Source organism: Taudactylus pleione, unplaced genomic scaffold (assembly GCF_031769625.1).
Source record: "Taudactylus pleione unplaced genomic scaffold, aTauple2 ptg000012l, whole genome shotgun sequence".
Classification (NCBI taxonomy): Eukaryota; Metazoa; Chordata; class Amphibia; order Anura; family Myobatrachidae; genus Taudactylus; species Taudactylus pleione.
Genome location: NW_028284415.1, coordinates 4219513 through 4280460, shown reverse-complemented (window position 1 = coordinate 4280460; position 60948 = coordinate 4219513). Strand labels below are relative to the sequence as shown.

General features: G+C 44.6%; 1 protein-coding gene across 1 annotated transcript; it reads right to left on the bottom strand.

Moving 5' to 3' along the window:
• Positions 1–8958: 8958 nt before the first annotated feature.
• Positions 8959–41923, bottom strand: LOC148542397 (archaemetzincin-2-like). The gene is given in 8 exon segments (XM_088468552.1): positions 8959–10446; positions 13128–13304; positions 18401–18561; positions 19416–19544; positions 20816–20989; positions 24363–24434; positions 24437–24638; positions 41844–41923. Coding segments are annotated over 7 exon segments (1059 nt in total). The 5' UTR covers positions 41844–41923; the 3' UTR covers positions 8959–10302.
• Positions 41924–60948: the final 19025 nt, after the last annotated feature.

Below are 60948 nucleotides of genomic sequence, written 5' to 3'. Positions count from 1 at the left end.
GCCCCCCATTGGCTGTGCGCTGGGCTGAGGGGCACAAAGCGCCCCCCTCCCCAGCGTTGCAAATGTGTGTTTTTTTCCCTGAAGGGGCTGTGGCCACGCATGCCACGATTAGGCCACACCCTCCGACCGCCTGGACCCGCTGCAGCACAGATGATGGTCCTTCAGGGTGTATGAATGACCATCATCTGCAGATCACTCGATCTGCAGATATATCTTTCAGGTGTGTACCCACCTTAAGGGAGGACAGAGACTGGAGAGTTAGTTGGAGGGGTGGTAAGATAGAATGAGTTTTAAGGGAACTTTTGAAGGTTGGGAGGCTGGATGAAAGTATTTGTATGATGGAGGTCATTCCAGGGCATGAGAACAGCACAGGAAACACTAAATGTGAGAAAGGTAAGTGGTGATTAGAGAGAAGGTGATTTATTGGCAGAGCAATGAGGGTGGGAGGGAGTGAGGAAAAGATGCAGAGAGGAGATATATGGATGAGAGTTCTTTAGGTGTGAGAGAGAAGTCTGAGAAGGGAGCCAGGGGAGATAGAGAGACAAGAGGAAATTGAGGTGGGCAGCAGAGTTAAGAATAGATTGAAGAGGGGCAAAGCACCAGATTGGAAGGCCAGAGAGGAGTAGATTACCGTATTATGTGGGCCTGAATACGTTTTGTTAGGGGTCATTCCATGCCAAATCATCGCAGCTTCCAATCCGACCATTTCAGATTTTTAATGAAATTTGGTAGGATGATAGACAGCATAAAGTCCCTTTCATCTGTAAAATTTTAGCCCTCAGTGATACTGTGTTCATGCAACAGGGTTGCAAACATGTCAAATTTATGCTTGTTGGACGACGCAGCTCGGATAAGTAAAGCAGCAGGTTATCCATGCTTGACCACAGGTGACTTGATTAGTACCTCAGTCAGTTTGACTTAACCACCTGTGCTCAACCATGTAAAACCTGAACTGTTGGGGTGCCTTGAGTACTGTATTTGGGAACCTCTGGTTTATCTAATACAATTTATCAGTGAATAGTAGTAGTTTGATCAAGAGTGTGACACATGTATAAGAAGGACATTAGGACTCAGTGCTGCAACCCAGTTGATATTAAAGGACACAGCAGCAGTAGAAAACAATAAAGGGAGATGCTACCATGGATTATTAAAATACAGCTACATGTCAATATTGATCAAATGATTTGTGATAACTGTAGGAAACAAATAAAAAGGAATTATTTAACTGCTGAGGAAGGACCAAGCACATCAATTGATGGGGAAAGTGACACATGTGGGAGCATCACCTATCAAGAAGAAAAGAATGAAAGAAGAAAACTATTGCAAAAGGAAAGCTGTAAAACTTGCAAAAGTTATAAAAAAAAAGGTATATATTCCAGCTGGGGAACCTCTGCCTGATAATTGTTTCTACTGCTGCTGTGTCCTTCAATATCAATTGGGTTGCAGCACTGAGTCTTAATGTACTTTTTATCCATTTGTCATGCTCTTGATCAAACTATCACTAATTCTCAATGCAGAAGCTGCAGCCAAAACAAGACAACAATATACAAGGCGCTCTCGAATATCTAGAGAGGATAAGGAATAATGAACAAAATACATTTTCGTTTGCTGCGGGTCCAACAGAACCAGCTGTGAAGGTTCTAAAGCAATTAAAGACAACAAGAAAAATAAGACTTGCAAAATAGAAATTAACATTTAACAAGGGTGTCTCTTACATATAAAGGTAATTTAATAAGGAGATAAAACATAAAAAATATCAAATAAATGACAATCTAAAATGTTAATATGTAAGCATAGTATCAAAGAGAAATATAAAGAATTTCAGGTGGTCTGCTAAACCAGGGATATCCCTTATTCCAGTGTTCAAATGTTTAAGATTCTATTGTTGGTAAGGTGTCATTGCACCATCAACAGTCTTATTGTAGATACGTTCATGTATCAAAAGCGGGGGTATTGTTTGATTTACAACATGAGCATAAATAAAAGTATCACTCTGTTAGCAGCAGATAACGGCATATAGCCAACAAACTCACATTCCTCCGTTAGTATCCGGGGTTCCAATTGTAACAGACAGTCTCGTTAAAGTAAGTAATCGGAGACCCGGAGTCCCACTCATATCGGAAAGCTGTGCGGCGTTCACTGTAACGGGAAGGGATGTCCAGAAGATAAGCACACGTATAATGTTAGTCCATCCGAGTGTCCTTGGAGACTGTGCTGGGTAATATCCCTGCCGGCAGCAATATAGCGAAGAGCAAGGTCGGAGAGGAGAATGATTCCGTTCTCCAGTGGGTGGAGTGATCGGGTAGTGGCGCCCTTGACGTGTTTCGTCAAGCTCACGTGACTTTCTCTCAATTGAGTAATTACTAGGACAAAGTTACAATAAACAAGGTATACGAAAGTGGGTAAGATGCAAAGAGCTCAAAGCCTACAGTAGACTCAGACAGTGATACTATAAAATATCAGGAATTGACTGTGGAAAAAGGGGGACCAAAGACTCCAGATATCGAGAGAGTTGCATCACATAGTTATTTTGAATCATATAAACTTATTTTAAAAAAATCAGTAAAAGAACTACAAAGGCTGGCAAAAGAATGACGGACAAAATTTAGTAGTTACAGTGGGCAGAGCAGGAATATATAGTTAACATGCACAGCGAGAAAGCACAGCATAATAGAATAGAGAGACGTGAAAGGAAGAAAAGAAGAGGGAAAAAAAAAAAGTAGACATAAAATAAAAAAATTACTCAGAAGGGCAAGGGGAATTGTGGGAGGAAGAGAAAATAGGGGGGGGGGCTAACAACAGTGTAGAAAATGAGTGATTAAGTGAGACCAGGAAGGGTTGCATTGCAGATCATATACCATGGAGACCAAATTTTGTGAAATTTGTCCACTGTGTTGCTTTGAAGGCCAGTGATATACTCCATTTTGGACACAAACCGGACCTGATTGAGGAGCTCCTGCTGAGTTGGAGGGGAAGGGTGTTTCCATGCCCTGGAAATCTGGTATTTAGCCGCACAAGAGATATGCATAATCAGTTTATTGTCAAGCTTGGATAGCTGGCATACCGGGGCACATAGGAGCAACGAGGCCGAGGAGAGGGGCGGGCACAGTGGGACTATAGAGGACATAAGCAATTGGACAAGCAACCAAAAATTTGCGATATTAGGGCATGCCCACCATATATGGAAAAAGGATCCCACTTAACCACAATTCCGCCAGCACATATTGGAAGTAGCAGGATACATTTGGTGTAGATGTTCTGGGACAAGATACCAACGGGTATACACTTTGTATGAATTATCTTTAATGGAAACACTAATAGAACATTTTGATACATTGAGTCGAATGGTCTCCCAAGTTTCTTCCTGCCTAGCGCCTGATAGTCTGCCCGAGGCCGGTTTTTCCCCAGCAGGGGTTCCGCGCCTCGGGGCAGGTTCTCAGGTACTTACAAGAGCCCAGGAGGTTCATATGACTATGCTATTAACCTATAACAGATGAGTTCTCACCTGCATCAATTTATCCAATTATCAAAGGTATATCTGGGAGGTCTTTTAGAGTGAGATATATTGCCTCTGAGGAAACGGCCAGGTGATACAAGGCCGAGAAACGCATTAGGACTCTCACTAAGACCGATTCTATTTGCTGGGACACCTAAATTCATCCGGGATTGCTGTGGTTACATCCACGTCCACTGTACAACACGGCTCGTCCAGCATTCTTTTAGCACTTTACTAACAGCTGCCAGTGCATTTTACTCTGGTCATAGCAGACTTACAGCCAGAATAAGCTGTTCACTTGTAGCAGCTGCCGATACCCACAATTTCTGACACAGCAAACTTACAGCACACACTAACCTTTTCATGGCTGGAACCAGCTGTGAAGCAGGCAGCGGGTGCTTTCACAGGGACTACTACAAGTATTTAGTCACAATATCCATCAGGTAAGAACTCCCATACATCAGTTGTGTATACAGCCTTAAATTCTCCACACTGGACATCATATACAAATTATAGACTATCCAAGACAACATCTGTTGAAGACTAATTTACATAATTCCATATTTACATATGCTTTATGCTGTATAATGAAGCAGTACATGAGATTTAACAGGGCATTGGTACTTCCATTTTGTTTCTCTGTCCAAACTCAGTTTTAAATGGAAGCTAGTGTCTTTTTAAGGCCGCACCCGAGGGAAACTGTTTATCTAACACAGTGAAGAGATCATGCCCATATATGTGTCCTTGTGCTGGGGAAACTATTCAGACTAAATATGGGATGCAGTATTCCATGAGTATCACTCAAAAGGAATTCAGTTTCAGGTCTGATTGTCAAGAAGGAGTTAACAAGAGCAAGCTTTGTCTATTATCTGATAATGGTAGTGGGCGTTAAAGGGGCGTATAATCTGAATATTGTAATAATGTATAAGTATTGTGTGACAATGTCAATCGTTGTTATTCCTGCATTATAACCCTGGGAGAATATGTCCCAGTTAAGGGCTTGATCTAATTAATTAATTAATAAAATGACAAATTCTTAAGTATACTGGTTTGGAGAATATTACTTATTATGGAACAACACCTGTCAAAGGTAACTTTAGACACATCATACGGCATATTTTACGGACTACGTATAGTAACAGGACTTTTTTTTACGTTCACATGCTCATCTATTCTCCATTTTTATATATATATATATATATATATGTCACAATTGTTTTCTTTACCAATTTGTATTTGTTACATCTCAGTAATTTCTTATGTCAGATTTTATTGTATAGTTTATGCAGCAGACATATCTAATTTTCAATATATCTTATTAAAGATCTTAATTTTATCCCAATATATTTCGTATTTAAGATTATTATATATCAGTTTGACATTATTTTTTTTCTCATTAGTGCCCCCTGTTTCTTTCTTTTGTTTCACTTATTCAGTGTATAGAACCCTAGGGCGGAATATGCAGCGCTGGGTCATGCACGCTGATCCTCAGAATTTAGAGGAATTTGTTACAGAATTGGAGCGGTATGAGACCGCAGGAAACATGACAAAAATGCCAGAAAAGAAACCAGGGAATGTTCGATCTGTTAAGATGACACCCCATTGGCCTGTGACCCTGACTGTCACCCCTCCTCAAGGACTCAAGGAAACACAGCTGGAGATGTCAGGATTGTTTGCTATGAGTGCAGAAAGCCAGGTCATATAAGACGGGACTATCCCAGAAAATCAGAGCCTATGGAGTGTGGGGTTGCTAGTATGGGTGCTACATACCCCGCTTTTTGCACAATGGTACCCCTGGATTCCAGACCCCAGTTGATGTGGGAAACTGTGTTACTGAATGACAGAGAACTCCCAGCTATTATAGACTCAGGGAGTGAGCTAACCCTGATCCCAGAGGCTGTCCTGCCCAGGGCAGTAGAAAAGGTGCCAGGGTTGAAGTACTCTGCGTTCAGGTATCTATGGGTGCGAGTGAGCCTCACCATAAAGGGGCACGCTTGTGGTCGCCGCAGTTGGTCCAAAGCTCATCTATCCTATTATATTGGGATGCAATTTCACAGGATTTGTTGAGCTCTTAAAGGAACCACAGCGACAATGCCAATGTAAAGTCTCCAAGACCTTACCTCCGAAAAGGGAGATGAGTGGAAAAGCACGGCCAGTCCTCTTTGAAGAGGGAACCTCTGCGCAATTAATGTCTGAGGAAAGAAGTCCGCAACACTTTTCCTGGTTACGGCCAAACAAAAATACTGGCAGAGGTGTCATACCCAATACAGATGTTGCCATTAATGTGCTGAAGACTGCCATCCCTCAGGTTCCTGGGGACCGCGCTAGTTCGTTTTGCCCTACAGAAGTTCCTCTGGTGGACACCTTGTCAGCAAAACAGCGAAAAGAAGCGGAAGCCTTAGTTCGCAATAATCAGGATGTGTTTTCTTTCCTGCCAGGGCACACTGCCTTAGTAAAGCACGAGATAAATATGCCTAAAGGAGTGGTTGTAAAGCAGCGACCGTATTGCATCCCTGAGGCAAGACAGCAAGCAGTAGAGCAAGAGGTGAATGAGATGATCCAAATTGGAGTCATTGAGGAGTCCAGCAGTAACTGGTCAAGTCCTATTGTGTTGGTCCCCAAGCCATCAGGAGCCATACGTTTTTGCAATGACTTTAGGTGGCTGAATCAGGTTTCCAGATTTGACGCATACCCGCTAACACAGGTGGACAAATTAGTAGAAAATTTGGCAAGTAGCCGGTATGCTATGACCCTGGACCTCACAAAGGGATATTGGCAAATTCCCCTAAGTGAGACCGCCAAAGAGAAGACTGCCTTCTTGACCTCTGATGGCCTGTTTCAATATAAAATGCTCGCTTTCGGCCTTCACTGGGCACCAGCGACATTTCAGCATGCCATGGATTGCCCTCTGAGGCCACACCAGGGGTAGGCTATAGTCTATCTAGACGACATTGTCATCTATTCAGAAAATTGGGAAGAGCACTTGCCCAAAGTTCAAGAAGTTCTAAACAGCTTACGGCAGCATGGGTTTACGGCTTATCCAGCAAAGTGTACCATTGGACTTTCAGAGGCCATTACCTTGGTATGTGATTCGCAATGGGCAAGTGAAACCCCAACTGCAGAAAGTGGAGGCGATTCAGTCCTGGCCAAGACCCTCCACCAAGAAACAAATGAGAACTTTCCTTGGGCTGCTAGGCTATTACGTTTCATTTCCAATTTTGTGTCCAGAGCTGTGAAACCTGTGTGTTCTGCATTATCAGTGGAGGCATGAAATTCCAGGTTTTCACATTTACACAGACCCAGCTGGAATAATCACTGGAGCACAGGAAGGGTTTCAAACTCCCACACACCTGATGCTCCATGCTCCTGATGCTGGACAAACTGGCCAGGTGATAGGCCAGGAGTGGTGGTTAGCTTTAGGGTGCCAGGACCTGAAAGGGACCACAGACAAGAGGTTAGGTTTAGGCACGAGGGGTGGAGGTTAGGGGAGGAAGGGTTAGGGTAGAGGTTAGGATTAGTGATACTATACTTACCTACGGGTGTCGGGATTCTGACCGTCGGGATGCAGCTGTCGGTATTCTGACAGGCGACATCCCGACTGCCGGGAACCCATACCCAACTCTTCCCAAACAATATTTATTTTATAATGTGTGTTCCTCTGTGAAAGCATTCAATTGCTGAGTGATGCATCTGAATAGTAATTTCTTCTATGACCAGGCAAAAGTTACCGAACTGATTAGCAGAGTGCGTTGAACAAGTAAACCCAAATAAGCATTTGCCAAACTATGTTCATTTAAAAACAATTGCATGATGAAAGTTTGGACTTGCTTTAGTTAATGTATGTTAATTACCATCCTATCTATTATAAGCTAGTCTGTGTGTGTTTGCTTTTATATGGATTTACTATTTCAGATAAAGAATGCAGCACCCAGCTACCAGATATTCTATAATTTGTGACTGGAGCAAAACAGGTTCCTAAAATTGGTCTTGACCCACAGCCAGTCATTGAATTTCTTGATGATTTTTCAAAATATCCAGAGGCTAACACTTGCAAAAATGTGCTAAGGCTTCCTTTGTCAAAAAGTTATGAAGAATTCAAAGCAAACATGAATTTTGGAATTCAAAATTCTCCAGGATTTGACTGTCCGTAGTTATTTTGGCTGAGTTGCCCACGTGCCTGTGAGGAGGATGGGAGTTTAGAAACTGTTGATATTTTGAGCTAACTATATTTGACTCTGATGTAATGGTGTTTATGGTTAACAGATTCTATATATTTTGGGGAAAAATACCTACTGTTTTGGGTGTTTCCAGTGTGCTCTGTTGGGTAGGTATTCATTGTAGTCTGTGTGCAACCAGATTCAGTTTGTTTATAATAAAGTATTATACTGTTATAACCTTGTTAGAAACTTTATTGCCTAGTGCCACACGTAACTACACCAGGAGTAGGCAACCCTTGGCACGTGAAGATGTTTGAGTGGCACCCTTTGCCAGTATCAAGGAATAGATGTCATGTGCTCTGGTATCTGGTGGTGTTCCAAGCACACATTAGGCCTAATGTACAGTTAATCTTATTTTAGTTACATTTTGCGATCAGAACCAGATGATTGGAAACTAAAGACCAATGGTGTGCTATTATGCGTTCTCTGGCATTTTTACTGCGGTCCACCCTCTGAGAGGAAGTGCTTGTACAATGATTGACTGGATGCAAGTCATTATGCTTAAAAATGGCATAATTGCGCATTTTGCAACATAACATTGCACACAAATTACATATCTATGCCCCACCCCTACATCAGCACACCCAGAAATGCCCTTTTTGCCATAAGGCTCCCCCCTGCCCATTGACCCTTATGGAAGACTAATTTACAAGAAACATATTTACATAATTCCATATTTACATATGCTGTATGCTTTATAATGAAACAGTTCATGAAATTCATTATGCCTTTGCACATCCATTTTGCTTTGTGCAAACTCACATTTAAATGGAGAAATTAGGTAAGGTGTCTTTAAGGCCGCTCAAAAGGAAAACTGTTTATCTGAAAGAGTGTACAAGAGCTTGTCCATTTATGTATAATTTTGTCCGAGAGAAACATTCAAACCAAATATAGAGATTCCCCGAGTAATGAGCATCTCATAAAGGAATTTACTTTCTATTCTGATTGCCAAGGAGGGGCTAGCAAGAACAAGCTTTGTCTATCTGATAATGTCAGTGGGTGTACAGGGGGCGTATTACCTGAAAACTGTAATAGAGGGTATAAGTACTCTGCAACAATGGCAATGGTGGTTGATTGCTGCATTAACCTGAGAGACATGTTCTCCCAGTTAAAGGGCTAGATCTATTTATTTAATTAATAAAATGACAAATTCTTAAGTATACTGAATTGGACTTTATTACTATATGCAACAATGGAACACCTGATAAAAGGTAGACTTAAACACCCTATCCCTTCCCGCCTCCATCACTACCTCTATCCTTCTCCCTGTTCCCATCTTGCCCACCTCCTCAATCTCTCCCTATTATCTGGCACTGTCCCTTCTGCTTTCAAACTACCCCATTCTTAAACAACCTGCCCTTGATCCTAACACTCTCTCCAAATACCGACCCATTTCTCTCCTCCCTTTCACTTCCAAACTCCTTGAGAGTATTGTTTACAACCGCGTTGCCATCTTTCTTTTCTCCCACCCCCTCCTTGACCCATTTCAGTCTGGCTTCCATTCACTCCACTCAAACTGCCCTCACAAAATTTAGCAAATGACAAATTCAAGGGCCACTACTCTATCCCAGGGCTTTCTTAAACTTAACATGTCTAAGACTGAGCTGATCAAGTCCACACCCTCCTGCATAACCTCACCTCCCACAATTTTATTATCTATTGACAGCACAGTCATCTCCTCTAGCCCCCGAGTGCGCTGTCTTGGCGTTATCCTTGACTCCTCCCTCTCCTTCAAACCACACATTCAGCACCTCTCGCAGTCCTGCCATTTCCATCTCAGAAATATTTCTAATATCATATGTATTTCACCCCATGTATCATATTCATTTCACCATATGTCATATTCATTCCACCACATGTCATATTAATTTCATCATATATCATATTAATTTCACTAGATCTCATATTTATTTCACCATATTTCATTAATTTCATCATGTATCATATTGATTTAATCATATATCATCCATTTCACCATATGACATTTGTCATAATCATTTTATATAATATCCATTTCTGCATTTATCATATCCATTTCACCGTATGTCATATCCATCTCACTACATGTCATATCCATCTCACTATATGTTATATCCATCTTGCTATACAGTATGTCATATCCATCTCACTATGTACTAAGCCCAGGAGAGAGATAAATCTAAATTGGGTATGTATGTAGTTATCTCTCTCCAAGGCTTAGTACATCTCATGTTATCCATCTTGCTATATGTTATGTCCATTATGTTATATCCATTCAACTAATCTTGCTATATGTCATATACATCTCACCATGTTACATCTAACTCATGTTATATTCATCTTGCTATATATTATATCCAATTTACTATATACAGTATGTTATATCAAGAAAGCAACATTTGCTATATGTCATATCCAGAAAGCTGTTATTTGCATTGAAGGGCCTCTCAGTGATAGTTGTTGCATGTTGACGTTCCAGGACCATTAGTGCACAGGTCAGTCACTCTGCAAGACAAGCTTAATCCTTGTGTATGTGTTGTAAATGCAGCCCTTAGAGCAGTATATTGTAGGTAGGTCAATTTTTTCAGTACATGCACGGGGCAGGATGTTTTACGTCAAAAGAGCCAAACACCTTGTGAGCCATGCTCTGTGCTTCTGGAAATGGTACACAGGTTTAGGGACTCTATGTTGGTCTTCATCACGGCTCCCAGCATCTGAATTACTTCCTTCCTCTTCAGTCCATTGGAGCAGAGACTAGAAATAGAAATAATATGGCAATGAAGGGGGTCACTTCAACAAGTGGTTCTATGCATGAAAAGAAGTCTCCAAATACTAACAAATCTGGGAAATCCACAAAATAAGTGTCACAAATCAGGGTCTTAGCATTCCTTACAGACTCAGAAATTCATTTATTTCGGCTTCCAATACATCCCAGGGACGCCTCCTTGTGATTAACTAATGCAGCTGTGTGCTTACCTGGTCAGCTAGACCAGTCCATCTCCAATTTAAACCAGTTCCTGTGAGCAACCCATTGTCTGAACAACGTGTTCCTACCCAGGATGGTTCTAGACTCCAGGCTTACTCTTATATCCTGTGATAGTGTTCTCTGTGACTTTATCTGCTACTTTGTGGATTGTCACGATGTACAATCTGTACGGAGTATCGTCACCTGCCGTCACCGCAGCTTCCATGCTGCATACAGACCTGTCTTCCACCAGCTGCTGTGTTCCGTTACCTGCCAGCGCCTCAGTTTCCACACTGCATACAGACCTGCTCCAACCACTTACTCTATGCTCAGTGGTTGCCCAGGTTACCAGGTTATACTATTGTGCTGACCTTGTATAGGTTTCCCTGCACTCTGTGCTATTGTCTTGGGCTGGTACATAGAAGGGAAAACCAATACAAACTACACACAGCAAAATTTAGACCTCACGCTAGATAGTGGAAAATTTATACTAAAGAAATCTAATCAACGGTGAAAGAAATGTGTTAATAATAACGGAATCGGTATGATTTACCGCCGGACCCATGCCCGGAGGTTGGAATCCCGACAGCGGCATCCCGGCAGAGGGGGAAATCCCGATCATCCAAGATAAGTATTGTCTAACCTAATTCTACCCCCTAACCCTAACTCTCCCTTAGGGGTGCCTAACCCTAACCTTCTCCCCCAGTGCCTAACCCTAATCCCCCCCTTTAAGTGCCTAAACCTAACCCCCCCCCTTTCCCGCCGCCTAAACCTAAGTCCCCCGGGGGGTGCCTAACCCTAATTCCCCCCCGGGGGTGCCTAACGCTAACCCCCCATTCCCCTAGCCTAAACCCAACCTCCCAGGGGGGTGCCTAACCCTAAGTCCCCCGGGGCACCCTAAACCTAGCCCTCCCCCCCCCAGCGGCTATCCGCGCTCGGCGTCTGGCGTCCCTTCGATTGGGACGCCGGGCGCTGGTCTCCCGGCGTCGGTAAAATGACAGGCATCTATATTTAGACGCCTGTCATTTAACCCTCGCCGGGATTAAGCAGTCGGGAAGCTGGCTGTCGGGATTAGGTCCGCCGACTTCCCGACTGCATACCATAATAACTAGCTGCACACCTAAAAAAAGGTTTTGCTGAACCTTTCACAATGCCAAATGGAAAAAAAACTAAAAGGTAGCGCTAGACAAAGAATTAATATAATTTTAATATTAATAAAGACCAAATATCTTGCTTCAAAAATAAACAATAATAACAATACACATGGACAGTTTAAAAATACATGTATAAACTGAGTATAATATCTAACCTAAAAACAATTAGCCTACTGTGCAATGGTTTAATAGATTTGCATAAATATCAGACCCTATATCCAAATGATTTGTAGATGCAAAAAAATTGTCAAATGATTATCCAAAAAAAAAAACCAATGTCAGTGGTGGCAACAATATTGCACTTATAATGTATCAATCCATCTTGTATATCAGCAGATAGTTAGACTGAAATAGAAATATAGTTGCAGGATCAAGGCCAACAGTGTCCGTGCTTAATAGTGCGTGCTTGGGGGAGAAATCTCCCAGCCCCCAACAGGCACAGAAAATGTTGATTAATGCAGAAAACTTACACTCGGAGACTCTCTGTCAGGAGGCTCAGAAGTCAACAGATAGTCTCCGGGCGGCTATACTGAGAGTATAGAAGAAGTTGGTGTATCCATATTTATAAACCCTCCATGTGTATTGTTGTTATTGTGTATTTCTGAATCAAGATATTTGGTCTTTATTAATATTAAAATTATTTAAATTCTTTGTCTAGCGCCACCTTTTTGTTTTGTTTTTCTATTTGGTACAGAGAAGGGTGCTGGTTCGAGGGCTAGGGTTCAGTGTGCAGTATACGGTCTGTACACTGAGGTGTCCAGTAAGCTGTATTACTTATCCTGACTCTTAGTTTCTGAGTTCCTCACTGGTTCCAGTTCCAGGTCTTGTGTCAGAGCAGTACCAGAATTACAGCTATCGCAAGTTGTACTGTGAATACATAAGACTCAGATTGCTTGCTTGAGTTCTGAGTTCCTATCTACCAGTACTATAATGTTCTGAGTTCCGGGGTCACCCTTGTTCCTGGAGTATATTCCTGATCTTACTGGCCTTCTCAGGTCACTAGATGAGGGGTTGCCCAGTGGGCCTGGTCTGTTCACTCTGGTTCCAGTCCAGTATCCATGCATATCACAAGTCTGTGGTTCCTACACTGTCACTAGTGTACTTAAGCTCCTGTTCATAGCCATGAGCCAAAGTATCATCAAGCCACTTAGGGTCTGATTCAGTAAGGAACGCAATTCTGCTTATCTCTGAAGTATGGGGGCCTTCACACATCAATTGTACAATGAGGAACTATATGCAATGACTATCGGAAGTTTGTTTCTACAACAACATAAATGGTAAACAACTTTTTAAAGAGAAAGAACAGAAAACAGCACATTGTATCTCTCTGCAATGTTAAACCCAATGGCGGACTGCAGCTTGCGTAGACAGATAGGGCAGAGATCCAGGGGTGCCCGGTTAGACTCTTCTTGGTGGTTGGAACCCTGCATCACACATTGCAGCCATTGGCAATGTTTAAGACCAAACATGTGTCCAATCTCATGTGCAAGTGTCTGAAATATAAACACAGCCATCAGATCCTGTTATAGTGGTTGCCCTGCCATATTCCCTGCCAAGAAAATGTTCCCCTTAGCTCTTCCTCTTAAAGAAAATGGGCAGTATGTCAGATAAGGGGAATAATTATTACAGTAAGCATGTGGCTTTATTTTATGCTGACAATTTAGGGCTGTTTAAAATGCAGGTTGTTTGATGCTGTACAGCATGGGTGGGGAACCTTCTTTCTGCGGGGGGCCATTTTGATATATATAACATTATTTGCGGGCCCAATGCAGGTCACGCCCCTTCTGTGTGATGTTACATAGGAGTGGGGCCACAATTGCTGGTGATTACAGCAATGCCTGGAGCATCATGAGGATGCTCCGGGGAGCTGTAAGGGCAGCGGTGTGACCATCTGAAGCGGTCTAAGGATGCTCCAGGCAGCACTGCGGCATAGATTCTGGCTGCAGTGTACCATTCCATGCACCCTGCTAGCCAGATGACGCTAGCAGAAAAATGTTCTAAGGGCCAGACCAAATGATTCCGGGGGCCTTATACGGCCCCCGGGCCTGAGGTTCCCCATCCCTGCTGTATAGTCAGTTAGTCACTGTATAATACTTGTGTGTTTTATAAGTGGGGCACATTATTTTGAACTAAGGCCAAGGGCAGAAAACAAGACTAAGGGGGTATTCAATTATAGGCGAAAGTGATAAGTTTTCACGGGTGTTAACTTCTCATGCATATCGCCCGATAATTTCACTTACTGCCTACAGGTGTTGACTTCCAATTAGAAATTGAGTGATAAGTGTTTCACCCGATAATTCTTGCTAGTTTTATACTCGATAAGTATAGGTGAAAATGGGGAAAACTGCCTGTAACCCGCCCCAAAAAATAAAAAAATAATAATAATGGGCTCGATTCAATTGCCCCGCGATGTAAATAGCGCCGGGAGATAGCTCGGAGAATGCCCATTCTCGCAACTAAACACCCTGTTTAAGGCGCGAGAATGGGCATTCCCCGACCTAACTTCCTGGCGCGATGCTGTTTTCCCAGGTGCGAAGGGCAGAAAACAGCCTCGCGCATGGACTTTTGTCGGATTTCTGCTCGCATCCCCGGAGGGGTGCGAGAAGAAATCCTTGGTCGGGCTTAGTAGCGCGGTGTATTGAATAGCTCCGGGAGCTGATTCCAGGCGCTAGTCACTTTGCGCAGAATAGAATCGAGCCCAATATTGGATAACAGTATAGAAGTCAAAGTCTCTAACACCCACCTGTAATCTTAAAAACACCTGTCCCATTAATACAGCATCCCCATATACATGTCTCACATCAATTAACCCATTTTCCTACACTTTGCAAATTTTCAACCCAAAAATGACATGTCATCGGCCAAACGAAGCTAATAAAAATAAATTATTTTGCATTGCGGCAGGCGGGGCACCCAGCGTGGCCGCTATTTATATGGGCTCTGGACCCTGCTGCATAGCATTTGAGGGTGAGAATACAAGTGCCAGACTTTGCCCCTCACTTGATTACAATTATTATGGAAGCTGTTATTAGAGGGTGCATTCTGCTTTAACTGAGAGTGAATACCCAGCCGCTGTACTAAGAACACTGTTGTTCCACTGCAATTTATTGCAAATACGGACCCAATTTGTTTAGCACCGTGTGGAATCAGGGTATATAGACCATCTTTTAGGCCCTGCACATTTTACTGTTTGAATATTTAATATGTACATGTGAATGGTTTTTTAGGATATGTGTATTTTGTATTTTTATTGTGATATTGTGATTAAAATAGGTTATTAGTCCTTATTGCCTTGTGTCTGATAAGCGCCACCTCACACCATTTCTTTGTTCTACATAGCTTGGTGTAGCTTTTGTCCTGGTCTCCAGTCTGGAGCCGTTTTCTATCCATCTGAGTCAAGTCTATGAAGTTTCAGGTGCCTATGACCGGCCGTAGCCATCTTTGGGTGCAATTGCTGGGGAATGATTGATTGCTTCTGCATTTACCTGTTAAAGTGGGAGTTGAACTAGTCACACACGCAGCCCCTCCTGTAGCTGGCTGTCATCCCTGCGGTGGCTAATGGCACCCTTTTTGCCGAAGGCTCAACCGTACTGCCAGCGATCTCCCGGGGGGGGGGGGGGGGGGGGAGGTTATTTGGGAGTGCAAAGTGACCCTGTGCTCTTATAAACGCTTCCCTCCACCACTCCCGGCCAGAAGACTGTGGACAACACCAGACCTTCTAAGTGTGAACCCCGGGTGCCTGTGATTCTTGTCCTCTCTACTCTCCCTGTATTGGCCTCCTCGCTAGCTCCTCTTCTGTCAAGGTGCAATTAGTTACACCTTGCTGCTGGGATTGTTAACCATATCTGAGGGCTCATCCTCTATCTACGGACCATTGACTTTCCTTGAGTACTGGAGTTCTGTGCCTTGCTGACTACGAGTGCTGTATTTGATATTTGCGTATTTGCCGTTCGTCTGGCTGAGGAACTGAGTGTCATTTTGTTACCATATCTGGGCGACGGCATTGGTAGTGTGCTATCATGTTTGGGCCCTCTCCTGGACTCTAAAGATACCCTTCATGTAATGAGGCTTCTCTGGGAGATGTATTTCACGCTTCTGACCCTACTCCAACTACTGTAATCTCCACGTTTGCTGCTCTGGGGCCCCTCCATCAGGGAGAAGATGGTTCCTGTGTTTCATTCTCCGTTCAGGACTATCTCATTGATCACTCTTCTGGGAGTTTGGATGGCCTGGACCCTGCCTCTCTACTAACACAGACCCTAACTCCCGACCTGCAGATGATGTTGACAGCAGACTCTCTTTGGATTTCGCAATGGGTCCCGCCCGATGTCTGCAATCATACTTCACCATGCATTTGTTCTGTTCCTCAAACTATCAAAATGTATGCTTTACTTCTGTTTCAGGGTCTTTTAGGCTCAGTAACATGACTGTAATGCTATGTCTTATTTCAGAAGTTTATCCTCTGTCCCGGTTGACGGTTGAGACTCATACTCTAGAAGAATCAACGTAATCATGGCTACGTATGCTATACTTATGTTTTAGCTGTCATATCCTGGGACCTAAGTGACCCTATGTCCTCTTTCTACACACATACTGTCCCGGTTATGTCTCCCACTAGAAATTAACATGTTAAAGAAATATTCGCTACTTATATGATTTTCCACATAACATTTGCTTTATATTTTCTTTTGCTTTTTCCTTTTGAAGTGACCTTTAATTTACCCACCACTTGCGTTAATTATTCTGTTAACGTTGTCCCTATGATTCTGTCACATTGTCTAATTTCCTCTGAGCCCTGAATTGTTTCCACGTTTCTTTATTGCTGAATATATTATACTCTCTTTTAGCTCTCTCAAGTGAGGTGTAATTTTCTTTTTACTGATATGCTCAATAAATACCCTTAAATTGCTTATGACGTCTTGTGCATAATGATAGACTATTATCAATATCTATACACTTGTTATTATTACTTCAGGCTCACATTAGTAACAATGACACTGATGTTCTTCTTCATTTATATATTGGCATCCCTATTTGACGGTCTCTTAGAGATTTTCATTATTTGTTCATATATTTTGCTCTGTCATTTCATTATGGTATTACGTTATTAATAATACATGGTTTGTTCTAAAAAGGCGGGCTGCGGTTGGCACCCCCGTCCTCATTGTTTTAGTTTGGTAAAGTAGACAAGTAGGAGGTTTTGAAGTAGTGCATCCATATTTAAGTCTATACTGGAAACTCATAATTGTTTGTACTTGTATGCTTTTTGTTTTGTTTTTGGCGTATTATGCTAAAACTTTTTGGTCTTATTACAGTAGATACATTGTACTATTTACTGTCATTGTTTTCAGCTTTGTATGCGTTGTCTTTGTTAACTGTGTAACATATGCCGATGCATTTGCTTCAATAATGGTTCTGAATCAAGGGCCTTACGTATCGCTATTGCGATCGTGGCTACGATTACACACGCAGGTCTGCTGAGAAAATATACTAATAAATGCAATCGCAAAGCCATCGCACAGCCAGCATAGAGACACCCACTACCGCTATCTCACATCCGTAGTACCTTGCAGTCCTGCGTATACATCGGGAACATCAGCCCCTCACGCACAATTACAACAGATCTGACCTTACTCAGAAATTGCTAACCTCGTTGCATACAGTGAGTACTCAAGCTGCGTATGCAGTGGCTAATTTATGCATGCCCATGCAACGGCATTCAAACAGACAGACACACCTGCGCACCCTCGTCAGGGGTGCCGAGAGGGGGGGGGGGGAGCGGGTAGTATTTGCCCGGGCTTCCTGAGGGCACGGGCCTGGCCTGCCCCCCCTACCTCACAGCAGCCCAGCACACAGCTGCGGTGGTAGACTGCTCGTCACAGTCACAACAGTCTCCTATGCCTGTAGGGGGAGCGATCACACTGATCGCACCCCCCCTGCTTTGCAGCGGGATGAGGGACTCACAGCGCCCCCCTCCCCAGCGCTACGCGATGCTTCACGCTGCAGCATATGTCTTTTTTTTTTTTCTGGGCATGGCCACGCCTCCCGCAATTAGGCCACGCCCCCATCTTTACCTGGGCCCGGCAGGGCTCTCTACGCCCCTGTCCCTCGTCACCACCCCCAAACGCTGACGTCCCGTCCCTTGGTCTGCGATGGCTTTGTATCTGCATAAGTGATCACAGTACAATCGCAATGCTAACTTACACACTTGCACTGCGGTGCATATGCATGCACAGTACACACTATTGGCCGATCTGCGTACGCTGTTGCAGTTGCAATCCGTAATGGATCAGGTCCCGATTCCCGACATTTTTACCTTTAATATAGGGATTTTCCCCAGGTTTTCACCTGCTCAGGTGTGGTAAAAAATTGTTTGCATTAAATCCTACGGAGAATTATCGGGTGTTAACTTCACCTGCACTTCAAACGGGCGATATCCACTTTTCAGAGAAGTGAAAACTTTTTATGAAAGGTGAAAACTTTTCACACGAAAATGACTTATCGTCTCTAATTGCATTCCCCCCTAAATCCCAAGTTAGATAGCAGCTATGCATCTACACCGGAGGAAGGACACAAAATAAAAACTTACCTTGCAGGAATGGAGGAGGAGTGAGTTTGTGATCAATGGAGTATAATATCCATTAAATACGGAATAATCCCACCGTGCTGGTCTCTTTCCTTTTATTCTGCCTTTGTAGAGGAGACTGTAAAAATCCTCATCATAACGAGCAAAACTAAATACCCCCATTCCTGCAGGGATGCAAAAACATGGGGGTACCATTAAGATGCATGTATAGAATGAATTCAATAGTGATATTACTTGTAGTCTACAAGGAGAGTTATAACATTTTGTGTACAAAAAAATAAAAAATATATATATATATTTATTTTAATACAAGAAAGAACATGCTAGATGGGCCTGCAGATTTGTATCTGCCATTAAAGTCTATGTTTCCATTTTATCAGCAATTTACAAACTAAAGGTAGTAGAACATATTTTAGTTGTGCTGGTAGTAATGGAGGGGTGGGCATAGTACATCACAGTCCCCTTTTTATCCAGTCTGCATTGTTATGTAAGGGCATACATGCACATTTTATGAAATTCCTCGTATCTACAAAAAAAGGGCAAGCACAACATTGTCATAGGGGGCTTCCCGGCTTGCCTTTCTACAACTATTTCCTCGACATTTCTAAATGGGTGTTTTGAGGGGATATCCTGCAAATATTTGATAAATAAGCCCATAAGTGCTTCCCAGGCATAGAAGATATTTGAATTTTCCTAAATTTCTTTGCCTAACTAACATTAGATATTGTAAACGATTCCTAGGCAAAGTAGGTAATGAAGATTATTTCTTACAGTACTTTACCTAACACATTGCCTGATTTGCCATTTTGCCTGTAACATATACATCCTGCTCTGAAAAAATCTTACAAATCTAATAAGAGAGAGAGAGAGAGAGAGAGAGAGAGAGAGAGAGAGAGAGAGAGAGAGAGAGAGAGAGAGAGAGAGACTGACTTCCTCCTCGTTTGTCTCTTTTGTCACATAATATAAGAATTATACACATAAAGTGCCTAGGAAAGTCTTTCTGGGCCAATGTACTTACCCTCTGTCAGAGATGCTGTCCCAAACACAAAGTTCCAGGAGTCTTGAGGATACAGGTCTACCATGGTAGCTCCAACAATACACAATGCATCTGCTGGCTTTATCTTCTTCAGGTATTTCAGTAAGTCTCCTGTGGACCAAAATCATAGAACATATGTATACATGCAATATATATCCAATACAATAATGTCAATATACTGTACAATGACTATAATGAGCTGTCAGTATTGGCGCTCATCTGTTTTTACTGACAGTTTTAAACATCATGGGCCTGATTCTGAATCGCATGCAATGCCGATGGTCACGGAATTGAGCAATTATTTGCAACTGCGCATAAGCAAAAATTTCTGAAAACCCCTACGGCCCATGCGTTCCATAGGGGATGCAGTCAGCATCCTGGTGTTCGGGATGCCAACGGTCAAAGGAGGAAGAGTTAGATTTAGGGTGTGGGAAGGGGGAGGTTAGGTTCAGGCAACGGGGAGGGGCATAAACTCGCAGACGGGCGACCGCCAATAGACGGTGCAGCGCACGCTTACAGTATGTGTGCCATTCAGAATCACCCCCTATGTCTTTTTACACAAACTTATTTGACAAATTTACCATTGTAAGAAATGTGTGTTATTTGAATTAATTCTATATACAGTATGTAATGGATGGTAAATGTAGTTAATTGATCTAAGAAACTGCTAAATAGAGAAAATATATATCAGCAAGAGTCAATGACACTGTGGATATGCATCCAGGTTATGGGGACAGTTACTCCTAACTCCCCTCAACTGTACCTACAACTTGGCTGCTGACGCCCTGCTGCTTGTTTAGGTGTTACAATCGCCAATGCAGCAAAGTGTATAAACCATGTGCTTGTCCTGCATTGTTTGTACTGTTAGTAACTGGTTTCTTGTGTGCTCATTTGCTTATGTACTGTACTATGTAAGGCGCTGCAGGAACCCTTGTGGCGCCATATAAATAAAGGATAATAATAATTCATACACATGTAAGCTTGCAAGCAGGGTCCTAACACCTCTGTCTGCCTGTTAATAGGCAGTCTTCTTATATTACTGTGTTTTTTCCCTCCTAATTGTAATAATGTGTTGAAGAATAAACGGGTGCTATATAAATAAAGGTTGATAAATAATAACATGTACAATTTTAAACAAAATGTGAACAGAAAGAAAACAATAAGAGGTATATTTACTAAAGTGCAGGTTTTTAGAAGTGGAGATGTTGCCCATAGTAACCAGATTCTATCTGTTATCTTCCAGAAGGTGCTAGATAAATGTTAAGTAGAATCTGATTGGTTGCTAAGGGCAACAGCTCCACTTTTAAAAAACCCGCACTTTAATAAATATACCCCAAACAGTTTGGTCTTCGCACATGTACTACACATGTAATATGTGTTACCTGCATGAATCTGAAGATTGTGAGTTGAATCATTGACTCGAAAAGCGCAGCCTGTGTCAGCGATGCGGACAGGGCCCTGGACTTTTACAGGCAAACCATGAAAGAATGCCTGGCAGTAACCTTTCAGCCACCCAATGTATTCCCGAGTGAGTCTGTCTGAGTCTCCAAACTGACCTGATATAAAGACAATACATCAATGAGGAGTGCAAATTTATCCCTATGTAAGAAGGAAACACATTCCTTGTCAAATGAAATATTACTTTTACTGAAATATTACTTTTATTATACTTTACTTTTTTTTTTTTTTACTTTTTTTTTTTAATGGAATAAGTAAAATTAAAAATGTTTTTGAGATTTTTGTTAAAAAACAAACTTGTCAGTTAAATGGTTATTAGTTCTATTAAACATTACATTTATGACTATAATTTATCCTTAGAAATATTCCTGCTAAACAGACGTGGACACATTTGTTGGTACCCTTATGCTGAGTACACACAGGGTATATATCGTGTCGGCGGGTGTGTACCCTCGATACATCTGTGATCTACGTCATTCACAGACATATCACATCTGCTCTGCAGCACAGCAGATAGGCGGTATATCTGCAGACCGCCCGTACACTTGCTGCAGGGACCGCTGGTGACCGACAGCTCAACTGAGCTGACAAATTCAAATGCCCGCCCAGTTGTGATGTCAGGGAGCGCACATCAAGCAGCCGCTCGGTAAGTCTATAAAGCTTACCTGATCGGCCGTGGTGTCGGCAGAGTGTGTACCCAGCTTTACTGCTTATTGAACAATGCTTCTGTCACAACTCTCGGGTAGATAATGGATGCAACCCGTATTTGGGGATTGGTGAGACCTAAGCCTGAGGCGTGGAGTCTAATGTGCCGGCGGGTTTCACCAGGGAACCTCGCAAGAAGGTATGGACTTGGCTGCGTCCGACTCACAGGTTGCGGCCCTCAGAATAGGTTCCACTGTACAGGTGCTGGTGAACTCTGGATGGTGCGGGGAAGACTTTCAGCGTAGTCAACAAGCCGGGTCAAAACCAAACGGACAAGACGGTACCAGGGAGCAGACGTATGCAGGTCATGGAGGATAGCTAAGGTCAGAACCAGGATACTAACCCAGTACCAGGAATCAGACGAAAACGGGTCAGGAGCAAAGTCAAGGTCAGGAACGGATAGCAAGTACACAGGAACGTTGCAGTAAGGTAATGGAGACTATCCTCTGGCACTGGAGTGCTCCCAGGAACTTCCTTATATAGGCAGGGCTTGAATTTAGTATACGAGCGGGATATTACTCTGCCCACGGTAAGGACAGGAGTGTGGGACGTCACCCCTGTCTTACATTTACCAGCTTGCACATCACCCTTTACCATTATCTTTTACCATACCATCTTGCAGTGAGGGAACGTACGATACTCTCATACAGCAGGTAAGCCCTAATTGAGGGTATACCCACACCCTACTCTATCCTGCATGAGACGGACTCCATAGTGAGACACTCCTATTATATTGCTAGTACCATCACAGCCACGGGTTGTCACATAGGTGATAAAAGGGAGACGTAGGCACATAGTGCTATACGGAAAGGGACCCCCTGCAGGGGTCACCTTATGTAACCTGCAACCCACGCATAGGTGCATGCACACCTTTATCCAGAGAGATTCCCTACTTCATAGGGATCATATTCAGTCTGGCCTTAGAGATACGTAGACACCCATTGGTAGTCTATGGAAAGAGGCACCCTAAAGGAGCTCTCTTACATACCCATTAGAGCCAGTGCCTATCACATGTTGCTACTTTAAACAGCATCTGAACATTCATTTGATCATTTGAATATTGAGTATTCGTTTTCCATTTAAACAAGAGAATTGTGACTCTTTCTACAAACATTCCTTTTATCCTAATAAACATCTATTATTTTAACACATATTGGTATCGTTACACTTGACCTTTGCACCATTATACAGATCTTTCCCATACCTATAGAGACATATAAGGTTAGTGCTGGACACAACCACCTAATTTATACTATTTACTCCCTGAGTTTGGACAACTCCGTGCCCAGTGGCTTCCGATACTGTTGGTGGAAATACTGTAGCGCTGGTGTGCGCATCCTAGAATAACAGGGCTTGAATTTAGTGATGTCACCAGGAGGTGTGTATGGCCCTTTAAATCAGTGACAGGTCGGCCCGTAGGGAACCACGGCTGCCTGCACCATGCTGGAGGAGGCAGCATCTACCAGCGGGAGCCAGGAACTCCCCGTCCGCTGCCCCGCCACAGACCAGCGCTGCCGGACCCGGTAAGTGTGAATCGATGTCCGGCGCGCTGTGACAGCTTCATTCCTCCTGAAAAGGATTAAATTAAAAGCTACTATCTCATGTGGGTGTGGCATAAAAGATCGACAATATAAAGGTCGAAGTCAACATGTCGACATCAAATGGTCGATATGCAATAGGTTGACAGGGTTAACAGGTTTATATGGTTGACACACAAATGACCAACTGCATGTCGACCATCTGATGTTAACCTACTGGCTGTCGACCTATTCATTGTCGATCTTCTATCCGGATGCCGTCTCATGTATACCTGCATGCCTTTGTTATGTCATAGAATAAAGCAAAAACTGTGAAAAGAGAAAAATTATTACTTATTCTCCAAAGATATTCTAAAATGGTCTGGACAGATTTGTTGCTACCCCTCATAAAATATAATAATTGGATTTTAGAGATATTTCAAACTAATTGTTTTCTTGAATTGGCATCACATACATCTTCAATCTTCTAATCAGTCATCGGTCTATTTAGTCTCTGCTGTTTGGGATCATCGTGTGCACCACAGTGCACAAGGACCAAAGAAAGCAAAGGAGTTTGTTGTATGAGGAGAGCAGAAAGAAAACTACAGACAAAGGTAAAGGTAAAGGCTGGAGCTTTTTAGCAAGTCACATCAGCTCTATGTTCACAGGTGAAAAAATTAAGCTTTCAAAGAAAAGAACATAACGTATCTACTGTGATATATGGGCAAGGCTCAGTTACCTTTTGGGACTGCTTTGAATCTGTACAGGGTACAATGAAATATCAAGACTATCAAAACATTCTGGACTGAAACATACTGCCCAGTGTCAGAAAGCTCTGTCTCAGTCACAGGCCAAGGTTCCTCCAACAGAATAATGACCCAAAAAACACGGCTAAAAACCCCCAAGAATAGATAAGAAATAAACATTGGACAATTCTGAAGTGGACTTATATGAGCCCCGATCTGAATCCTATCAATGGAAAGAACTGAAACATGCAATCTGGAGAAGGCACCCATCAAACATGAGACAGCTGGAGCAGTTTGCTCTGGAAGAGTGGGCCAAACTACCTATTTACATGTGCAGAAGTCTCACTTGACTGTAGTGATTACCTCTAAAGGTTGTACAAAAAATATATGGTTAAGGGTCCCATCATTTTTGTCCATGTCTGTATAATGGTGTCTGTTATGCGTCTGTATAATGGTGCCTGCTACAGGCAGTGTAAGGCATAAACAGTTTGGGTTATTATTACCTATAGTCTGCACATAAATGGTCCTCTTCTCAGCAGTGGGTATATGTCGGTTTGGGTTCTGATAAAACTCCTTTCAGTAGGCTCTGGATGTGATGGGATCCAGTCTGATGGAGAGTGGATGGTCACCGGCCTGAAGAGGGTGCTGTCTGGATGATAAGCCTCACTGAGCATTTTCTTCTCAGCAGAACTATACTGCTCATACAGCTCCAATAGCTTGGGGTCCTTAGAGATAAGGGCATGGCGTAGTGTATCTGATGAATGTCTGAGCACCTGCATCTGGAAATAGCAAGGAATCGCAGGGTGACATAACATAGACTGAAGCATGGCATAATGGATTAGAATACAACACTATCACTTACAAACTGACCCATGATTTGCATTAACCACTGTAGGCAAATCACATACACATGACCAATGTTTTTATTTCCTCCCCCTTATACAAGTTACAATAACCTGTGTCAAAGCTCACAACTTAGAAATCATAGACACACTGAAAGTAAAATTACACAAAACAATAGTAACACAAGAATTTTGCTGAAAATATACATAGCAATTTAATTCATAAGAAATAAAAATGATGTTTCAATCTGACACTGGGGGTCATTCAGACTCGCTCGCGAGCGAAGGACGCTCGCAAGCGGGTCGATGTTGGGCGAATGTGCATGCGCACGATGGAGGGAGCTCCGTCGTGCGCATTCACGTGACCCGGCGAGGTATACGTCGCTCGGGGTCTCGCACCAAAGGGGGCGTGCTGTCGATGGTGACTGACAGCACGCCCCCTTTGGTGGGCATGCCGGGGGCGTGGCTGCCAGACAGAGGCGTTCCCATGGGAACGCCTACCGTCTGAGTCCGGCCCCACTGACATCAGTAATGATGCCAGTGGGAGTGATTTTGGCTCTGATAGAGCCAAAATCACTCCTGGGCTTGCGTCAGCGAGACCCTACCGCAGGGTCTCGTCGCAAGCCCGATGGTCGCGATGGTCTTTGACCATCGCGACCATCATCATGGACGCTCGCATAAGCTGTGGGTGGTAACCCACAGCTATGCGAGCGTCCAAAAGGCCGCTCCACATTTAAATAGGACGGCCCTGATTCAGAGCGAGCTCTCTGGTCAGAGCGTTCAGCTCTGAATCAGGCCCCCTATTCGCTATACACAAGGGACATTTTTATCTCACCAATACCTTTATCTATCAAGCCATGCTTTTCCGTTCTGGGGAAATTCACCCATTGGGGTTTTTATATCTTTTTACATTTTGGGTGTGCTGTATGAATAAATGTAATCCGTATATATAAAAAAAAGGTGTTGCACTATTATTGTTTCTCTGTTTACTTTTGAGCATATTTATAAGAAGAAATAGGGAGAGTGTAGTGATTTCAATTTGGAGCCTGATGACCATCACATTGTCATATGCCAAATGCTGGAAAGAAGCCTGTGTTGACCTGTGAAGCCTTCTTTACATAGAGTAAAAGACTAAAGTGCAAGTTTTTAGAAGTGGGGTTGCCCATAGCAACCAATCAATCATATTCTAGCTGTTATCTTCTAGAAGGTGCTAAATAATTGATCAGTAGAATCTGATTGGTTGCTATAGGCAACAACTCCACTCTAAAAGCCTGCACTTTAGTAAATATACCAATGAATCACCAATGAATCAATAGCGAGCGGCTCTGAATCAGGCCCTTGGTTCAGAACCCCTTGGACACAACCCCCTAATGCAGTGGTTCCCATACTGTGTGCCGTGGCACCCTGGGGTGCCTCAGGGCAATTGCAGGGGTGCCTTGGGTTGGTGGTCCAGTACCAAATAAAATTAATTTTATTCAGTGTGATAGGCAAAACCAGTGCTAATGGCTGCCAATCAAAGAATATGTGGGCAGAAAGAAGTGCAGCCCAGTCAACCACTACATAACTGAACCTAAGGGTGACATAGAAGCACAATTTACTACATTTAATTTTTTTCTGAATTTCTCAATAAGAAACTTTTGGCTCAGGGTTGCCGTGGAAAAAATTCTGATACGCTATGGCACCGTGAGTCAAAAAAGTTTGGGAACCACTGCTCTAATGACTAATGAGGCAAAAAAATTAAAAAAATAATCTTAATTACATCTACAAAAGACATGCCATTTTTGGGGTGAAAATTTAAAAAGTGTTTGAAAATGGGTATAAATGGGTCTGGTATTCTGTGGTGCTGTATGGATGGGACAGGTGTATTAAGGTTTGCAGGTGGCTGCAGCAGGCGTTTTTTTTAAATGCACTTTAGTGACACAAAAATATACTAGTTCCCATTTTAATTTACCCCCAAAATAAACCCCCCGCTTAAATTTACCCGAAACATTTTGAAAATATAATTTTTCCACCCTTATGCAAATATGAATATAACACCCATTTGACTCAATTTAAGAACCCAAAATACTTTTATAAGGGCTATTAATGCACTTCTACATTGATTTCCAAGGTCAGTTAGGCTTTTTATGGGGTACAGTAGACTTATTTCCCCAAAATATCCTGTCCTTTTTGCTAGTCTCGCCATACGCTGCATTAGCACATCTGCGTTTTCGCCTGTTTTGCAAGTGAATAGGGTGAAAAGCGGGAGCGCATATTGCTAAAGTACGCGGAAACTTAGCAAACAAACAGGCAAATGAAGCAAAAAGATTGCAGCGGTGAATGCTTTTTTGCCGGCCGCGACTTTTCACCTCTGATTGAATTCGGCCCATAATTGGAGTTTGCTAGTTCGCGCCTCCATCAGATAGGGGCCCTCAGAGGTCATCTTCCAACAAGATGTTTGGCAATAATCCCAATAATTTTACTTTCATTTATTTTGCTCATTTTCAAAAACTGCCGGAATACCGAAGGTAAGTAGCGGGGTTTGGGGGAAGGGTTAGCCACTAGGGGAAGGGTTAGGCACTATGGGTGGAGGGTCAGGCACTAGGGGGAGGGTTAGGCACTAGGGGGGGAGGGTCAGGCACTATGGGTGGAGGGTCAGGCACTAGGGGGAGGGATAGGCACTAAGGGGGGGAGGGTCAGGCACTAGGGCAAGGGTTAGGCACTAAGGGGGGAGTGTCAGGTACTAGGGGGAGGGTTAGGCAGTAAGGGGGGAGGGTTAGGCACTATGGGGAGGGTTAGACACTAAAAGGGGAGGGTTAGGCACTAGGGGGAGGGTAAGGCACTAATGGGGGAGGGTTAGGCACTAAGGAGGGAGGGTTAGGCACTAGGGGGAGGGTTAGGCACTAAGGGGGGAGTGTCAGGCACTAGGGGGAGGGTTAGGCACTAAGGTGGGATGGTCAGGCACTAGGGGGAGGGATAGGCACTAGGGGGAGGGTAAGGTACTAATGGGGGAGGGTTAGGCACTAGGGGGAGGGTTAGGCACTAAGGTGGGAGGGTCAGGCACTAGGGGGAGGTATAAGCAGTAAGGGGGGAGGGTTAGGCACTATGGGGAGGGTTAGGCACTAAGGGGGGAGGGTTAGGCACTAAGGGGAGGGTTAGGCAGTAAGGGGGGAGGGTTAGGCACTATGGGGAGGGTTAGGCACTCAGGGGGGAGGGTTAGGCACTAGGGGGAGGGTTAAGCACTAAGGGGGGAGGGTTAGGCACTAAGGGGGGAGGGTTAGGCACTAGGGGGAGGGTTAGGCACTAAGAGGGGAGGGTTAGGCACTAAGGGGGGAGGGTCAGGCACTAAGGGGGAGGGTCAGGCACTAGGGGGCGGGTTAGGCACTAAGGGGGGAGGGTTAGGTTTATTATGCGGACAGGGGGAGGTTAGGTTTAGCCACTGGTGGGAGGGTTGGGGGAAAGGGTCATGCATCTGGAAGGGGTTAGGGTAGGGAGAGGGGGAGGGATAGTATACCAACCAACAAGTGTTGGTGTCCTAACCCTGTCAGGATGCCAGCGTCGGGATTCCGATCGCCGGGATCGCGAGCGCTGACGTCCCGTACCCAGAGCCGTACCCTGACCACTTCGGCTGGAACTGCCCGACCTCTCCCTTAGTGCCTAACCCTCCCCCCTAGGCATAGGCATTCTAAGCAAATGCCTAGGGCATCTGGAATGCCTAAGGGCATTCCACGGCTCTGCAGCTGCCGCCGGCCCCCCCCTGCCGCCACCACGATCGGAGCTCAGCTCCGATGCGGCAACGCAGCGGTCAGGTGGGAGCCAGGTCAGAATGAGCTTTTGCATAGAAGCTTATTCTGACTACAAAGGACAAGGAAGATGGCGACTGCTGCTGGAGGCCGGGAATTCTGTACATGCCAGGCCGCGGCCACTCCTCCCATCCCGGCCCGCCGCCCAGCGCCCCTCGGACCAGGCAGGCACCTGACCAATTCGCCTGGCACTGCAGGCAGTAACTGCACAACCCAGGTCTTCAGGGGCCCCTGTCGACTCCCACTCCAGCCTAGCTGACCAGAGACAACCAACAAGAATGAGTCTCTCGGTAAGTTAGCTCAGGCTGGGAGAGGGGCATATTTATGTATATGTGTGTGTGTGTATATATATATATATATATATATATATATATATACACACAGTATATTATATATATACAGTCAGGTCCATAAATATTGGGACATTGACAGAATTTTCAGATTTGGGCCTCTATTCACCACCACAATGGCTTTGAAATGAAACAAACAAGATGTGCTTTAACTGCAGACTTTCAGATTTAATTTGAGGATAATTACATCCAAATCGAGTGAACAGTGTAGGAATTACAACAGTTCCAATATGTGCCTCCCACTTTTTAAGGGGCCAAAAGTAATGGGACTATCAACTCAAAAGCTATTTCATGGACAGGTGTGGGCTATTCCCTCATTATTTCATTATCAATTAAGCAGGTAAAAGGTCTGGAGTTGATTCTAGGTGTAACATTTGCATTTGGAATCAGTTGCTGTCAACTCTCAATATGAGATCCAAAGAGCTGTCACTGTGAAGCAAGCCATCATTAGGCTGAAAAATCAAAACAAACCCATCAGAGAGATAGCAAAAACATTAGGTGTGGCCAAATCAACTGTTTGGAACATTCTTAAAAAGAAAGAACGCATCGGAGAGCTCAGCAACACCAAAAGACCCAGAAGACCACAGAAAACAACTGTGGTGGATGAAAAAAGAATTATTTCCCTGGCGAAGAAAAACCCCTTCACAACAGTTGGCCAAATCAAGAACACTCTCCAGGAGGTAGATGTATATGTGTCAAAGTCAACAATCAAGAGAAGACTTCACAAGAGTGAATATAGAGGGTTTACCACAAGATGCAAACCATTGGTGAGCCACAAAACAGGAAGACCAGATTAGAGTTTGCCAAACAACATCTAAAAAAGCCATTACAGTTGTGGAACAACATCCTATTGACAGATGAGACAAAGATCAACTTGTACCAGAGTGATGAGAAGAGAAGGAAAGGAACTGCTCATGATCCAAAACATACCACCTCATCAGTGAAGCATGGTGGTGGTAGTGTCATGGAGTGGGCATGTATGGCTGCCAATGGAACTGGTTCCCTTGTATTTATTGATGATGTGACTGCTGACAAAAGCAGCAGAATGAATTCTGAAGTGTTTCGGGCAAAATTATATGCTCATATTCAGTCAAATGCTTCAGAACTCATTGGACAGCGCTTCACAGTGCAGATGGACAATGACCCGAAGCATACTGCAAAAGCAACCAAAGAGTTTTTTAAGGCTAAAATGTGGAATGTTATGCAATGGCCAAGTCAATCCCCTGACCTGAATCCGATTGAGCATGCATTTCACTTGATGAAGACAAAACTGAAGGGAAAATGCCCCAAGAACAAGCAGGAACTGAAGACATTTGCAGTAGAGGCCTGGCAGAGCATCACCAGGGATGAAACCCAGTGTCTGGTGTTGTCTATGCGTTCCAGACTTCAGGCTGTAATTGCCTGCAAAGGATTTGCAACAAAGTATTAAAAAGTGAAAGTTAGATTTAGGATAGTTTAGTTTGTCCCATTACTTTTGGCCCCTTAAAAAGTGGGAGGCACATAAAGAAACCATTGTAATTCCTACACCGTTCACCTGATTTGGATGTAATTACCCTCAAATTAAATCTGAAAGTCTGCAGTTAAATCACAACTTGTTTGTTTCATTTCAAAGCCATTGTGGTGGTGAATAGAGGACAAAATATGAAAATTCTGTCAATGTCCCAATATTTATGGACCTGACTGTATATTCATATAGTATGTGTATGTATATATAATATAATATGTGATATATATTTTAATGTGTTTGTGTGTGTATATATATATATAAATTAGGGGTGTGCACCGGCCACTTTTCGTGTTTTGTGTTTTGGTTTTGGATCTGGATCTTTCTTCGTGTTTTGGATCTGGATTGGTTTTGCCAAAACCACCCTTCCGTGTTTTGGGTTCTGGGTTTTGTGTTTTGGATCTGTATTTTTTTGAAAAAAAGCATAAAAACAGCTAAAATCACAGAATTTGTAGGTTTTTCTGTTCCTATGCTATTATTAACCTCAATAACCTTAATTTCCACTCATTTCCAGTCTATTCTGAACACCTCACACCTCACAATAGTGTTTTTATGTCCAAAAGGTTGCACCGAGGTAGCTGGATGACTATGCTAAGCGACACGAGTGGGTGGCACAAACACGTGACCCATCTAGGCGTGAAACTGCAGTGGCAGACAGGATGGCAGTTTGAAAAACTAGGCCCCAAACTGTACATAATGCAAAGAAAAAAAAGAGGTGCAAGATGGAATTGTCCTTGGGCCCTCCCACCCACCCTTATGTTGTATAAACAGGACATGCACACTTTAACAAACCAATCATTTCAGCGCCAGGGTCTGCCACACAACTGTGGCTGAAATGATTGGTTCGTTTGGGCCCCCACAAAACAAGCTGGCAATTAATGTGTCCCTGCACAAACTGGCTCTATGGAGGCAAGATGTCATCCTCATCCTCCTCATCCACCGATTCCTCACCCTCTTCAGTGTGTACATCCTCATCCTCACAAAGTATTAACTCGTCCCCACTTGAATCCACCACCACAGGTCCCTCTGTACCTTCTGGAGGCTGGTCTCCCTGGAAGAGCTGATAATTCATTTTGATGAACATCATCTTCTCCACATTCTGTGGAAGCAACCTCCTACGCCTTTCGCTGACAAGGTTCCCGGCTGCACTAAACACTCTTTCGGAGTACACACTGGAGGGGGGGCAACTCAGGTAAAATAGAGCCAGTTTGTACAGGGGCCTCCAAATTGCCTCTTTTTCCTGCCAGTACAGGTATGGACTGTCTGACATGCCTACTTGGATGCTGTCACCGATGTAATCCTCCACCATTCTGTCAATGGTGACAGTATCATATGCAGTGACAGTAGACATGTCAGAAATTGTTGCCAGATCCTTCAGTCCGGACCAGATGTCCAAACTTGGTCCTGCCTGCCCTGCATCACCGCCAGCGGGTTGCTTAGGATACCTAAGTTTTTTCCTGGCAGCCCCAGTTGCGGGAGAAAATGAAGAAGGAGCCGTTGACGTGTCACGTTCTGCTTCAGCTGACAGTGTGTTCACCAGCAGGTCTTTGCACCTCTGCAGGCTTGTGTCGGCCGGAAAGAGAGACACCACATAGGCTTTAAACCTAGGATCGAGCACGGTGGCCAAAATGTAGTGGTCTGATTTCAACAGATTGACCACCCTGGAATCCTGGCAAAGCGAATGAAGGGCTTCATCCACAAGTCTCACATGCCGAGCGGAATCGCTCCGTCTTAGCTCCTCCTTCACTTTCTCCAGCTGCTTCTGCAAAAGCCTGATGAGGGGAATGACCTGACTCAAGCTGGCAGTGTCTGAACTGACTTCACGTGTGGCAAGTTCGAAGGGCTGGAGAACCTTGCACAACACGGAAATCATTCTCCACTGCGCTTGAGTCAGGTACATACCCCCTCCTTTGCCTATGTCATAGGTGGATGTATAGGCTTGTATGGCCTTTTGCTGCTCCTCCATCCTCTGAAGCATATAGAGGGTTGAGTTCCACCGCGTCACAACCTCTTGCTTCAGGTGATGGCGGGGCAGGTTCAAGAGTGTTTGCTGGCGCTCCAGTCTTCGGCACGCAGTCGCTGAATGGCGAAAGTGGCCAGAAATTTTTCGGGCCACCCAAAGCGTCTCCTGCACGCCCCTGTCGCTTTTCAGAAAATTCTGCACCACCAAGTTTATTGTGTGAGCAAAACATGGGACGTGCTGGAATTTGCCCAGATGTAATGCCCACACAATATTGGTGGCGTTGTCAGATATCACAAATCCCCAGGAGAGTCTAAGTGGGGTAAGCCACTGGGCGATGATTTCCCTCAGTTTCTCTAAGAGGTTGTCGGTGGTGTGCCTCTTACTGAAACCGGTGATACACAGCGTAGCCTGCCTTGTAACGAGCTGGCATTTCTGAGATGCTGCTACTGGTGACGCTGCTGCTGTTGCTGCGTAAGGTGATACATCTACCCAGTGGGCTGTCACAGTCATATAGTCCTTAGTCTGCCCTGTTCCACTTGTCCACATGTCCGTGGTTAAGTGGACATTGTGTACAACGGCATTTTTCAGGACACTGAGGACACTTTTTCTGACGTTTCTGTACAGTCTCGGTATCGCCTGCCTAGTGAAGTGGAATCTAGACGGGATTTGGAACCGGGGACACACTACCTCCATCAATTGTCTAAATCCCACTGCACTAATGGCGGATACCGGACGCACGTCTAACACCAACATAGCAGTCAAGGCCTCAGTTATACGTTTTGCTTCAGGATGACTGCTGTCGTACTTCATCCTCCTCGCTAAGGACTGTTGGAGCGTCAATTGTTTAGTAAAAGTAGTGGTGTTCCTACTTCCTCTCTGGGATGATGAACGACTCCCAGCAGCAACAGCAGCAGCGGCAGCAGTAGGCGTAGCAATGCAGGATCCTCCGGAGGAATCCCGGATAGGAGAGTCAGTCATGCCAGTGACATGGCCTGCAGGACTACTTCCGATCCTGACTAAGGAGGAAATTGACGAGGAGGGAGTTGACGGTGTGGTTTGCAGGCGCTTGGATACAACAGGACAATGGGATTTAGGTGTCCCTGGACAGTTTCTGAACTTGACAGTAACTTTTTATGAACGCGCTGCAGGTGCCGTATAAGGGAGGATGTTCCTAGGTGGTTGACGTCCCTACCCCTACTTATTTCACCTTTACATATGGTACATATGGCAAGACAGTTGTTGTCCGGATTTGGATAGAAATATTGCCAGACCAAAGAGGTGGAATGTTTGGTCTTCTGCCCAGGCATGACCATGATGGGCTTTTTCATCCCACGGACAACAACTGTCTCCCCGGAGCCTGATTTAAACAAACCACATCACCATCAGAATCCTCCTCGCCAACTTCCTCCTCAGCGCCAGCTACACCAGTATCCTCATCCTGTTGTACTTCAACAGTGACATCTTCAATTTGCATATCAGCAAGTGGACTGTGGGTGCTCCTTTCAGCACTTGCAGGGGGCGTGCAAATGGTGGAAAGAGCCACCTCTTCCCGTCCAGTGCTGGGAAGGTCAGGCATCGCAACCACCACCACACTTGGACTCTCCTTCGGGATTTGTGATATCTTCTTAGAAAGCACAGTTCTTCGCTGTGCTTTTGCCAGCTTAACTCTTTTGATTTTTTTAGTGGGAGGAGGGCTTCCATCGTCATGTGAAGCTGAACCACTAGTCATGAACATACTAGGGATCGACCTTAGCCGTTCCTTGCCACTCCGTGTCGTAAAAGGCATATTGGCAAGTTTACGTTTCTCTTCAGATGATTTAAATGTTTTTTTCAAGGTCATTTTCCTGAACTTTGTCATTTGGGATTGTATGTGCCCTCTACTATGACATTGGGCATCGGCCTTGGCAGACGACGTTGATGGCATGTTATCGTCTATGTCATGACTAGTGGCAGCAGCTTCAGCACTAGGAGGAAGTGGTTCTTGATCTTTCTCTATTTTATTTTTATCGGAGAAAGTTTGGTCCTCCATTTATGTTATATCGATTTGATATATACGTGCGGCTAAACACAGAAAATATTTTTTTATTTTTGCTGGAGAGTAGTGCACTTTGTGGGTTACACCAGCCTTTAAGAAATGAGCCAGCCGGCTCTTTACTTATGGGACACAGGCGCACGCTTGGCACTACTTTGTTGATGCACGTGCGGCTACTGCGCACACAATTCACAAACACAGAAAATATATATTTTTTTGGTTTGGACTGGAGTGTACTTTCGGGGGTTACAGCACCCTTTAACGGTCAAGCCAGCCGGCCCTTTACTTATGACACAGGCACACGCTTGGCACTACTTTGTTGATGCACGTGCGGCTACTGCGCACACAATTCGCAAACACAGAAAATAATTTTTTTTTTGGTTTGGACTGGAGTGTACTTTCGGGGGTTACAGCACCCTTTAACGGTCAAGCCAGCCGGCCCTTTACTTATGACACAGGCGCACGCTTGGCACTACTTTGTTGATGCACGTGCGGCTACTGCGCACACAATTCACAAACACAGAAAATATATTATTTTTTTAGCACTTGGGGGGAGCACCCCTGATGGACAGAGCACCCCCTGGACAACACTACAGCACCCCTTTAGGTGTCCAGTCCAGCCAGCCCCTATGGACTTTGAAGTAGTGGACACAGCCCCTATTAACAACAGCAGCACAGCACAACACAGCCAGCCCCTATGGACTTTGAAGTAGTGGACAACAGCAGCACTATACTACACTACACTACACAGCCCTAACTCCCACCCTCCCTCTTCACTGTCCACAGCCGTGTGAGAAAATGGCGCCGACGCGGGTACCTTATATAGGATCCAAAACCCGCGAGACTCGGAAGGCGGGAAGATGACGTTTTGCCTCGATTTCAGAATCCGAGTCAGGCGGGAAAAGTCGAGCCTGACTCGGATCGGACTCGGATCGGGGGGGCTCGGGGGGGTTCGGATTTCAGAAATCCGAACCCGCTCACCCCTAATATAAATATGTGTATATATACACTAATGTGTGCATATTTATATACATATATATATATATTTTCATATAGTATGTGTGTTTGCACATATATATATATATATGTACAGAATAGGGGTGAGCGGGTTCGGATTTCTGAAATCCGAGCCCCCCCGACCCGAGGCCGATCCGAGTCAGGCTCGAGTTTTCCCGCCTAACTCGGATCTGAAATCGAGGCAAAACGTCATCATCCCGCCTTCCGAGTCTCGCGGGTTTTGGATCCTATATAAGGTACCTGCGTCGGTGCCATTTTCTCACTCGGCTGTGAAGAGGGAGGGTGGGAGTTAGGGCTGTGTAGTGTAGTGTAGTATAGTGCTGCTGTTGTCCACTACTTCAAAGTCCATAGGGGCTGGCTGTGTTGTGCTGTGCTGCTGTTGTTAATAGGGGCTGTGTCCACTACTTCAAAGTCCATAGGGGCTGGCTGGACTGTGTTGTGCAGTCAGTTCTCCATAGGGGCTGTGTCCACTCCAAAGTCCTGTGCAGTGTCCCAGTCCTAAAGGGGTGCTGTAGTGTTGTCCAGGGGGTGCTCTGTCCATCAGGGGTGCTCCCCCCAAGTGCTAAAAAAATAATATTTTTTGTGTGTTTGTGAATTGTGTGCGCAGTAGCCGCACGTGCATCAACAAAGTAGTGCCAAGCGTGCGCCTGTGTCATAAGTAAAGGGCCGGCTGGCTTGACCATTAAAGGGTGCTGTAACCCCCAAAGTACACTCCAGTCCAAACCAAAAAAAAAATTATTTCTGTGTTTGTGAATTGTGTGCGCAGTAGCCGCACGTGCATCAACAAAGTAGTGCCAAGCGTGCACCGGTGTCATAAGTAAAGGGCCGGCTGGCTTGACCGTTAAAGGGTGCTGTAACCCCCAAAGTACACTCCAGTCCAAACCAAAAAAAAAATTATTTTCTGTTTGTGAATTGTGTGCGCAGTAGCCGCACGTGAATCAACAAAGTAGTGCCAAGCGTGCGCCGGTGTCATAAGTAAAGGGCCGGCTGGCTTGACCGTTAAAGGGTGCTGTAACCCCCAAAGTACACTCCAGTCCAAACCAAAAAAAAAATTATTTTCTGTGTTTGTGAATTGTGTGCGCAGTAGCCGCACGTGCATCAACAAAGTAGTGCCAAGCGTGCGCCTGTGTCATAAGTAAAGGGCCGGCTGGCTTGACCGTTAAAGGGTGCTGTAACCCCCAAAGTACACTCCAGTCCAAACCAAAAAAAAAATTATTTTCTGTTTGTGAATTGTGTGCGCAGTAGCCGCACGTGCATCAACAAAGTAGTGCCAAGCGTGCGCCGGTGTCATAAGTAAAGGGCCGGCTGGCTTGACCGTTAAAGGGTGCTGTAACCCCCAAAGTACACTCCAGTCCAAACCAAAAAAAAAATTATTTTCTGTGTTTGTGAATTGTGTGCGCAGTAGCCGCACGTGCATCAACAAAGTAGTGCCAAGCGTGCGCCTGTGTCATAAGTAAAGGGCCGGCTGGCTTGACCGTTAAAGGGTGCTGTAACCCCCAAAGTACACTCCAGTCCAAACCAAAAAAAAAATTATTTTCTGTGTTTGTGAATTGTGTGCGCAGTAGCCGCACGTGCATCAACAAAGTAGTGCCAAGCGTGCGCCTGTGTCATAAGTAAAGGTCCGGCTGGCTTGACCGTTAAAGGGTGCTGTAACCCCCAAAGTACACTCCAGTCCAAACCAAAAAAATATATATTTTCTGTCTTGGTGAATTGTGTGCGCAGTAGCCGCACGTGCATCAACAAAGTAGTGCCAAGCGTGCGCCTGTGTCATAAGTAAAGGGCCGGCTGGCTTGACCGTTAAAGGGTGCTGTAACCCCCAAAGTACACTCCAGTCCAAACCAAAAAATATATATATTTTCTGTGTTTGTGAATTGTGTGCGCAATAGCCGCACGTGCATCAACAAAGTAGTGCCCAGCGTGCGCCTGTGTCATAAGTAAAGGGCCGGCTGGCTTGACCGTTAAAGGGTGCTGTAACCCCCAAAGTACACTCCAGTCCAAACCAAAAAAATATATATTTTCTGTGTTTGTGAATTGTGTGCACTGTGGCTGCACGTGCATCAACAAAGGAGCAGCGCGAAGCGCGCGCCTGTGTCCCATAAGTAAAGAGCCGGCTGGCTCATTTCTTAAAGGGTGGTGTAACCCACAAAGTGCACTACTCTCCAGCAAAAATAAAAAAATATTTTCTGTGTTTGTGTGCGCTTTAGCCGCACGTATATATCAATATAACATAAATGGAGGACCAAACTTTCTCCGATAAAAATAAAATAGGGAAAGATAAAGAACCACTTCTTCCTAGTGCTGTTGCTGCTGCTGGGAGTTGTTCATCATCCCAGAGAGGAAGTAGGAACATCACTACTTTTACTAAACAATTGACCCTCCAACAGTCCCTAGCGATGAGGATGAAGTACGACAGCAGTCATCCTGAAGCAAAACGTATAACTGAGGCCTTGACTGCTATGTTGGTGTTAGACGTGCGTCCGGTATCCGCCATTAGTGCAGTGGGATTTAGACAATTGATGGAGGTAGTGTGTCCCCGGTTCCAAATCCCGTCTAGATTCCACCTGCATCCTCAAAGCAGCAGCGACAAGCGTGCGTCTGTCTGTTAAAGGGTGGTGACACCCTCAAAGTGTGCTACACAAACAATAAAAATATTCTTCTTTTTTTTTCTGTCTTTGTGAAATGTGTGGGCTGTAGCCGCACCTGCATCCTTAAAGCAGCAGCGACAAGCGTGCATCTGTCTGTTAAAGGGTAGTGACACCCTCAAAGTGTGCTACCCAAACAATAAAAATATTGTTCTTTTTTTTTCTGTCTTTGTGAATTGTGTGGGCTGTAGCTGCACTTGCATCCTCAAAGCAACAGCGACAAGCGTGCGTCTGTCTGTTAAAGGGTGGTGTAACTCTCAAAGTGCTCCAAAAAATAAAAAAATATTTTTTTAATGTGTTTGTGACTTGTGTGCGATGTAGCCGCACTTGCATCCTCAAAGCAGCAGCGACAAGCGTGCGTCTGTCTGTTAAAGGGTGGTGACACCCTCAAAGTGTGCTACACAAACAATAAAAATATTCTTCTTTTTTTTTCTGTCTGTGAATTGTGTGGGCTGTAGCTGCACTTGCATCCTCAAAGCAGCAGCGACAAGCGTGCGTCTGTCTGTTAAAGGGTGGTGACACCCTCAAAGTGTGCTACACAAACAATAAAAATATTGTTCTTTTTTTTTCTGTCTTTGTGAATTGTGTGGGCTGTAGCCGCACTTGCATCCTCAAAGCAGCAGCGACAAGCGTGCATCTGTCTGTTAAAGGGTGGTGACACCCTCAAAGTGTGCTACACAAACAATAAAAATATTGTTCTTTTTTTTTCTGTCTTTGTGAATTGTGTGGGCTGTAGCCGCACTTGCATCCTCAAAGCAGCAGCGACAAGCGTGCGTCTGTCTGTTAAAGGGTGGTGTAACTCTCAAAGTGCTCCAAAAAATAAAAAAATATATTTTTAATGTGTTTGTGACTTGTGTGTGATGTAGCCGCACTTGCATCCTCAAAGCAGCAGCGACAAGCGTGCGTCTGTCTGTTAAAGGGTGGTGACACCCTCAAAGTGTGCTACACAAACAATAAAAATATTCTTCTTTTTTTTTCTGTCTTTGTGAATTGTGTGGGCTGTAGCTGCACTTGCATCCTCAAAGCAGCAGCGACAAGCGTGCGTCTGTCTGTTAAAGGGTGGTGACACCCTCAAAGTGTGCTACACAAACAATAAAAATATTCTTCTTCTTTTTTCTGTCTTTGTGAATTGTGTGGGCTGTAGCCGCACTTGCATCCTCAAAGCAGCAGCGACAAGCGTGCGTCTGTCTGTTAAAGGATTACATCGGTGACAGCATCCAAGTAGGCATGTCAGACAGTCCATACCTGTACTGGCAGGAAAAAGAAGCAATTTGGAGGTCCCTGTACAAACTGGCTCTATTTTACCTGAGTTGCCCCCCCTCCAGTGTGTACTCCGAAAGAGTGTTTAGTGCAGCCGGGAACCTTGTCAGCGAAAGGCGTAGGAGGTTGCTTCCACAAAATGTGGAGAAGATGATGTTCATAAAATGAATTATCAACTCTTCCAGGGAGACCAGCCTCCAGAATGTACAGAGGGACCTGTGGTTGTGGATTCCAGCGGGGACGAATTAATACTCTGTGAGGATGAGGATGTACACAACACTGAAGAGGGTGAGGAATCGGTGGATAAGGAGGATGAGGACGACATCTTGCCTCCGTAGAGCCAGTTTGTGCAGGGACACATTAATTGCCAGCTTGTTTTGTGGGGGCCCAAACGAACCAATCATTTCAGCCACAGTCGTGTGGCAGACCCTGGCACTGAAATGTTTGGTTTGTTAAAGTGTGCATGTCCTGTTTATACAACATAAGGGTGGGTGGGAGGGCCCAAGGACAATTCCATCTTGCACCTCTTTTTTTTCTTTGCATTATGTATAGTTTGGGGCCTAGTTTTTCAAACTGCCATCCTGTCTGCCACTGCAGTGCCACTCCTAGATGGACCACGTGTTTGTGCCGCCCACTCGTATCTCTTAGCATAGTCATCCAGCTACCTCGATGCAACCTTTTGGACATAAAAACACTATTGTGAGGTGTGAGGTGTTCAGAATAGACTGGAAATGAGTGGAAATTAAGGTTATTGAGGTTAATAATAGCATAGGAGCAGAAAAACCCACAAATTCTGTGATTTTAGCTGTTTTTATGCTTTTTTTCAAAAAAATACAGATCCAAAACACAAAACCCAGAACCCAAAACACGGAAGGGTGGTTTTGGCAAAACCAATCCAGATCCAAAACACAAAGAAAGATCCAGATCCAAAACCAAAACACAAAACACGAAAAGTGGCCGGTGCACACCCCTAGTACAGAATAATCCGGCACTCGCCAGTGGGAAATGCAATGTGCCTGGGTGCCAGTCCAACAAAAGTGCACATGTATATTGGAAAAACGGAGGGCACTCCACAGGTCTCAGCAGCAACAGTAAAACAAACCAGACAGAGCCGGTAGAATATGCCAACATGCGCTGAACGTTGGCATATACTACCGGCTCTGTCTGGTTTGTTTTACTGCTGCTGCTGAGACTATACACACACGCACTTCCTTGTGTCTGGTCTTATGCCGGGTACACATTTAACAATATATATATGATTATATATATAAATATATAATAGCATGCAACATCGGCTGTTCACTTGAATTCAATTCACAGAAATATCGCTGCACAGCTGATGACAGATATATCTGCTCATCGTGCGGTGTGTACGGGCGGTCTACCACACGCCCGTACACTTGCTGTAGAAGCCGGCAGGTAGGGGGTCTCGATGTGACCCCCGGCCAGGGGGACCGGAGAAGATGGTTGTTCACTGTGAATGAAGAACCATAATCTGCAGATATATCTTTCAGCTGTGTACCCACTTTAAAATTGGTGGTGCGATTATCTGCTAGGGGACACCTGCCAAAATTTTGCCTAGGGCCCAAATTTTCTAGGGCCGGCTCTGCCCGTACCCAACTCGTCTCCAGAACACCTGGAAATTATGCATAAACTCACAATTGGATTTGATTCACCAAGTAACGTCTGACAATTTGTTTTATAAGTGTCACAGAGTGTTTTTAAAAATATGTTCTCGTATGCTGATCACAACTTAACAGACTGTCTAATCATAAGAGAAGTTGTATCATTATAACTATTTCATTCCATTTTTGGAGGTAAAAGGCCACATATGCGTTAGACAAAATGCTTATGTCCATTGCAATTAATCAAAATAGTCATGTTTGCAGCAAAGAATTGGAGCTAAAGACAAATCAGCATTGTCTGGCTGCATGATGTGTTTTTCCAGAGGTGTTACACCTCAATCATCTGATCATTGGCCCTGATTCAGAGCCGGATGCTCTGACCAGAGCGCTCGCTCTGAATCAGGGCCCACCTCCATTAATATGGAGCGTCCTCCTGGACGCTCGTATAGCTGTGGGTCACCACCCACAGCATATACGAGCGTGCAGAATGATGGTCGCGATGGTTTTGACCATCACGACCATCGGAACTGCGAGTAAAAGCCTGCGGTTGAGTTTTTCAACCGCAAGGCCAGGAGTGATTTTGGCTCTATCAGAGCCAAAATCACTCCCACTGACATCACTAGTGATGTCAGTGGGGCCGGCTTCAGACGGTAGGCGTTCCCTTGGGAACGCCTCCGTCTGGCAGGCACGCCCCCGGCACGCCCACCAAAGGGGGCGTGCTGTCAGTCAACATCGACAGCACGCCCCCTTTGATGAGACACTCCGAGCAAAGGAAAGTCCTTCGCTCGTCGGGTCTCGCGCATGCACATGACGGAGCTCCCTCCGTCGTGCGCATGCGCAGTCGGACCATCGACCCACTTGCGAGAGTACAGCCGCTCGCGAGTGGGTCTGAATGAGGGCCATAGTCTGCCCTAGCCCAGTACAAACAATGTGTCATTCAGATTGTCATTAACAGCAGTTAGCTTACCAGTAGTAAGATTCAGCCACTGTATAACAGCCGACGATTCACAGGTGCTAGGAAAGTTTGTTATTGTTAGATAATCCCTTACAGCAGGAAGTAGTCAATGTTTTCAGTCTGGCTTCTTAATATTAACCTTGCTGACTTTGCGCCCTCTGCTGGCAGACTGACGTTTTTGTTTTTTTTTCTTCCAATTCCGTATTTACATTACAGTGTTGGAAGTAACTCTACATCATCACTTCTGAGACTTTCCAAATACTTACACACTCCACTATGGTATATTGTCCTGGCAAGTTCTCAGAACCATTTTTGGGATCTAGAAACTGGACATTTTAACCACTTAACGGACAATTTTTTGTTTTTTTCTAAACACTGCTCAGAAATTGTTTTTATGAGTAAAGTAGGTGAAGAACATCTATTTCAAATTATCCGAAATGATTTAATAAAAAAAAAATATATATATATACATTTTTGAAACATCGGTACACCACCATCGGAACATCGCAAGCATTGTGACCATCGCAACTTTCCATTTCACAGCGGCTTCAGGTACACTGGGGGATGAGGGGCGCTGGGATACCGTTTCCCAGCGGCTGCTGATCTCTGCAGCTGCTGGGTAGGGGGCAGGACAGCAGACACTGGGGGAGGGTGCAGGTAAGCAGAGGGACCAGAAGGTCCCTCTGAGAGCAGCACCTGCGGGAAGATTCTCTTCCTGTAGCTGGCCACGCTGTTTATCTGACTGGTCGAAATATTGCAACCAGATCAGATAAAGCACTTCCTGGTATGGTCGGATAAATGCGACCATGCCAGGCAAGTGGTTAAAGGGATCCATATATAATTGCAGAAGGTTCTGTCTCCAACATGCTTGAGTCCCAATGGAGACCACTGCTAGAGAGACAGGAGTCAGGACAGACATAATGCCAGGTACACACTAGACGATGTTTGTACCCAGCAACAGCTCGATATATTCGTAAACACTGCACGATCTGATAAATGGTTCCCCTGCTGCCAGGGGCACCGAGAGGGGGGGAGTAGGCCTGGGCTTGCTGGATCTGATGCCGCTCCACCCTCCCTCCTACCTGTCTGCATGCAGCCCAGCACACGCTGCTGTGTGCTGGGCTGCAGTGGGAGACTGCTCACTACTGCTGAACTGCAGCAGCAGCAGTCTCCTCTGTCTGTGGGGGGGAGCCATCACACTGATCGCGCCCCCCCTCCCTGGATTTGTACTGGGCTGGGGGGCTTTTTCCCTCAGGGGGCATGGAGACGCCACCCATGATTAGGCCATGCCCCCTTTACCCGGGCTGGCTTTCTTCGGCCATGCCTGCCGCATCCATGTCACAAACCTTGTCAAAAACCTCAGTACCAAACCCCGCCACTTGCCTGTCAGGAGTATGAGCTCCTCTCCACAGTTGGCCATGCTGCAGTTTCCCCAATGTCCGATGTGGATTCCTTCCGGGCGGCTCCTGCTGCTGTGCAGCCATCTTCTTTGCAGTCAGGTGACTAACTCTACACCAATGGAATCTCAATTTGCCGTCACCTGACTCCTTCACTCAATCCCTGGCTAGTCCAGGGTATTTAAGGAAGTTCCCAGCACTGTACAAGTTGCCAGTGCAATGTTGTCTTCAGCCTTGCTGACAGCAGCCATCTTAGCTCCTGCCAAAATCTCTGTTACTGAGTGCAGACTCCCATCTCGCTGCACCGCTGGCCCCAGTTGCTATCCATTTGTATTCCGGTGCATCCAGTCCGGTTCCATTCCGGAACATCAAGTCTGGTTCCATTCTGGTGCATCCAGTCTGGTTCCATTCTGGTGAATCCAGTCCGGTCCCACTCACTACTGCTGAGCTGCAGCAGCAACAGTCTCCTCTGTCTGTGGGGAGAGCTATCACACTGATCGCGCCCCCCCTCCCTGGATTTGCACTGGGCTGGGGGGCTTACAGTGCCCCCCTCCCAGGTTCAACACGGTGCTTCAAAAAGGTATCTTTCTTTTTCCCTGAGGGGGCAGGTTTTCTTCGGCCATGCCTGCCGCATCCATGTCACAAACCTTGTCAAAAACCTCAGTACCAAACCCCACCACTTGCCTGTCAGGAGTATGTATATATAACCAGCACCGAACTCTTTCTAGCGAGGGTGTAATGCCACAGCCGGAATACCCTTTCACCAGGTCCCCCGGCCAAAGCATTGACACCTGACCACTAGTCAAGCCAGGGATATGTGGGGGGTGGGGACCCCCACAATAAAGGGGTTCCCCCACTCCTGGGCACCTCAAGCCTGGGCTTTTAGCCCGGAGCTTTCCCCAGTACCCCTGGGAGGTGGGTGGTGGGTTGATTGTGTAAAAAATAAAATTATTAATATTGTCTTTTACTGGAGAACTAGAGGTCCTAGCAAGCCTCCCCAGGCATGCTAGTAATTGGAGAAGTACAAGTACCAGCATGAGGGGCATTAATGGCCCACTGGTACCTCTAGTTCTCAATAATCCGGCAACACAAAAGCAAGTTTGCTGGGTTATTATAGCAGCAAGGCACGCAAGTCGTCTGTAATGGCGTAATTTCCGAGTAGTTTCCTCCATCAAGGATGAAACATAACTTTCTCCAGGCAAGTAGAGGACAAGTATTTACAGACAATACTTTTATTAAAGCATAACTGATCTGGTTATACATAATAGAGGTCGTGACAGAATTGCTGTACTTTAAGACAGATGTACTGCTTGCTCGGTACCTTGCTGCAATGAATGGGTGCTCAGATTGGAGGACAGGGCAACCTAGCACTTGAAAAGCATTGAGCACACTCCACACAAAGATGGGGCCACCCAGAGGAGGCTTTCCGGGCACCTGTACTGTCACCATATTATATTCCAACCTGTATATTATGTATCTATTATCAGATAACAAATGTACAACTAGGGGCAATCAGAGTCGTATACATCAGTGCCACAACTCCACATGCAGCTTAATGGGTGTAATTGGGAAAACTGGTCGTTCAGACGGATTTGCGGCCTACGCAGAGTTCCATCTGGTTTCAGATGGATCTCCTGCACCAAGGCTAGAGCTGGTGCAAACACCTGATAATAGTAATGACGGCTACTTTCACAAGCAGATGTATGCTGGCAGTGCAGCTGATACATGCGCCCAACTCTGAATACAGGTGGATATTCTCATTCATTTCCAAGCATGCAGATGCAGATGCAGCTGAATAGTGTGGAACTCTGAATCGGGTCCTTATGCAGAGCCGTAACCAGACATTTTAGCAGCCTGGGTGGAAGAGAGCAGCCCTTGTTCCCCATATATTCACATTTACTGGCATAGGACAAAAATAGTTTTACTACCAAATATATATGGGAGTCTGACTTACCATCCTTCTCTTTATGATGAGTGCTCTGTCCATTGTCCACTGAGATAGAGGAGATGGTGTGTTTATTTCTTACAATGTGACCTTCAATATGGGAATGGATAGAAGGATGAATAGAAGAATAAATACTCTGTGGGGCCTATGTATTAATAATCGAGGTACAACTCGCAGGGAATATTTTCATTTTTAATGAAAATATCCCGGCTATGTACTACTGGGAACTCGCAGGGATAGTGGTTTGCGGTAACAGCTGTCCCCGCGAGTTATATCCCCGGCATTTTGGAGAAGTCTTTCACAGAAGTGAAAAACTTCCCCGGAGGAAAGCTGACACTGTGTCAGCTTCCAGGGCAGAGTAATCGAAAGATCTCTCTCCTGCCTCTGGAGCCCCATAGACAAACAGTAGTTTACACCTTCTGAAAATAGTGAAACTAACGGTGCTAAACTCCAAAAAGATTTGCTTTTTGGAGTTTAGTACATAGGGGGCAGATTGTAGTCTCCAGTGATAATAATGGGGACTGCGATCTGAAGAGCTAATTTGCATTTTGCAGGAGATTTCTGTGTTCCCCCCAGGCTCTATTTTCCGGGCACAACGCCCTGCAAGAAACCACTACCGCCCGGCACTTCGCATTTCCCCCTCCCCCTGCCCCAATCCGCCACATCTCCTGTTGCCCGGTCAGCCTTAATGTGTCCTTGTTGCCACGGACAAGGGTGCCGGATGTGACGCAGATGCCGACGTCACATTTTCTTCACGTTGGTGAGGGTTCTGGGACACGGCACATTGGGACGGGGTGAGGTGCCGGGCAGAGGATGTGGCTATGGGACAAGGGAGGTGTCGGGCAGGGGATGTGGCATTGGGGCGAGTGAGGTTGCCGGGCAGGGGATGCTGCAACGGGGCGTGGGACGTTGTCCAACACAGTGCAGGGGTGGTATCAGACTGGAGGGCAAAGATCCCTCCCCCTGTATAAAAGCACAGGCACAGTTTTCAGGCGGGAACAGTTCCCTGAACTAATTAAGGAGAGTAGACCTGCGTCCACTCTTTGTTGGAGCTGAAAAAAAAAATCTGTGTGGGACACTATCTGTGGAGCTATATAAAAACTACATTCTGTGTAGCCTGCAATAGGGGCCAGTATCTGAGGGCTGTTTAAAAATATATATTCTGTGGTGCCAGCAAGTGGGGACAGTATCTGTGGAGCTGTTTTATAAAAATATATTCTGTGTAGCCTGCAATAGAGGCCAGTATCTGAGGGCTGTTTAATAAAAGCTACAGACGACTGGGCCTCTAAGAAGAAGAGAATAATTAATATATAATGTGTTATTTCAAGTTGAAATCATTATAAGGTCAGGATTTAAAACATTTTATTATTGCGAAGGCCCCCACCCAGCTACTTCTTGATGCCACCTGGCTGGAAAAAAATTCTGGGGAGAACACTGAGGATCAATTCATGTTTCAGCATAATTTTATGTAAAAAATGGCTTGATACATAGGCCCCTGTGTGTGGGGAAAAAAATCTTATAAATTGTGCTAATGCTCAGATTGTCAAACAAAAACTGACAATATTACTAGCCAGGGAATTTTATTCAAGGGAAGCTGCTTATAAACGGGCATCAGGAGGAGATTTATAGTACATAAGAGGCAGGTGAAAGGATCTGATAGCAAATTAGAGGCATGTGGAGGGGACTGATGGCACATAAGTGGCATGTGATGGGGACTCATGGCACAAAAGGGCATCTGGAGGGGTCTGATGACACATAATAAGCATCTGGAGGGGACTGATGGCAAATAGGGGCACAAGGGAAATCTGATGGGCATTTGTGATGTACTGGTTTAGCCTTGGTGTGTACAGTGTTGCACCACTAGCACCAGGTTTGGATGTGTTCAGAGTGCTTTGGTGACCGATTCTTCCGTAGCTAAGATAGGACACACCGTGACAGAGAGGCAAGTTTGCTAATGTTCCCTATTTGCAGACACAGTAACCAGACCGGAAGGAGGATACAACACAGTTTTATTATTTGTACAAATAAGTTAATAACAGCGATTTAAAAGGTATCATGAACAGAATACAATCCTGCAGAATTTAACACCAAGCTGATTACTCAACACCTCCCTGTCCTCTACCGGTGACCTCAGTTGTCAAAGCAATAGTTATAACCTCCAACAAGAGCAAAGGATCTACCTATGGCGATTTTGGAATTCCTGCACCTATACGGAGTTTGTTAATCTGAGATTGAACATAAAACACACCCAATCTATGTAGCCATGGCAGTGCACCGGCTGTAACCGTAAACAGTTTTACTTGTAGTTCTCCAGCTGTAACGGCTAACAGTCTATGCGGGGTAAATAGCTCCAAGCACAATAATGCACATTCAGGTTAGGATGGTACTTGTAGTACTCCAGCTGTAATGGCTAACAGTCTATGCAGGGTAAATAGCTCCAAGCACAATAATGCACATGCAGGTTAGGTTGGTACTTGTAGTTCTCCAGCTGTAATGGCTAACAGTCTATGCAGAGTAAATAGCTCCAAGCACAATAATGCACATGTAGGTTAGGCTGGTACTTGTAGTTCTCCAGCTGTAATGGCTAACAGTCTATGCAGAGTAAATAGCTCCAAGCACAATAATGCACATGCAGGTTAGATGGTACTTGTAGTACTCCAGCTATAACGACTAACAGTCTATGCAGAGTAAATAGCTCCAAGCACAATAATGCACATGCCGGTTAGGCTGATACTTGTGGTTCTCCAGCTGTAACGGCTAACAGTCTATGCAGAGTAAATAGCTCCAAGCACAATAGTGCACATGCAGGTTAGGCTGGTACTTGTAGTTCTCCAGCTGTAACGGCTAACAGTCTATGCAGAGTAAATAGCTCCAAGCACAATAATGCACATGCAGGTTAGGCTGGTACTTGTAGTTCTCCAGCTGTAACAGCTAACAGTCTATGCAGAGTAAATAGCTCCAAGCACAATAATGCACATGCAGGTTAGGCTGGTACTTGTAGTTCTCCAGCTGTAACGGCTAACAGCCTATGCAGAGTAAATAGCTCCAAGCACAATAATGCACATGCAGGTTAGGCTGGTACTTGTAGTTCTCCAGCTGTAATGGCTAACAGTCTATGCAGAGAAAATAGCCCCAAACACAATAATGCACATACAGGTTAGGTTGGTCCTTGTAGTACTTCAGCTGTAACGGCTAACAGTCTAAAACACAATTCATTAGTTAAGAAAGGGTTGCCAACTGAAGTTACACAGGTTTAAGAGTTTATCAGCTACCAGAAAGCAATACTGGACAGGTAATAGAGTAGTTAAGCAGATATAGATTTAGCATTAAATCAGCTAATACATTTGAGAAATACAGTGAGCAATAAACAGCATTACAGAATACTATGACAGACGAAGGACCACGGTGGGTCACTACCAATCAATTAATTAACACCGATGGCCAACTGCAAATAGAGAAAAATAAATACATTTCAATGGCATGACATTTAGTTTCAGGAAAAAATATAGGAAATATTGTGCATCACCCATAGTGGTATTGGACATGAGCCGACACAAATAAATCATATTCCCTCCCTGACATGAGCTGGAGGTTCACAGGAAAAACAACAACACCCCAACTTAGCCAGAAATATGGGACACAGCAAGGAGTCTCCAACTCTTGATTCACTAACACAGCTGGACAGTGTCACCTAAGAGCTAGTCTGAGACCCTAAACCTACCTCTAGGTCTAATCTAATAGGGGCAATCTAAATGGTGAATGTGGGTTCCCCACTAACTCTGGACCCAGGGAGGGATAAGTGACCCAGGGGCGGAGGTCCTAACTAGTAGTAGAGGAGGCCGCAAAACAAGATAGGGATAAGGTAGTGATAGTGGGAGATAGAGTGGTCTCACCCCTTGCAGCTGCTATTCAGCCTCCCAGAGACATCCAAGGAAGCTCCGGGTTGCTAAGCACCGCACCAGAGCCTCCTGCGCGATCTCCGGCATGCACCTCACGATGATTGCAGGCTGGGATGACAAGTTGTATCCACCCCGGAGCTCCGTCCGACAGGCAAATAAACACAGCAGAAGGGGTCCTGAAGCACTCTTCCTCTGGGGCTGTCCTCTCCTCTGCTAGTGCAGGTGCCAGCAGGGTTTTTGTCACTGGCAGGACCTTTTCCTCAACTGGGGCTTCATCCGCGACGATGGAGCGATGAGACCTCCTTCCCAGGCAGCTCCTCTTCTAACCCGGCGTGCGCAGACTTCCTCAGGCGGTGCCTCTGATAACAAGCACTTAGGAAGACAGTCCCTTGTTCAGGGGAGCTTCTTTCAAAGCAGGTTCCTCTTATGCAAGTCCCGAGGCAGGCTGGAGACTCGCATCCAGCATCAGAGCATCTATCCGGGCAGGTGCCGTCCCGGATCCGTTCACCGGGACATTCTGCTCTCAGCAGGGCTTTGCGGGGGATGTCCCCTCAGTGTCAGCGGGCACCTGGGCTGTGGATAATGGGCTTTCCCTCCCCACCTTGTGGAGCACAGAGGTGGCAACGCTAGGGACTGTATACAGCAGGTAAGGGCAGGTTTAGTAAGGGCAGGCTTAACAGATGGAAGTAGGAAGCAGACTCTGGACAGGCAGCTTTGCAGGTTAATGTGAAGCCTGGTATTTGTAATCCAGGGCAAACAAAAAGGGTTATAGCACCCTTAATTTTACAGATCCAAGGGCACTCCACAGAATCTCCTTACAGACAGCACCAGGTGCAGTTTTTGTAATCCAGGGTCAAGGAGAGGGGTTACTGCACCCCTATTTGTACAGATCCAGGGACACTCCACAGAAATGCCTAACAAATAATTATTTTTCAGAAATTCCTCCCAGACTCTGCCCTGAGAGCCCTAGGGAGGGTATTTTATAAACTCTTCCATACTCTCCTCCCTGTCGATCCGGCTACTATGAGTGGACAGGGGGACCCCAGCAACAGGCCGCCTACAGGGATCTCTGCCTGGACACCCAGACTACCAATCAATGGGGCAGGATTTTCACTCCAAAAATGGGTCGCTGACCAAGGGGCACGTTCTACCTCCTTGTTTGCACATGCTCAGTATGGTCCGAGGGAGTAGGGTCAGCAAAAGTTCACTGTATTGTCCTATGGGGCCAATGGTGCTGTATGAACTTATAATTAAGAAAAAAAAACTGTTAGGGGCTACAAAACTCTTGAATGTCTTCCTAATTTACAAAGGGGTGACCCCATAACTATGGGGGTACCACAGATTTAAGGGGCATTTGGAGAGGTAAAGTCTCTTAAGACCCAGAAAACATTAAGACACATGCACAGACCATAAATTAAGCCATCTTTTCCCTGTACTGTATAATATTTATGTGAAATAATATCATAAATTCTTCAAAGGATGTGCACCATAGAATAGAAGGATAGAAAAAAATAACAAAAATTATGTTTTCTTATTGGTCATAAAACTGCTATTATGTTAGTGTGCATAGCCAAATCACATATATCCAATTAATTATGATAATATGCTCAGAAGAAGTAAGGTACAACCCCAATGGTAAGTCCCTGAGACACACAGAACTAGAAACTTAGGGCACGGTTCAGTTAGGGCCCAATTCAGAGATAGATGGAATCGCAGAGCCGCACACAAATGGCTGCGCAAGTTCATCTATCTAAAATGCTTATGCAGCAGGATGTGTCTGTAGGAAACAGGCACCACTCTGCTGCATCTGAGATTCTAGCGCTGCAATGAAGGTCGCAGTCTGGGATCACCATCGTGACCAATGATCGTAAGGATTGCTCCTTTGGCCAGGCTGTGAAGGCTGAAGCTTACCGCAATCTGGTAAATGCCTGGCCAAGAAATCTGCACCCACTGACGCAGATCCTGGCCTCGTCCCTCCCGGAAAATGGGGGCGATACGTTCCCATTTCCGGAAATGGTAACCAGAAACGCCCCCACTCTGTCCCAATCATCAATTGTCAATCATGCTGTTATTTGGGATGGTCAGTGGCCAAGATGGCATGCGCAGACCACTCAGCATCAGAGATGTACTCTCACCATCAGGTTAGTGTACATCTCTGAATCAGGCCCTTGGTGAAATCAGCCCTACCATTATGCTGTTTATGTGCATTTTTTTCTAGGTAAATGCATGAAGCCTAATTAAAGAGTAGTTCAATAATAATCAGGATATATTCTATATAAGTTTCCATGTCTTTAGGTAACGACCTAGATCTCCATATTAATAAAGTAGGATATTATTCCATCTCAAATAACTGAGAATGACTATAAGGGGTAAATTTACAAAAGTGAGAGTTTTTAGAAGTTAGTTTTAAAAGTGATGTTGCCCATAGCAACCAATCAGATCCTATTTAACATTCAACTAGCACCTTATAGAAGATAATAGCTAGAATCTGATTGGTTGCTATAGGCAACATCACTTTTAAAACTCACATCTAAAAACTCTCACTTTAGTAAATGTACCCCTTAAAGTCAATTTTCTTTGCATATTTTAATACAATTTTTCATTTACATTTTTACAACCTAGATAAATAGTTTTTACTTAAATGTTATAAGTTGCTACAATAGTTCCATCAAATGCTTTGTTAAGAATATTTTCAGATAGTATCACTTAAACTATCCCCATTGTGTCAATATTGTGTTTACAACATGAAAACTGCTCAAAGTCCATTGTAAATATTGTCCATTTCCTAGGTTACAGGGAACTAATATTATCTCATGGGTGTGTACTTATGTACTCTGACATAATTCCATTTAACACCTTAGTACACAGTTTTACTTTTCATCGAGGTATGTGTAAAGGTCTCTGCTGTAGAGGACTTATTACTGCTGGTGTAAGGGTAATTTCAAAGCCGAAAAATTATGCATACATTTTGTGATATGCACCTCTTACTCCAATATTCTTTTTTTTTTTTTTTTTTTTTTTAAATTGAGTAAATTTTTATTTCTTTATAGAAATACATTAACAAATAACCAAACAAAATAAATAATAAAAAATATATAATAAAAAAATAAAAATAATAATAATAATAACATATATATATATATATATATATATATATTATATATATACATACACACACACATACATACATACACACACACATATACACATAAATACATAATCAAATAACAGTATCTGGAATATAAAACCTAGTTCTACAAACTGCATTTTCTCCAATATTCTACCTGTAATGCTCAATGATATGATGGAGACTTTTATGTGTCGTCACACTTTCTGGCTATTTTGACACATACACAGACACAAGGGCATAACTAGAACTTTGGAGGGCCCATATCAATATTTCAAAGAGAGCCTACAAATATTTTGAGAACACACTCCCCTTACCTTCCTGCTGTGTACCCTGCAGCAACGCTTTATCCTGGACTTATTTTGTCCTGATTATGCCTTTGTAAACGTTGGACGGAATGAATGTAGTGAGAATTATAAAACAATATTATAGAATAATTCTGTGAAGTAAAAATACCACGTGTGCACTATTGTGTTAACTACTTACATACTTGCCGACTTTTAGTAGCTCCTTTCCTCTCTGGGAACAGCTCCAGACCCATTGCGGTAAAATCGCAACTCAGTGGGGAAGAGGTGGGGTTAAAGTGACGCTATTCACCATCAAATAAATTGGATGCGATGGCCACTAGCCATGCATTTTGTGATTTGTTGTCAGAAGCATGGATGCTTGAACTTCCTAATGACATTCTGCAGGCTGCACACCCCAACCATTCACCCCTTCACCCGGCAAGTACCAGACGTAATTGGGGTATGCTTAGGCAGGATACAGATTGGTGTGCTGAAGTTGGATTATCCACTATATCAGGCAAGGGCTGAGACTATACCATGGTCCAGGAACAGGTCGAGACAGTTGTCAGACAGGAAAGAGTAATCAGTAAACAGCCCAAGGTCAGGACAACTAGACTTTTTGGTGCCCTGTGCCAGGGAGAGCATTGGCGTGCCCCCCCCATTTTTTAAATAGGGACATAAGATAGTGCACCTGAAAAAAGGCCATGGCCTCATGGGGAAGGGCCAGGGAAGAGATAGGGGAGGCCAGGAGATGCTGGGAATAAAAGAAGAGGAAGCTACAAGTGAGAATGATAACAAACAGGAAAACTGACAGGCCCAAACAGTGCCCCCTGCACTGCGGTGCTCTGTGCCATGGCACTAGCCGCACCACCCTAGTTACGGCCCTGACAACGAGATCAAAGACAGGTTAAAACAATCCGGGTTGACAACAGAAATCAATCAGAACAGCAGAATGCAGGACAGGTATCTCACAGGTCAGCAGGCAACAGGGGCTGGCTGGCAACTTTTAGCCTGGGGGGCAAATGCATGCAGGCGGCCCTGGCAGAGGAGTAGCGTGTAGCCAGGGTGCCCGAAGAACGTGCGTGCTACGGCGCCCCCCACCCTCAAGTGTTCCAGGGAGGAGGCGGGTCCATATGGGATTAATGTAAAGTAAAAATGAAGATTAGGGGCAGCCCCGTCGTGGTGCCCATATGCAGTGCCCCCCTGTGCCCCAGGAGAGGACCCTCTCATGCAGGCCTCCAGTAGTGCCCCCAGTAGTGGTCCCCCCTGTGCAGTGCCCCTTGTGCCCCCAGTAGTAAGCCCTTTATATAGTGCCCCCAGTAGTGGTACCCCCTATGCAGTGCTCCTTATATAGTGCCCCCAGTATCAGTCCACACCCCATGCAGTGCCCCCAATAATGGTAACCCTTATGCAGTGCCCCTTAAATAGTGGCCCCAGTTGTAGTCTCCCCCCTGTGCAGTACCCCCAGTATTGCCCTTTTTATAGAGCCCCCAGCAGTGGTCCCTCGATGCAGTGCCCCCAGTGGTAGTCCCCTCCCCCCTATGTAGTGCCCCTAATAGTAGTCCCCTCCCCCCTATATAGTGCCCCTAGTAGTAGTCCCCTCCCCCCTATGCAGTGCCCCTAGTAGTTGTCCCCTCCCCTTGTAGTGAGCCTAGTAGTAGTAGTCCTCCCATTGTAGTGCCCCAGTAGTAGTCCCCCCTTGTAGAAGTAGTCCCCCCCATTGTAGTGCCCCAGTAGTAGTCCCCCCTTGTAGAAGTAGTCCCCATCATTGTAGTGCCCCCAGTAGTAGTCCCCTTAGTTGTAGTCCCCCCCTTGAAGTGCCCCCAGTTATAATCCCCAGTAGTGGTCCCCCCTTGTAGTGCCGCCCCCCTGTAGTGCCCCCAGTAGTGGTTCCCCCTTTGTAGTGCCCCCAGTAGTAGTCCCTCCCTCTTGTAGTGCCTCGAGTAGTGGTCTCCCCCTTGTAGTGCCAGCCTCCCCCCCAGTAGACACACGTAGTAAAAAAAACCCACTTACCTGAATCCCCGCTCCCGCCATCGCCATCCGCTCCTCCGTCTGTCCTTCCCGGGCCGGGCCGCTCTGCATTATGGGAGAGACGTCATATGACATCATGACGCCTCTCCCATTGCCGGAAGATGGAGCGGCTCCTGCAGTGGGTGCAGCAGCAGCTAATGAGAGTCTGACAGACTCTCATTGGCTGCTGATCAAAACAAACACACAGCTGCCGGAGGCGGCGGCTGTGTGTTTGTCACTTGTGTAGCGCTGACCGAACTCCGTCTGGTCAGCGCTACACACACGGTGCAGTCTGTGTCACAGTGACACAGACTGCCCGCGGCCCGCGGCCCGCATGACGCTGCGGCCCGGGGGGCACATGGCACCCTGCCCCCCGGCCCAGCCCGCCACTGGCAGGCAATATAACCAGCAGTGAGTGTGTTGCCTTAAATACCCACAGCTTGCAGGGGATTGTCCGAGGCCAGAAAGAGGGAGCCAGTACAATGCAGAAAGACTAACTAACAGAATCTTGAACCAACTTCAACTAGTGTGGCTCAACTGCTTGCCCCAAGACCACAAGGTCCTGGGCTCAAATCCTGTAAAATTATATGTATTAGACGTAATTCCACAGCAGTGTTTAAAATATGCTTACATATAAAATTAGCTGTTTTAGCATATTTATAATCCCCATGTGGCCTAACAGGAATGCACTGTATTCTTTGTGCCAACCTCACTTTTAGACATATTTTGATAGGTTTTAAGTAACTAGTAGCAAAAACGTTCTTTAAGTTGGTATTTGTCTTAAATATAAACCTATTAGATTGGTTGGAGACAGTGGTGGAACTAGTGAGTGGTGGACCCAGGTGCAACAATATTCTTTGCCCCCCCTTCCTGTATTCAAAAATGGACATGGTCTCATGGGAATGGGGTGTGGCTTCACAGCACACAGGGTGTCAGTAGTGCCATATAATGCAGAGTGCGTTTCAGTGACCACCATATAATACAAAGAACATCGCAATCACCACCATTTAACACGATGATCATCGCAGTGACCGTCAAATAACTCAGAGACCATCGCAATGACTTTAATATAATACAGAGAGCATCGCTCTCAGCATTATATGGCAGGCACTGATGGTCTTTGTATTATATGGCGATATAGGCAGGCACATCTGGTCTCCCGGTCGGCTCCACCTCCGTCTCTCCTCATGTGCCTACCCTGCGCAGCACTCTGATGGAGCACGTGACCACCAAAGGTAAGTCGAGGAGAGGGGAGGGGGAGTGCGGAGGAGTGCTGCGGACTGATGGGGAAGCGGGGACCTAAGGGGGCCGTGAAAATTTTCCTTTGGGGCGCCCCTAGGTCTGGTTACGCTCCTGCTGCTCTGTCTCTGATAAAACCAATGCACTGGCTGCACCGCTGGTAGTTCCACTCCTGGCTGGAGATGAGATTTTGGAACACAATCTTATTTTAGGATAGAATATTTTTACTTTCTTATCTATATGACATACGAGGAAGTTTCTATTAAATGTTGTCTTTTCAGTCCCACTTATTATGATCAGTCTGCTGTAGTAAACCATTCGAATAGTCTCACTTAGGGCTTCACCTACATTATTACAGTCACCTTTCTCATAGAACTGAATACATTCACCAGGGGCATTTCTAGAAAGAAGGGGGCCCGTGTGCAGTCTCCGACACAGGCTCCCTCCTCTCTATCCGGTGGCCGGCAGCGCACTGAGCTGTGTGCGGCCAGTGCCTGAGTTATAGACTCTGGGCACTAGAGTGAGCCCAGAGTTTCTAGAGTATGCATGGCGGCCATCTTCCCTGTACTGTGTTTGCGCAAACGACGGGAAAATGGCCGTGGTGGCCATTTTCCAGTCGTTTTTACAGCGCCGGACCCCCGCACCTATGTGGGACTCCGGAGAGGTAAGTAATACTATGGGTGCAGGGTGTATGGTGTGGGGCCCCCCTGGACCCAGGGGCCCGTGTGCCTCGCACACACTGCACCCATTATAGATACGTCCCTGACATTCACAGATATTTAGATGTCCCCAGGACTTAACCTCAAGTAGTATAGGCTGCTTAGAAGCAGGAACTGATAGATTATATTGGAGACTATTGTAAAGGCGCACATCCACTACCCGATTAAACAGAGCGATTGAACGATAACGACATTGTTATCGTTCAATAGCTCGCTCATCATGCATAAATCGGGCATTCAAATGTCAAAAACGACCAGCGATGTGCGCTCCCGCTGGTCGTTTTTGACATCTATCATTGCCCGAACATGCTGGTCAATCTGCCGATAACAACAGATTGGCCATGTTTGGGGATGGGGGAGGGTGCCTACACTGAACGACTGATCATTCCGTGTAGGCACAGCACAGACTGTGAAACGTCTGCACGATTACAATGTCGCAATCATGCAGTTGTTTCACAGTCTGCTAGTGGATGTGCCCCTTAGCACAGTCAATGTAATACTTGTACTAGAGATAAATAATGGAACTGAGCTATCTGTAGAAGATGATGGATAGTGTAATAGTGCAAAAGATAAAAGTAATCTTGGAAACTCTGGGAAGGGACTGGAGGTATGTCTTTATGAAACACAGGTGGAGAGTCCTACAATCTTACCACTATTTACAGTTATAGGCAAACGCAGGGGCAGATTTCAGTTGCCCTGAAAGTGGATCAAAGCATGACCACAATAGCAGTAGCATGTCATTTCATGATCTTACTACAGCTGCAGCCACAACATGCAGCATAAGGGCATAGGCAAACGCAGGGGAGGTTTCTGTCTGCCTGGAAACCCCCCTCCCCAGCACACACCATGACCACAATAGCAGTAGCATGTCATTTCATGATCTTACTACAGCTGCAGCCACAACATGCAGCATAAGGGACTGAACATAAGGGGCTGCTGCACATGCCCAATGAAAGTAGCTTCAGCTGCCAGCAAGGGACAGGAGTCTTAACATCAGGATGGAGAATATGTGCTTAGAAAGCTCAGTTCTGTCTCCTACTGGTTATATTGTGTATGTATATTTATCATAGGATGTTTAACTTTTTCCTGACCACTTATATATATGACATATACTGTATATGTTTGATACAGAGAGTTCCTTTTGTAGACTCTCTCCAGTACAACCTACTCAGCAAAATTAAAAAATATTCTCTGTATCCTACATGTGAATATGTGTTTTCACCTAATTTAGATAAGTGAAAATGTCAATTAATCTCTATAGAATTCAAATATTTTCATTGTATTCATTTCTAAAATACTAATAAAACTACAGAAACGCTTAAAAACTGCAGAAACTAAACTTCAGAAACTCTTTTTTTTTATTAAACAATTTTTATTGATAGGTTTGCAAGTAACATAAATAGTACACATCTGGGTTGTATACAATTATACAATATAGAATGGTCAACAGTTATAAAACACTTGAACATCACAAATATAACAAATCATGTCATCATCAGAATCAATATATTTGACAATATCCTAGAAGATTCCAAAATGAACATACAATCCAACCCTCAAAACAATCTGAAATTTAAAAGGGAGGAATGTTATTATTACTAAGAACCTCTAGGTTATACCAAGAAGTGAGTTGGAAATATTTCCTCAAATTTTCTTTCATTACTGGGGATAGATTGTGTATGTATGGGAGCCATGTGTCAAAGAACCTTTTGACCTGCTTTTCTTTATGCAATGATGCCTCAGACCAGTCCATTAAAAATAAAAATGAAATTCTAGGGTGTAATAGTGTTATAGATATAGGATCTGATGAGATCCATTGAGATAAAATTGTCTTTTTAGTGGCTGCTGCCAATTTTGCAAGTAATACACGATTACCTTTGGAGAGGCCATGGACAGTATCCTGGGAATGAATATCCCAAAAAGCCCAAGTTTTAGTGACTACAAACTTAATCTTAAATGTATTATTGATGTAACTTTGAAGATTCATCCACAATGCTTGCACCTGAGGGCAGGCCCATAGACAGTGTATAATATTAGCCTCTGGAGTTCCACATTTATAGCAGTTGGAATTGGAAGCCTCACCAATGAGGAACTTCAGTTTTGGTGTAAAATATGCCCTATGTAGGATTTTCTGATGCATTTCAGTATATGAAATTGAGATTAGTTGTTTATTTAGTTTGACATAAGAAGCTAATATGGTTTTCAATGAAAGCTCAGGAAAGTCAATTTTCCATTTTAATAATCCCACATTACCGGACTCTATATTAAGTGGCGAACGAGAGTTCGCATATATCTGTGAGGTAGAGTAGAAGGTCTCAGGTCTACGGCGCACCATGTTATCCAATCCGCATTCCATGTCCCTCTCACCTAACCCATGCAATACTGATTGTACATAACTTAAGGCTTGTAAAAATGGAAATAAAGGGATTGTAATAGATGGGTGTAGGTCTTGTAATTGAGAACGCATTAGTGAATTCATAGTATCTGCATTTAGAAATTGATAAACATATTTAAGGCCCTTATCATGCCATATCTTAAATATCAGAGATGTTCTATGAGGATAAAAGGCTGGATTGCCCCAGAGAGGTAAAAATAAAGATGCATATCGAGATATTTTCAGGTTAGAACGGACCAGTCTCCATGCCATACAAGTAGTACAAAGTAATAAATTATCTTTAACTTCTGTTGGTAGAGATTGTGGAGGTGTACGTAGAAGAGAGATTAGATTCCAATCTGGAATAAAAGTTTGTTCTATAGATCTTATGGTATAATTGTTAGCCCTCCCTATCCAGTCAATGGCGATTCTATAATTGGCCGCTAAGGCATAGGATTGGAGACATGGCAAATTGACACCACCTAAATCAGTCATCTGTTGCAATTTAAATAGTGATATTCTGGGGCGTTTATCTGCCCAGATAAATTTTGTTAGGGCTTTGTTTAGCAGTTGCAGGTCGTTCTTTGATGGTATAATAGGAAGCATTTGGAGAACATAGAGTAGCCTCGGGAAACTAATCATTTTATATAGGCGACACCTACCAATATAGGACAAAGGAAGATATCTCCATTTCGTAAAATCTGAAAAAATCTTTTGTAATAATGGTGTGTAATTTGCAACATATAGGTGGGAGGGGTGTGTAGTAATCTTGATTCCAAGATAAGTAATGCAATCGGCAGCCCATCTGAGGAAAAGAATCCCCCCAACCCAGTTTTGCTTCAGGAAAAAATGCCAGTGCTTCAGTTTTAGTGTAGTTGATCTTAAACCCAGCTACTGATTCAAAGGTATGAAATAAAGAAACCAGGAAAGGCATAGCCACTTTTGGGTTTGCAAAGTATAGCAGGAGATCGTCAGCAAATGCTGAAAATTTTATTTCTATCTGACCAAATTTAATACCCTGCCATCTGGTCTCTTTAATGAAATGTCGAAGGAGGGGATCAAGAGCCAAATTAAATAAAAGCGGGGACAATGGGCAGCCTTGCCTTGTGCCACGAGATAAATAGATAGAACGTGTATTTAATGAGTTAATAGTCAAAAAGGCAGTTGAATTTTGGTATAGACTGTTAAAGACATGTATGAAAGCAGGGCCAAAGTTCTGGTAATTAAATATTCTAATAAGATGGGACCAAGACACTCTATCGAATGCTTTGTCCGCATCACAGCTAATCACTATGTTCCCCCTTTCTTTCAGCTGGTGTGTTTTGATCATGGTAGCCAACAATGTGCGGATGTTATGAACAGAGTGACGGGTTTTTATAAAACCTGTTTGTGCCGGGTGAAGTATTTTAGACAAAATAGGTTGGAGACGTATAGCTAATATTTTTGTGAAAATTTTGAAATCTTGATTTAATAGGGAGATGGGTCTATAAGATGACACCTGAGTAGGATCCTTGTTTATTTTTGGCAGCACTATAATTCGAGCTGTGTTAAAACCTGGAGGAGCTGAATTACCTGCAAGGATGGAATTATATAGTGTTGAAAGATGTGGTGCAATGTGTGAGGAGAGAATTTTATAGTAGGCTGCTGAGAATCCATCTGGACCTGGTGTTTTGCCTGTTGGTAATGATTTAATTACTGATTCTATTTCTGAGTCTGTTATAGGAGATAAGATAGCCTCTCTATCGTCATTATTGAGTTTATGAAGACCCGCTTGTCTCAAAAATTCAATTCCCTGTGTAGGTTCATCAGGGGGTGCTTGGTACAAAGAGTCAAAAAAGGTAAGAAAGGTGTCATTAATCATTTCTGGATTAGTGCTAAGTGACCCAGCAGAAGTTCTTATAGAGGAGATATGTTTGCGGTTAGTAGAGGACCTTATTAGATTTGCCAACAATTTCCCTGGTCGATTACCCCATCGGAAGTACCTGTTTTTCTGATAAGTCAGATTCCTTTGGGCTTGCTCCGTACAGAGAGTATCATATAAGGCCTTAGCTTCCCTGTATGATTGTCAATTTACCTCAGAAGGATCATTCAATAAATCAGAGTAGGTAGACGTTACAGTA